The 72089-nt window shown below is 39.3% G+C and overlaps 3 protein-coding genes and 1 long non-coding RNA gene across 4 annotated transcripts; 3 read left to right on the forward strand and 1 right to left on the reverse strand.

Moving 5' to 3' along the window:
- Nucleotides 1-13054: 13054 nt before the first annotated feature.
- Nucleotides 13055-21776, forward strand: LOC135733737 (Fc receptor-like protein 5). Its single transcript, XM_073813737.1, has 12 exons — nucleotides 13055-13376; nucleotides 14962-15243; nucleotides 15327-15464; nucleotides 15587-15757; nucleotides 15871-16149; nucleotides 17336-17587; nucleotides 17675-17878; nucleotides 18546-18635; nucleotides 18748-18768; nucleotides 18993-19082; nucleotides 21588-21632; nucleotides 21739-21776. Exons 1-12 carry the CDS (start codon nucleotides 13055-13057, stop codon nucleotides 21774-21776), a joined length of 1932 nt encoding a protein of 643 aa, XP_073669838.1.
- A 5790-nt stretch (nucleotides 21777-27566) lies between these two features.
- Nucleotides 27567-29289, forward strand: LOC135734110 (ecto-ADP-ribosyltransferase 4-like). Its single transcript, XM_065252992.1, has 3 exons — nucleotides 27567-27738; nucleotides 27964-28089; nucleotides 28176-29289. The coding sequence occupies exons 2-3, from the start codon at nucleotides 28033-28035 to the stop codon at nucleotides 28938-28940; spliced, it is 822 nt and encodes a 273-aa protein (XP_065109064.1). The 5' UTR covers nucleotides 27567-27738; nucleotides 27964-28032; the 3' UTR covers nucleotides 28941-29289.
- A 6491-nt stretch (nucleotides 29290-35780) lies between these two features.
- LOC135734111 (uncharacterized) lies at nucleotides 35781-37953 on the reverse strand. Its single transcript, XR_010527164.1, has 4 exons — nucleotides 37488-37953; nucleotides 37288-37356; nucleotides 37080-37191; nucleotides 35781-36301 (listed from the first exon to the last, which is right to left on the reverse strand). It is a non-coding gene; the product is annotated as an uncharacterized lncRNA (long non-coding RNA).
- Nucleotides 37954-50517: 12564 nt separating this feature from the next.
- LOC135733738 (Fc receptor-like protein 5) lies at nucleotides 50518-61236 on the forward strand. Its single transcript, XM_065252529.1, has 9 exons — nucleotides 50518-50860; nucleotides 53173-53439; nucleotides 53970-54242; nucleotides 57319-57597; nucleotides 57681-57818; nucleotides 58161-58331; nucleotides 58445-58723; nucleotides 60773-61024; nucleotides 61106-61236. The coding sequence occupies exons 1-9, from the start codon at nucleotides 50518-50520 to the stop codon at nucleotides 61234-61236; spliced, it is 2133 nt and encodes a 710-aa protein (XP_065108601.1).
- Nucleotides 61237-72089: the final 10853 nt, after the last annotated feature.

Raw genomic sequence — 72089 nt, forward strand, 5'->3', positions numbered from 1 at the left:
AAAATTGGTTAGTGGAAATGCTGATTGGCTGGTAACTTTAGAAAGTTACCAGCCACATTGGCTGGTGGTCAAAAAAGTTGGTTGCACTTTATTTTACAGTATGTGTACTTACCTTGTACATATATTATAAATAAGTTGTACTTACCGACAAATGTGTGGTACTTACTTTTAGGTATCTACATGGTAATTAACTGGAATCATTACTGTACTTACCAGTGGGACATACTTGGTAGTTATTTTGTAACTCTAGGTAAGTACTGGGTAATAACATATACATACTTATAGTGTAGGCATACTGTAACTAACGTGAAACATTACTGTACTTACGAATAAATGTACAATCTAAGTATTTAGTATTTACAGGCAAGTTAGGGTAAATGACAGGTATTTATAGTGTACATATATGATAACTAATATCAAACACTACTGTACTTACAAATTGTATATACACAATAAGTGTGTACTTGCCATTAACTACTGGGTACATTCACTAGTACACACTTATTGTGTATATACAATTTGTACACTGTAAACAGAGACTCTCTCACTATCAATGGAGTTCTTGAATCTGATCAGGATAAGTACTGGTGTATAGTCAATAAAGATGGACAACCTTCATTATCAAGCTCATCTGTTAATCTTACTGTTAAGGGTGAGTTCAACTTCATTGTCTGTAAAATTGTGAAATAAAGACAGAAACATATCATGTGTATTATTTATCAGAAACATTATATCAATGGGTGTGTTGTGCCAATGTTTTAGATGGATCAGACATATATTGTTTTATTAAAAAATTATTTAGATTTTTGATTTGTGGGTTTGGGTTCAGAGATCTGTGATGAGATTGTTAAAGCTTTATTTTCTTCTTCCCTCAGCTTTACTCAGAGTTACAGTGAGAGTAACACCAGACAGATCTGTGTTCACTGGAGAGACAGTCACTCTGAAGTGTGAGATAGAGGATCAGCATAGACCATTAAACTGGAGATATCTGTGGTATAAAAACACAACTGAAGTGTTTTCCTCTGGGCGTTTTACTGTAAACAGAGACTCTCTCACTATCACTGGAGTTACTGAATCTGATCAGGATGAGTTCAGCTGTAGTGCAGAGATACACAGACGACCACAGACTTCACTATCAAGCTCAGCTGTTTATCTCACTGTGAAGGGTGAGTTTAATATTAGTGTTGCTGTAAAATATGTGTATTAACTTTTGGGAACTTTATGTTAATGGTTGTGGTGCATTAATTATATAAGGACCATAATTTGTTTGTTAATTTAATTTAATAAAGATCTGTGATTTCATGTACAGTCTGTGATTATTTTTTTTTTAAATCTTATTTTCTTCTTTCTTCAGCTTTACCCAGAGTTACAGTGAGAGTAACACCAGACAGATCTGTGTTCACTGGAGAGACAGTCACTCTGAAGTGTGAGATAAAGGATCAGTACAGTTCATTAAACTGGAGATATCGGTGGTCTAATAGACATACTTCAGTGTTTAACTCTGAGCGTTACACTGTAGACGGAGACGCTCTCACTATCAATGGAGTTACTGAATCTGATCAGAATGAGTACTGGTGTATAGGAGAGATACACGGACGACCACAGACTTCACAATCAAGCTCTGCTGTTAATCTCACTGTGAAGGGTGAGTTTAATATTAGTGTTACTGTAAAATACAAAAGTAAACCGTGTATAAGGTCTTCTGGTGTGTCTACTAACTATTGGAAACTTTATGTCAATGGTTGTGATGTATTAATGTTTTATAAGTGTCACCACCAGGGGCTGGCTGTTTTAGACTAAAGCCACGCCCCTTTGCAACTCCCACCTCGAGGAGGTCCCCAAAGCCAACCCAATGACCAGACAAACACGGGAACAGGTAAGTAAAATTTAAAACAAGCTTTATTTAGTTAAATATTTAAAAGAATGGGGAATTTGGGAAAAGGGGAAATTAAAACTAATAGGCCTCTTCTTCTCCCTCCAGGGAGACTGCAGCCACGGCAGACAGGCCAAGGGCAGCAAGGGTGCCAACCACCATAAGCTGGGGGAAAAGGGAAACGTCAGGCTCCGGCCTGGGCCCTGCTAGCCGTGGCGCCCTCCTTCTTCCGTCCTGGAGGCAGAACAATTTTGGTGTGACTGGTAAGGAAGATCTCCACTGTCGGTGTACCTTTCCTCGGGCCGGCAGGGGGTCCTCGCCCCACGTGCCTTTACGTTCCCTGTCGTACGTCCGTCCACGTTCTCCTTATGCCCCACAGATAGTCACTGCTACACAAAAGCACTGTTAGCTTGCACTTGAGGTGTCTCTCACCGGCTCTGCTGCTTGCAGCTCTCTGGGTGGGTATCACGTTACACAGTCTGTTTCCTAATTGCTTCTCCTTGCTCTCCACAGGCGGTCTCTAGGACACAAATGACACTGTTACTTGGACTTCGGGTATTGCTCACCGGTTCTGCTGCTTACAGCTCCCTGGGTAAGTATCACGTTCACAGTTTGCTCTTCAGTGGTTCACTCTCGTTCTGCTCTCTCTCCACAGGTGGCCGCTATGACACAAAGACACTGTCACTGGGACTTCGAGTAATTCTCACCGGCTCTGCTGTTTACAGCTTTCTGGGCAGGTATCACATTCACAGTTTGCTCTTCAATGATTCACTCTCGTTCTGCTCTCTCTCCACAGGTGGCCGCTAGGACACAAAGACACTGTTACTGAGACTTCGAGTATTTCTCACCGGCTCTGCTGTTTACAGCTTTCTGGGTAGGTACCACGTGCACGGTTTGCTCTTCAATGATTCACTCTCGTTCTGCTCTCTCTCCACAGGTGGCCGCTAGAACACAAAAACACTGTTGCTGAGACTTCGAGTAATTCTCCCCGGCTCTGCTGTTTACAGCTTTCTGGGTAGGTATCACATTCACAGTTTGCTCTTCAATGATTCACTCTCGTTCTGCTCTCTCTCCACAGGTGGCCGCTAGGACACAAAGACACTGTTACTGAGACTTCGAGTATTTCTCACCGGCTCTGCTGTTTACAGCTCTCTGGGTAGGTATCACATGCACAGTTTGCTCTTCAATAATTCACTCTCGTTCTGCTCTCTCTCCACAGGTGGCCGCTAGAACACAAAGACACTGTTACTGAGACTTCGAGTATCTCTCACCGGCTCTGCTGTTTACAGCTTTCTGGGTAGGTATCACGTTCACAGGTGGCTCTTCAATAATTCACTCTCGTTCTGCTCTCTCTCCACAGGTGGCCGCTAGAACACAAAGACACTGTTACTGAGACTTCGAGTATCTCTCACCGGCTCTGCTGTTTACAGCTTTCTGGGTAGGTATCACGTTCACAGGTGGCTCTTCAATAATTCACTCTCGTTCTGCTCTCTCTCCACAGGTGGCCGCTAGAACACAAAGACACTGTTACTGAGACTTCGAGTATTTCTCACCGGCTCTGCTGTTTACAGCTTTCTGGGTAAGTATGGTTCTCCTCCGTAGGTCAGCAGAGGGGCGAAGGTCACACACCACCTCACCGGGTCGAGCGCTGCCCTATCTCCAAGGCCCATAGGCCGATCGATTCCTAGACGGGGGCGCCCTTTTCGTAGAGACCACGGGGCGGCGGACCCTTTCGCCTCTGACTCTGCGACAAAACAGACACAGGTAAGTTCACACCACGAATGTTTCCAATGGTTTACTCACGGTCACGGACAGCTCTTAGTCTGCGTCCCTTCGTACTCCAAACAGCACACTATTTATAGTAACAGTGGTTTCTGTAGTCGTTGGCCTCTCCGTCCTCTGCCCAGTGGAAGAAAATGGATGATGCGGGGCTTCGTCTACAAGACACACAGCAACCCACAGCAATACACAGCACCACTCCAAACGTGAAAAAGATTTATTACACAGTCTCACTCACCACACTAGAAGTGCACCACAACAAGGGAAGCGCCCGGTGTCCTCCACTGCGCTTGGGCTACGATAAGGCGATGGGAAATACGACCACAATAAGTCTCGTTGCGGTGGCTGTTTGAAGTTGGACTTCTCACGGCTCGCCCACCACACTCTTATAGGGGTAGGGCCGCCCTCCTTCTCCTGGAGGTTTCCAATAGTTATACAAATTAACTTTTGCCAGTTACTCCACACAAAAAGGGTATACTCACGGCGAATAGCCTTTGTTTACGTTGTACCAGAAGGTAAATTTTCTTCCTGCTTTACTCCTTCAGTATGGATTAAAACAAGTTCCTTTCGACCCATAGGATTTTCCTGTTCACTCCAGCAGGTCCACAATCAAGACTGCAACGAGAGAGAGAGAGAGAACCACAGACAGCCACTACGTCCAAAAACGAGCACAGCTCCGTTTCCCAGCACACACTAAGCACCTCTAACTGTGTTCTAACTGTGCTTTATATACTCCTCTCTGTCCTATAATCATCCAATTGCCCGGCGATCTCTTCAACTAGGCACAGCTGTGCCCAATCGGCTGATTACAGCCTCCGTGAATCTGCCGGATGTCCGGTGTTTCCGTTTTCCGGTCTGGACGGAAACATCCGGGCGGAACCAAAACTTCCTCAACTTTTGGTTCCCCCCTGAAAGATCGTCACCCCGTGACATCCTCCCCCGCCAATGCATTCCAGTCCCTGGAATGCCGTTGAGTAGTCCACTCACCGTAACGGGAAGGGGGTCGGCCTCGATTCTCCCGTTGGGAGCGCCTCACAGGGGAGTCAGGTTCGGCGGGCTCGGGCACAACCTCAGGTTGTCCTTGGGCGGCCGGGGGTTCGGCTGGCGCTGGTACCGGCTCTGCTTGTCTCTGGGCGGCCGGGGGTTCAACTGGCTCAGGTGCTAGCTCTGGCTCTCCTGGGGCGGCCGGGGGTGGTGCTGCCACGGGTAGGCCTGGTACCACAGCCCATCCTTCCATCCAGGGGGCCGTCGGTGCCGGTTCTGCCACTACCTCCTTCGCGACCTCGGGATAATTTGGGCAAGGGCGAATCATGTTTCGGTGCACCACACGTTCCGGGCCGGCCTTTCCTTCCGGCCGGATGGTATACACCGGCTGTCCCGGCCTCTGTTGCCTGCAGACTACGTACGGGATGGGCTCCCAACGGTCACTCAGCTTGCCTTTACCTTGCCGCCGATTGTCTCGTACCAAGACTCTCTCTCCTGGTAACAAGGGGGCGTCCCGGGCCGTCCGGTCGTACAGCCGCTTGTTCTTTTCCCCTGTAGCCCGTATCTTCTGGGATACCTGCTCGTAAGCAAAGTGTAGCCGTTGGTGGTGGCGCCCCGCCCATTCCGTCACGCTCCCTTCCTCTTGGCCAGCGGCCACTCCCAAGACCAGGTCCGTGGGCATCCGCACATGTCTGCCGAACATCAGATAAGTGGGGGCATACCCCGTCGTACTATGAACGCTGTTATTATAAGCTTGCAAAAGATTCGGTAGAGCACTCACCCAATCGCTCTGCTTCCGTTGGTCCAGGGTCCCTAGGAGCCCCAACAGGGTCTGATTAAACCTCTCACAACAGCCATTTCCTTGAGGGTGATACGACGTCGTATGGGTCTTCGTGCACCCATACAGCTGGCATAATTCTCGGATCACCTTTGATTCAAAATTTGCCCCTTGGTCTGAGTGCAGGAACTCTGGACATCCGAACGTTTGGAAGACGTGCCGCCATAGAGCCGTTGCGGTGGTGTTTGCCGTCTGATCAAGGGTGGGAACTGCCCATGCGTATTTTGTAAACAGGTCGGTGATTACTAAGATGTTCGGATAGCGGTCCTGTGGCCGGCCCAGTGTCAGGAAATCCATCGCCATGATGTGGAGGGGGGCTTTGGCATGTATGGGCACCATCGGCGCTCGAGCCTCTCGTCGAGATTTAAACAACATACACCTGGGGCAAGCTTGGACCAAGCTGCGTACTGACGCTTCCAGCCCCGGCCAGTAGAAAAACCTGCGCAGCAGCGATACTGTCCGTTCCTGTCCCTGGTGCCCCAGCTGATCATGGTAGGCGGACACCAAGGCTGCTGCTTGATCGGCGGGCACCACGATCTGGCGCACCTCTTCGTCCAGTTTTGGGTCACTAACCTTCCGGCAAAGCACCCCTTCCTGTAGTTCCAACTTGTCCCACTGTCCCAGCAGTCTTTTTCCCGTCTCTGTTTGGGTCAGCCTCTCAGACGATGTCGGCCGTCGGCCCTGCTCCACCCACATCTTTACCTGACACACATCCTGATCCTGGGCCTGCCTCGCTTTCCACCGACAGGGGTCCCAGCCCCAATTCTCCGGTACCGCCTCCTGCTGGCCTCCGGGGGCCTCCACGGCCCCTATCAGGTAGCCCTCCCTCTGGCTTTCTTCTTCCTTGCCTCCCCGGCAACCGGGGTGGTCCGCCTCTGGCAATCGGGACAAGGCGTCCGCGTTCGTGTGTTCTCGCCCAGGCCGATACTGCAGTTGATACTCGAAATTGGCAAGTTGTGCCACCCAGCGCTGCTCCACAGCTCCCAACTTCGCTGTCTGTAAATGTACCAAAGGATTATTGTCTGTAATCACCGTTACCTTAGCACCCCAGAGGTAGTCCTTAAACTTCTCGCTCAGGGCCCACTTCAGGGCCAGCAGTTCCAGTTTAAATGAGCTGTAGTTGGCATCGTTCTTCTCAGCTGGGTGGAGGCTTCGGCTTGCATAAGCAATCACCCGTTCTGTTCCCGCTTGTCGTTGGGCCAAGACCGCCCCCAACCCCAGGTTGCTAGCGTCTGTATACAAGATAAATGGTTGAGTAAAGTCTGCATAGGCTAAGATAGGAGCCTGTAACAATTCCTGTTTCAATCTCTGAAATGCCCCCTCACAGGACTCATCCCAGTCAATCGGGGGTGATCCCCGTCCCCGGTTCCGCCCTGTACCGACCAGCAGCTGGTTAAGTGGCTTAGCGATCTTGGAAAAATCTTTGATGAACCGTCTGTAGTATCCCACAAACCCCAGAAATGAACGTACTTGCCTCACAGTCTTGGGCGCACTCCAATCTCTCACTGCAGAGACTTTCCCAGGGTCTACAGCCACCCCAGCAGCGCTGACCACGTGACCCAGGAACTGGACCTCTCGCCTCAGCAGATGGCATTTATCGGGTTGCAACTTCAGCCCATATTTCTCCATTGCCTGGAAAACCTCTTCGAGGTGCCGGAGGTGGGAATCGAAATCTGGGGAGTACACAATTACATCATCTAGATATACCAAGACTGACTCCATTAACTGACCTCCCAAACAGCGCTGCATCAGGCGTTGGAACGTGGCTGGGGCGTTGCAGAGCCCGAAGGGCATCCGTTCCCACTCGAATAGTCCAAACGGGGTCGTGAAAGCGGTCTTCTCCCTATCGGCCTCGGCCACTGGCACCTGCCAATACCCACTGGCCAGATCCAGAGTGGAGTACCATGCGGACCGCGTGAGACCCGCAAGGGAGTCTTCGATCCGGGGTAGGGGAAAAGCGTCTTTCTTAGTCACCAGGTTGAGCTTATGATAGTCCACACAAAACCTCCAAGCTCCCGACTTCTTCTGCACCAGTACGATAGGGGCTGCCCATGGGCTACTGCTTTCCCGGACGATGCCCCGCCCCAGCATACCCTGCAATAGTGAGCGTACCTCTGTATACAAAGTGGGTGGGATCGGCCGGTACCTCTCCCTGCTGGGTCCTGCATCTCCAGTCGGGATATGATGTTCTACCACCTTAGTGCATCCGTAATCCTCCTCGTGTCTTGCAAACACATGTTGCCATTTCTGAAGGAGGGCTTGGAGTCTTTGTGTCTGCGCCTGTTCCAGCTTTTCCCCTTGCAGGGACTCACCTGCCAGGTGTCTCGGCACGTCCCTTTCCCCGTTGTTCGAAGGGGCTTCCATCTGTGTCAGGGCCACCTCGATGACAGTGGGGCACACCTGACGGAACTTAACATCTCTCTCTTCCCTCACCTGATGGGGTGCAACCCCCGTGAGTCGGGCCAGCCGCTGGTGTCGGTGTAAGTGTACTGGGTAGGGATGGTCATTTCGAACCTTTACAGGGACCCTCCCCCGGTGGACCGCCGCTAGGCCTCGTGCTACCTCCACTTGGGGGCAATCAGCGTGGGGTTCAACCAATACCCACTCTTCGGGGCCAACTCCTCGGGGGGCCACTCTCACCCACACCATGGCCTCACTCCTAGGGGGGATAGATAAAGCATAGCGACACATTACTCTTCCTACCTCTTCCCGGCCTCTACGGACCTGGGTCATCTGGACCCGACGACAGTCGGCGACCACTCGCTCCCATAGGGGCCTCTCAACAGGGGAGATCCTAGGGCCGGGCCTAGCCCGAAATAACTCCTCCCAACACTCGGAGAGCACGTTCATCCCTAGTAGGGCTCGGTGGACTCCCAAACATCTGTCTTCCACGATGATCACCCCTTTTTGGGGAACTAACACCCCGTGCACTTCTAAGTCCGTCAGCCGATAGCCAATGTAAGGAATCTCTAAGCCGTTGGCGCCCCGCAACGTCAGCCAGGGGGCCTCTCCTCCTTGGGTTCTCTGCTTCCCGAATACTTCCTGCGAGAGACTTTCGGCAAACAATGTCACTTGAGAGCCTGAATCTACCAGGCACTGTACTGTCTTGCCACATACCTTCACCTCCGCCGTTGGGCTATGCCCCACCATCTGGCCTCTTGAATTCTCACGTCTTTCCGGGTCTCCTCGAGGGGTCCCGGCCACACGACCCACTGTGGCCGGCCGTCCTAAAAACCCCCTTCCGATGCCCTGCGAGGCCCACACTGACGGCTATAATGCCCTGGTTCTCCACAACGATTGCAGATTGGCCGCCCTTGGTCATCCCACTCAAAGCGGGGCCGGTTAAAACGGTTCGGGCGCCCCGGTGGCTCTCGGCCCCTCTCAGAGTAGACTCGCTCTCGGGGTGCCGGCCTCGGTTCCTCTTGCGCCCTACCTTGACGAAGTTCTCCCAGAAGAGTCTTAGATAGTTCCGACATCTGCTCTCTGACATCTTTCAACAATTCTACTCTGAGGGCTTGCTTCCAATCTGCGTGTTCAGGTGGTGCTGCGGTGTTCCCACTTACGGCTGCACATACAGGGGTTTCACTTACTTCGACCTCATCACCTTCCAAGGCCAGCGCCTCCTTCTTTAGGTCCTCAAAGGTGAGCCCGGAGTCCCGTCGAAACTGGACCCTCAGACTTTGTCTCACGGGGCCCTCTTTCATCCCCAGGAGGAACTGGTCGCGTAACAAGGTCTCTCCGTCTCCTAGCCCATGGTCTCGTCGGGCCTGCAGGCGAGTGAACTGCTCTCGCAGCCTGAGGGCAAAAGCTCTAATAGGTTGTCGGGGGCCTTGCTTACAATTAAAAAATTGTAAACGGAGGACAGCTACGGGGGTATGGTCGCCATATTGTTCAGTAAGGAACTGGAACACAGTCTGGGCAGTGGCTCGGATTGCTTCGGGGGCGGCTTGTACCTCTCGCCGTGCTTCTCCCTCTAGGGAGTTCAACACAAACTGGAGCCGCTGAGCGGCGCTAAGGCCCTGTAAGTCGGCCAAGTACTCTAATTGGGCCTTCCATTCGGTCAGTCGTACCTCCGACTCTGCTCCTCCGTATTTCTGGATCCATGGGCTTCCCATGATAATAGATGTGGCACGGGGTGGGGCTGCAGGCCCCGCGTTGTCAGTCATTGGGTGACCTTGGTTACTCAACTCGAGGTGGGGCCCTGCCGACTACGCCAAAATCTGTCACCACCAGGGGCTGGCTGTTTTAGACTAAAGCCACGCCCCTTTGCAACTCCCACCTCGAGGAGGTCCCCAAAGCCAACCCAATGACCAGACAAACACGGGAACAGGTAAGTAAAATTTAAAACAAGCTTTATTTAGTTAAATATTTAAAAGAATGGGGAATTTGGGAAAAGGGGAAATTAAAACTAATAGGCCTCTTCTTCTCCCTCCAGGGAGACTGCAGCCACGGCAGACAGGCCAAGGGCAGCAAGGGTGCCAACCACCATAAGCTGGGGGAAAAGGGAAACGTCAGGCTCCGGCCTGGGCCCTGCTAGCCGTGGCGCCCTCCTTCTTCCGTCCTGGAGGCAGAACAATTTTGGTGTGACTGGTAAGGAAGATCTCCACTGTCGGTGTACCTTTCCTCGGGCCGGCAGGGGGTCCTCGCCCCACGTGCCTTTACGTTCCCTGTCGTACGTCCGTCCACGTTCTCCTTATGCCCCACAGATAGTCACTGCTACACAAAAGCACTGTTAGCTTGCACTTGAGGTGTCTCTCACCGGCTCTGCTGCTTGCAGCTCTCTGGGTGGGTATCACGTTACACAGTCTGTTTCCTAATTGCTTCTCCTTGCTCTCCACAGGCGGTCTCTAGGACACAAATGACACTGTTACTTGGACTTCGGGTATTGCTCACCGGTTCTGCTGCTTACAGCTCCCTGGGTAAGTATCACGTTCACAGTTTGCTCTTCAGTGGTTCACTCTCGTTCTGCTCTCTCTCCACAGGTGGCCGCTATGACACAAAGACACTGTCACTGGGACTTCGAGTAATTCTCACCGGCTCTGCTGTTTACAGCTTTCTGGGCAGGTATCACATTCACAGTTTGCTCTTCAATGATTCACTCTCGTTCTGCTCTCTCTCCACAGGTGGCCGCTAGGACACAAAGACACTGTTACTGAGACTTCGAGTATTTCTCACCGGCTCTGCTGTTTACAGCTTTCTGGGTAGGTACCACGTGCACGGTTTGCTCTTCAATGATTCACTCTCGTTCTGCTCTCTCTCCACAGGTGGCCGCTAGAACACAAAAACACTGTTGCTGAGACTTCGAGTAATTCTCCCCGGCTCTGCTGTTTACAGCTTTCTGGGTAGGTATCACATTCACAGTTTGCTCTTCAATGATTCACTCTCGTTCTGCTCTCTCTCCACAGGTGGCCGCTAGGACACAAAGACACTGTTACTGAGACTTCGAGTATTTCTCACCGGCTCTGCTGTTTACAGCTCTCTGGGTAGGTATCACATGCACAGTTTGCTCTTCAATAATTCACTCTCGTTCTGCTCTCTCTCCACAGGTGGCCGCTAGAACACAAAGACACTGTTACTGAGACTTCGAGTATCTCTCACCGGCTCTGCTGTTTACAGCTTTCTGGGTAGGTATCACGTTCACAGGTGGCTCTTCAATAATTCACTCTCGTTCTGCTCTCTCTCCACAGGTGGCCGCTAGAACACAAAGACACTGTTACTGAGACTTCGAGTATCTCTCACCGGCTCTGCTGTTTACAGCTTTCTGGGTAGGTATCACGTTCACAGGTGGCTCTTCAATAATTCACTCTCGTTCTGCTCTCTCTCCACAGGTGGCCGCTAGAACACAAAGACACTGTTACTGAGACTTCGAGTATTTCTCACCGGCTCTGCTGTTTACAGCTTTCTGGGTAAGTATGGTTCTCCTCCGTAGGTCAGCAGAGGGGCGAAGGTCACACACCACCTCACCGGGTCGAGCGCTGCCCTATCTCCAAGGCCCATAGGCCGATCGATTCCTAGACGGGGGCGCCCTTTTCGTAGAGACCACGGGGCGGCGGACCCTTTCGCCTCTGACTCTGCGACAAAACAGACACAGGTAAGTTCACACCACGAATGTTTCCAATGGTTTACTCACGGTCACGGACAGCTCTTAGTCTGCGTCCCTTCGTACTCCAAACAGCACACTATTTATAGTAACAGTGGTTTCTGTAGTCGTTGGCCTCTCCGTCCTCTGCCCAGTGGAAGAAAATGGATGATGCGGGGCTTCGTCTACAAGACACACAGCAACCCACAGCAGTACACAGCACCACTCCAAACGTGAAAAAGATTTATTACACAGTCTCACTCACCACACTAGAAGTGCACCACAACAAGGGAAGCGCCCGGTGTCCTCCACTGCGCTTGGGCTACGATAAGGCGATGGGAAATACGACCACAATAAGTCTCGTTGCGGTGGCTGTTTGAAGTTGGACTTCTCACGGCTCGCCCACCACACTCTTATAGGGGTAGGGCCGCCCTCCTTCTCCTGGAGGTTTCCAATAGTTATACAAATTAACTTTTGCCAGTTACTCCACACAAAAAGGGTATACTCACGGCGAATAGCCTTTGTTTACGTTGTACCAGAAGGTAAATTTTCTTCCTGCTTTACTCCTTCAGTATGGATTAAAACAAGTTCCTTTCGACCCATAGGATTTTCCTGTTCACTCCAGCAGGTCCACAATCAAGACTGCAACGAGAGAGAGAGAGAGAGAACCACAGACAGCCACTACGTCCAAAAACGAGCACAGCTCCGTTTCCCAGCACACACTAAGCACCTCTAACTGTGTTCTAACTGTGCTTTATATACTCCTCTCTGTCCTATAATCATCCAATTGCCCGGCGATCTCTTCAACTAGGCACAGCTGTGCCCAATCGGCTGATTACAGCCTCCGTGAATCTGCCGGATGTCCGGTGTTTCCGTTTTCCGGTCTGGACGGAAACATCCGGGCGGAACCAAAACTTCCTCAACTTTTGGTTCCGCCCTGAAAGATCGTCACCCCGTGACATCAGGACCAGAATATCTTGGTTATTTATTTGATAATTTAGGTTTGGAATTTCATGTAAACAGACAGTAGATGTGTTTGCATTACCCTTCAAAATTTCCCAAGTTGACATTGAGAATTGAAAATATGGCCAATGGAATCACGTCAATTTTGCAAAAACTCTAATATATCCGAAAAGAAGTTTTACGCTCGCATGAGGTGGTTTTTCAGGCAATTCAGAAGAGGTGTATTTCGCAAAACGGCAATGGAAACAATTTATTTCGTTAACATTAATGTACTCTTACGTTTCCTTAGGTTAAAAGTTATTTTTATTGTGGCCAGAGGATGTGATATTAGTAAACCCACCAACATCAGTCGAAGTGATGTTTGGAATGAAGCATTGCAAGGGGAAAAAAATATGTTTTAGTCGCATATCATCGGTTAATGGAAATGTGTCATCTCAATCGTTTTTGTCGACATCTAAAAAAATATTGCAAAAATATTTGTGAAAATCTATAATGGTAACGCAGCTTTTGATGAGATTTATAAGCTCATAAAGAACAGATGAACTCTGAGACTCTTCAGGGTCTGAATGTGTTTTATTCTCATACAGGATCAAAACCCAAACTCACATCAGATAGTGTAGGATCTGTACTGACAGATAACACAGTGACTCTGAAGTGTGACATTGATCATTGGTCTACTGGATGGAAGTTTTACTGGTACAAACACACACAAAACACTGAGAAGACGACAACAGAAACAAACTCTTACACAATCCACAGTGTTAAAGTTTCAGATGGAGGTCAGTACTGGTGTAGAGCTGGAAGAGGAAACACAGGCTATTACACAGACTACAGTGATGGACTGTGGATAAATGTTACAGGTGAGAGATAACATGAATTTTTACAATGTCATTGTTCCCTTTCAGTCCAAAAAGCTTTTTCTATCTGCTTGTGGGGACACACTGCATGCTGAAATTGTTTGGAGAAAAGGTGGCTCGCAGATTTCCACCTCTTAGTGTGAACTTGAAGGTGATTTAAGCAATTTTGAGCGTGGCATGGTTGTTGGTGCCAGACGGGCCAGTCTGAGTATTTCATAATCTGCTCAGTTACTGGGATTTTCATGCACAACCATTTCTAGGGTTTACAAAGAATTGTGTGAAAAGGGAGAAACATCCAGTATGCGGCAGTCCTGTGGGCGAAAATGCCTTGTTGATGTAGAGGTCAGAGGAGAATGGGCAGACTGATTTAAGCTGATAGAAGAGCAACTTTGACTGAAATTACCACCTGTTACAACCGAGGTATGCTGCAAAGCATTTGTGAAGCCACAACACGCACAACCTTGAGGCGAATGGGTTACAACAGCAGAAGACCCCACCAGTACCACTCATTTCCACTACAAATAGGAAAAAGAGGCTCATCAAACTTGGACAGTTGAAGACTGGAAAAATGTTGCCTGGTCTGATGAGTCTCGTTTTCTGTTGAGACATTTAGATGAAAGAGTTAGAATTTGGCGTAAACAGAATGAGAACATGGATCCATCATCCTTGTTACCACTGTGCATGCAGGTGGTGGTGGTGTATTGGTGTGGGGGATGTTTTCTAGGCACACGTTAGGCCCCTTAGTGCCAATTGGGCATTTTTTAAATTCCAAGGCCTACCTGAGCATTGTTTCTGACCATGTCCATCCCTTTATGACCACCATGTACCCATCCTCCGTTGGCTACTTCCAGCAGGATAATGCTTTATGTCACAAAGCTCGAATCATTTCAAATTGGTTTCTTGAACATGACAATGAGATTACTGTACTAACATGGCCCCCACAGTCACCAGATCTCAACCCAATAGACCATCTTTGGGATGTGGTGGAATGGGAGCTTCGTGCCCTGGATGTGTATCCTACAAATCTCCATCAACTGCAAGATGCTATCCTATCAATATGGGCCAACATTTCTAAAGAATAATTTCAGCACCTTGTTGAATCAATGCCACATAGAATTAAGGCAGTTCTGAAGGCGAAAGGGGGTCAAACACAGTATTTGTATGGTGTTCCTAATAATCCTTTAGGTGATTGTATATACACCACCCAACAACCTTCTTAAGGGGTGGCTTCCACAGCATTTCTAGTTCCGCCCAGACAGGGTTCTGTTCCCAGTCTGCCTAGATCACTACCGTGGGTTAAGGAACAGGTAGTGACTGGCCTTTATTTAGTAAGCCCAAGTTCCGTCTCCTCCCGCGTTCCCAATTTGTTGGTCACGACATGACGTCTCCATTCCATTCCTTCAGGGAACGAGGGTTACTGTACATTTGTAACCAAGACAATCTCAGTATTTCAAAGTCTAACAGACTGCTTTTATTATATTTTATGTTTGTTCAATTTTACGACTGTGCATCTCAACAGCCTGAGATCATACTTTCATAATATCACACGTTGTTTTTAATATTGTGTAATACATCTGTGTTTGCACAGATAGTCCTAAACCTGTAGTGAGCGTTGATCCTGACAAACAGCTGTTCAGCGGAGAAACTGTTACTCTGAGATGTGACATACAGGATACAGGAGACACTGAGTGGACATACAGCTGGACTGCAGAGAAGACAAATAACAGAAATATAATCACACAATGCAACACACAAGAGTGTAAAATCAACAACATTCAACACACTGCCAGTGGTAAATACACCTGTAGAGGAAAGATACGTAAACAAAACACTGAGATGAGTGATGCTGTTACACTGACTGTATCATCAGGTGAGTTTATATGTTTGTTCATCATTATTAGTGTGAAGAGATGAAGTGTAACATGTTATTCATGAGAGATTGATCACTTTCAGATAAACCACAGACAGTTTTAAGTGTTTCTCCACAGCAGTGGTTGAATGAAGGAGATTCAGTGATTCTGATGTGTGAGGTTATAAATTCATCTACAGGCTGGACATTCAGCTGGTTCACTGTACAGAGTCTTTACTCAGGTAATATCTCATTCATCTCATAACAAATACATCATCTGGTATTATTCAAAACATTTTAAGGGTTAAATGAAATTTTCAGTATTTCATTTTAAAAGCATGTGTATCACATTTTGACTCTACAGTGAATAAATATGATTATAAGCTGGTGTCAAACAGCAGTGGAGGATCTAAAGGCAACTACACAGTGAATTCAGTGACTGTGAAGCACACAGGAGTTTATATGTGCAGAGCAGAGAGAGGAGATCCAGTCTATCACACAGAGTACAGTAACACACAAACACTGTGGATCACTGGTGAGTTCATCACACACAACTAAACAACAACAATCTCTTACACTCTATGTCTTATATCATTCACTTATTCATTTATCTCTTATAAAGATGATTTTCTGTCATTTTCTTCTCAGGTGTTTCTCCTTCAGTCTCTCTGATCATCAGACCCAACAGATCTCAACACTTCTCATCTGAATCTCTCTCTCTGAGCTGTGAGGATCACAGTAACTCTACTGGATGGACAGTGAGAAGATACACAGACAAACTAAACCCTTGTTTATCATCAGACTGGAGATCTACAGGAACAACATCTACATGTACAATCAGATCTCTCAGCACATCTGATACTGGAGTGTACTGGTGTCAGTCTGAATCTGGAGAGAAACTTCATCCTGTTAATATCTCAGTACACAGTGAGTCTACAAATCATTATTTATTCATTTTAGAGGCAGAAAATATTTACCATCAGTGCAATGAAACAGATTCCATTAATTTCAATAATCAGTGGATATTAAAGGACAAGTTCGGTATTTTAGACTTAAAGCCCTGTTTTCAGATTGTTTATGGTGAAATAGAATGGTTTTGACTGAAATTTCGACATTTGCGGGTGCCCTGAGAATTTTCGCGTGTTTGTGTTTCAGCTCAAACCTCTACAATGGCTTTATAGGTGCACTGGAACAATCCTTCCTAAAATGCAGTAAACTTTCGTTTACAAAGACGTGAAACTCACCGAGTGGTCAGGGGTGTTCACTGGTATGCTCACACAAAAATCGCTCCAAAAGACGCATTCCAACAGGTTTTATCGTAGTTTTTACCAGCTCCATGGACTTGTATTAGATGTCCTGTGAGGTACGGTATTACTCCGCGCCGGGAACTTTGTTTCTATTCTTGCAATTGGCAAAGGCGGATTAGCGCCACCACCTGGGCTGGAGTGTCTATTATTCAAGCTCTAAGCGGAAGAATGTACGGGTGTGAGGCGTTTGGAAAAATAGGTCCACAAGTTCACAACGAATGCTAAAACAGCTGTTGGAAAGCATCTTTTGCAGCGATTTTTGTGTGAGCATATCAGTGAACACCCCTGACCACTCGGTGAGTTTCACGTCTTTGTAAACGAAAGTTTAATGCATTTTAGGAAGGATTGTTCCAGTGCACCATTAAACCCATTATAGAGGTCTGAGCTGAAACACAAACACGCGAAAATTCTCAGGGCACCCGCAAATGTCGAAATTTCAGTCAAAACCATTCTATTTGACCATAAACAATCTGAAAACAGGGCTTTAAGTCTAAAATACTGAACTTGTCCTTTAAATAAATATAGATTGTGGTATTTTCTGAAATATAAATGCAGATATTTAGACCAGCACTACAGTATATGGTTACAATGGTTTTCTTACTGGTTGCTAAGGTGTTGTTAGGGTCTCTATTACAGTATATTTTAGTACCTAGATAATGGTTAGAGATGCTCTTTCATTTTAAGTCTATGGAATTTTTATTAATTTTTATCATCTGCCAGATGTAATAAGCTGATAGAAAATGGGAAAAATCAATCTGATATATTTTTATAATTTATATTCATCAGTTATTTCTTCTGTTGTGTAGATGTTGATGTGATTCTGGAGAGTCCTGTTCATCCTGTGACTAAAGGAGATCCTCTGACTCTACGCTGTTTATATGGATATAAAAAACCCTCTAACCTGAGAGCTGAATTTTATAAAGATGAATCAGTGGTGCAGAATCAGACTACAGGAGACATGATGATCATCCCTACAGTCTCAAAGTCACATGAGGGTTTCTACTACTGTAAACACCCAGAGAGAGGAGAGTCTCCAAAGAGCTGGATCTCAGTCAGAGGTGATCTCTCTCCTCTATAAGCAGTGTTGAAATGTTTTTTTGCATATGCATATATAGTTATATATGGATGTATCTCTGCTTTTCCAGCCACAGGATCTTCATCTCTTGGTCTTATTGTTGGTCTGTGTCTTGGACTGAGCTTAATGTTTTTGATCTTTTTCTTGGTCCTGCTGTGGTGCTACAAAAACAAAAAACTTTCTCAGTCTCCCTCAGCTGTCAGTCAAAAGCAGAACATCAGTCAGACATCAGATCAGGAACAGCCTGAAGATGTTTACAGTCCACTGCCAACTGGTCAGTCAATATATTCATTTATTATGATCAGTGCCAGAAATCTGCTTTTATAATTGATTATATTACAGTGACATCCCAACATACAATCCTTTGAAACTTTATTCATTACAAGAGATGCTCATCTTTATGATCGTTATTAACATTAACGTTTTTCCTGTGTTTTTAAGCTATGTTTGTGTTTAGAGTGTGCAATATAACATGTGTTCATGTTTCATGTGTAAAAGAACTCAGTATTTTTCACACAATTGACTCACTGTCCTAAAAACGTGCTGATGTCTTCCTTGTTATATGAAGTCCCTCCTTTTGAAATACGCAACGAGTTCTGATTGTGTAGCTTGTTTAGTGTGTTGTAATTGGACAGCACCTTAGCTTAGTCTGAGCCGCTTGAGCTTAGCAAGTGACTGACGTATTCCTATGGGAATACTTCCGGGAAGTAGAGGGCTGTAGTCCAAACCGGCCGTTCGCTGTAGGCTTTGAAAAGCTAGTTCTGTTAAAGAAAATGTATTGCTTGGCATTGAACTTTGAGCTTTATCATTTTGCAGGCATTATTTATGCTCTTACAGCAACATTACACACTATCTAAAGTTTGAGAAATGGGATCACAAAAAAACGATGTCTTAGACTGAGAAGAGAAAACTCTTAATCATTTCTTTATTCTTTATTATAGACAGTGTAAGTGAAGCAGCTGATCACACCTATCTTAATATTAAACTGAAATCTAAGAAAGAAATGAAGAAAAAGATGGAAGACAAGAAAGGTAAAACAAAACAATGTTTCTATGAAGGCTTCACAAGACATAAAGCTTTGACAAATGTTTTTTTAAACTTTATTCATTACAAGAGATGCTCATCTTTATTCTATTACAACAGACGATAAAGACACAGGTGCAGGTATGTATTGATATCATTTAATGTTGTTTATCTCATGACAATAAATTTTTTTAAGGTTGAACTTTTCCTTTAGCATTGTCTCAGGCTGGCCACAGTGATGTCATGTATTCACAGGTCAACTTCAAGAAAAATAAACTTAAGAGCAAATGTAGAAACTACCAGAGGAGTAAAACTAAAGACTGAGAGGAGAAAACTCTTAATCATTTCTTTATTCTTTTTTATAGACAATGTAAGTGAAGCAGCTGAACACATCTATGCTAATATTGAACTGAAACCTAAGAAAGAAATGAAGAAAAAGAAGAAAGACAAGAAAGGTAAAATAAACAGCGATGACATGCTGAATAACAGATGTGGCTTTCTGTTGCTTTTATTGAACAGATCTATACACATAAAGTTAAAGGGTTAGTTCATCTAAAAATGAAAATTATGTCATTAATGACTCACCCGTAAGACCTCAGTTCATCTTCAGAACACAGTTTAAGATGTTTTAAATTTAGTCTGAGAGCTTTCTGACCCTCCTTTGAAAATGTATGTATGGTATACTGTCCATGTCCAGAAAGATAATAAAAACATCTTCAAAGTAATCCATGTGTGACATCAGTGGGTCAGTAAGAATTTGCTGAAGCATCAAAAATACATTTTGGTCCAGAAATTATAACTTTATTCAGCATTGTCTTTTCTTCCGGGTCTGTTGTGAATCCACATTCACCACACTGCAATGACGCTGCTGACGTGATATCTGGTGCGCTCGAGCTTCGTTTACAGTTTGAGGGATTAGGACATTCGCAACATGCACCATTTTTAAAGTTATAGCAATACCAAAATACAAACAATGTTGAATACAGCGTGCGTCTCACTCAGACTGTAAACGAAGCTCGGGCGCACCAGATAACACGTCAGCAGCGTCGTACATCATATTTAATATTGTTGTTTAATAATATCTACAAACAGCTAAACTGTCATCTTTTCTCAGGAGTTAACTGTGAATGTTGGGATGTTTATAATGAAGTTTCCCAATAATTGAAATTTTTAGGGAATTCCAGTGTAGGAGCAGGGGCGAAAATCTCATCTAAATGTTGGGGGGGACAATAAACATAAAATTTTTCAAGAACAATTTTTGAAGGGGACACCAATAATACAGGCAAAATTGTACTTGCAAGGAAATGGGTACAGATAGAAAACGTTTCTCTTTCTCTATGAACGGACGCAAATTTAATTTTAATACATATGAATGCAGAGGTGAAAAGAGTAATACAATTTTCTACTTAAGTAATAGTAAAGTTACTTTAATAATATGTTACTTAAGTAAAAGTAAAGTTACTTTAATAATATTTTACTTAAGTAAAAGTAAAGTTACTGGTCTAAAAATCTACTCAAGTAAAAAGTCATTTTAATTTTAAGAGTTACTTTTTTACAGCGGGGAGAGGTTTCTAGTATAGTTCACAAAGGAAGGATATATACATCTCAAACTATGTTTTTAATTGTAAACATCTCTACAATTAAAGTGCAATAACAAATGTTAATAAAATAAAAAGCTTTTTATAACTAAGAAACATTTATGGAATTATTTAATGATTTTTACAGGTGAGTTATGCACTTTTGAAGCAAAAATAATATGAGGTCAGCAGCTAGTAAATACAATCATTATATGAAGGTTGTAATTGATGTATTGCTGGTAACATACATTGTTATTAAACTATATACATAAATGAACATATAATGAGATGAGTGCCATGGCTATACACTATACATCCTTTACACGTTTATTAGCTCCCAGACCTGTGTACCTGATGTCTTTCAATCTATCTCTCTCGCGCTCTCTCTCTCTCTGCAATGTCTAATGATCTGCGCATTCTCGAGGACGTTCTCAAGTTGTTTGACTTGACGCGAAGCTGCTAGACCTCGGAAGATAATGCGCATGTATTAAAAATGCATCGTGCAAATTAGCGGTTAAACACGGTCGGCAATTCTCAAACTCCGTACTCAAGAGCATGAACCCTACCTGAATGAAACAATCGCTTTGCGTCAATGGCCAGGGGTTTCTTTCGTAAGAATTGAATTGAGGGTCTGCATTAGCCTGCGCCTGTCTCGTCCCTCTCCATGGTTCTTTTTGCGCGTTCCCCCGCCCATCAATCAATCATCCGACCGTGGCGCGTCTTTATCACCTTACTTTTTTATTTATTTTTACTCAGTAACGGATATGATTTAACATGTAGCGAAGTAACCAACAATACTTTAAACATACTTAAGTAAAAGTAAAGTACAGATTTTAAAAACTACTCAAAGTAAAAGTACACAAAAAACTCAGTTACAGCAAGGTGAGTAAATGTAATTTGTTACTTTCAGCTCTGCCTCACCTCTGCATGAATGCATAAAAATGTTTTCTTGATCGTTTATCTGCTTCTGTTCTCAGAAAACGAAATATGTTCATGTTTATATGTCAAAATAGTCCAGTTTTAAAACATATGAGGATAAACTGATAAGTGATGGGAAACGTTGTATTGTATATAGCTTATTAACGCGTCGGCTCCGTACACTTCTCTACCACCGGAATGTGTGGTGGTGAGGTAAAAGGGGCGTGGGCAGTGGACCAAACCACTGTGAGGCAAGGGAGGGGGAATCCAAATATTTAAAACGTTTTTTTGTTGTTGCTCCGTTTGCATTTGTATTGTTTCACTTCTTACACAACTAGTTTAAGTATTATAAATCATTAAATTATTTTCAATACACATATTCTAATGATAATTTAGGGGGGACAACCCTCAGATAGGGGGGGTCCTGTCCCCCCCGACCCCCCCGGGATTTCCGCCCATGTGTAGGAGGGAAAACTGTGTACTCTAAACTGAAGAAAGGAGGAGGTCAAGGTGAGATAAACTATATTCAACAAACTGACAATATAATTTACAGTATAATCATCACTTATCTGTATTCAGTATCAATTTTAGTCTTTCGCATTATTATTTTTTTCAGGTGTTGCTTTTGGATCTGTTGATGTGGCCTACTCTTAGATAAAAAAAAAGAAAAGACGGCAATACAGTAGCTAAAGCTTCATGTGCATCAGAGTAAATGCTTCCTAAACTTTGATTTTCTAATAGCATAAAAGAGTTTACTTATCAGGATATGAGAAGCTCAGATGCTCCCTCAAAAATGAGACAATGATATTAACCGAATGCTCTCGGGACGTATACATTCATCAATACTTACGTTCCACTTAATCCCAGCTTCAGGCCATTTAGAAATACCAGTTTGTTGGCAAAATCCATCAAAAGTCTAATTAAAAATGCTAATTTACAAGAAAACTGTAAGAAACTATAGTAAAAAAAAAAACTTTTTAATATACTAAAACTACAGTTTCTGTTTTGTTTACAAATCAGTACAGAATTTGGGATTTTACAACTTTTTTGTGTTTATTCTTCAGTTTTTTACTTTATTTTTAGTTAATTGATTAGGTTCATTAGATTTTGTATATAAGGACTTAAATAAGGCAGCAGTATAGTTTGAAGAGCGTGTGCTTTCGATCTTCGATATTTTTGGTTCATGATGTGATACATTAAGCCACATGTTAAGGTGTGAACTTGTTGCTAAGTAAAGTCTGTTTGTGTCTTGCATACATCCTCACAGACACACTGAAAACTACGATTGAATCTCAGATGTTATAATTGTAACTATGACAAACCCTTAATTTAATATTCACATGTATTCAGTTATCTTAAGAGCAGACCTGAAATAAAATAATACCTATTTTTTCGTCATTGTAACTCTCTGTTCATGATATGCATATGTGTTGTCAAATGGTTGTGCATGACCTTTTCTTACCTATCTTGAAATTTGTTCTACCCTTGTACTGTAATTTATATGGCCTTTATGAAAGACTAATCATTTTGCATTGCCAATTAAAAGGATTTGACGTCTATGAGGGTTCAAACTTTTCAACAAAACAATCTTACATTGAAATAAAACATCATATTTTTGTGTCCCTGGATCAAGTCTGATCTGACAAGCAGATTTATGTAACTTTAAAACCAGTTGTGTGCGTAAAACATGGCCAGCATCCCAGCAAGCAATAACCAAGACAGTGAGATGACAGCTGACTATGAGTAACTTACTTCTACCTTGTCGTTTTTGCCAAAATAACTTGCTACAGGAAGATGTACGATATTCCATCATGTAAGCAAAGTCAACAGATGTTCAAAGTGTTTGCTTTTATTTCTTTTACATGTTCTAAGCATATATGCATCATCTGTTCTTGGACTAGATGTCTATTTTCACTGACAGCCAAAAAATTCAGCCAGAATTGCTTTCTGGGACTTCACAGCTTTATTAAAATAGCGTTTTCTTAAGTGCTTTACATAGAGGTCTTGTATAAATGATTAATAAATCAATCAATCAGTGAATATAAATATATCACATGTTATGAAAACATGAATCAGACTGTATAAGATGCATTGCATTGCATTTGGATTTTTCAAAGTGAGTTTTTCAAAGGTTTTTTATGTTCACAGAAAACATGTCCTCCAGCTTTCAATCTTTATTTCCATGTCCCCATTTCTTGTAGGCCTACCTTACATTGTTAAAGTATTACACCATCTACAGGTCATAACAGGAATAACAACTAATCACATGCATCTGAGTATTTAGACTCAATCTAACACAGTCTCACCCCATTTCGTCAATATTTGACGACACTTGACCATTCGTCAATATGTGACGCGGAGGGTATACCTTTCGCGTCATTTTTTGACGAACTGGGGACTTCAATACTATTACGTCCGTTGCATTCTCTTCTCCTATTTTCTTACCAATTTCGCGTCGGTTTAGGGTTAGATTACGCAAAATTAAACCGTGTACGCGAAATTAAACAGTGTACGCGAAATTAAACAGTTGTCACCTGGCGTTGGGGTTAGAAACAGTTGTCACCTGGCGTTGGGGTTAGAGTTAGGTTTGGGTAGGGATGTCATTATGTAAATCTAACCCTAAACCGACGCGAAATTGGTAAGAAAATAGGAGAAGATAATGCAACGGACGTAATAGTATTGAAGTCCCCAGTTCGTCAAAAAATGACGCGAAAGGTATACCCTCCGCGTCACATATTGACGAATGGTCAAGTGTCGTCAAATATTGACAAAATGGGGTGAGACCTGGTTGCTCAATCAGGATGTTGACCTCTGCTGCTCTTATTCTCATAGTCACCAGTAAAGTTGTCCCATATGCTTACATTTTGAGCGTAAATATTACAAAAAGACAATATTACGTTACAACTGATGATGTGATGTTATTATTTCTCATTGCAGGATCACAGTCTGGTTGCTGAAGGAAAGATATATCCATTAGGTATGTCAATGGATTTAGTTGATGAACGGTATGGTTGTATGGTTGTACAGAGAACATGGCAAACCTGGTTTGACACACCAGGTTTTCCAGCTTCTCTATACAATTATCATACCGGTCATCAACTGAATTTTTTGCCGTAACAGGCACTTGTGAACCTACAGCAATAAGAAAAAATAACATCATTAGTAGTCATAATTGTATAGTAATATACAGACTCATAATTCAGTCCTAACTGTCCTAGGACAACTTTACTGGTGAGAATAAGAGCTGCAGTGGTCAATATTCTGATTTAGTGGAAAACGAATGGAAATTCAGTAGTACAATGAAGAAGCTAAAAAGATGACAAGTATAATATTTGCATAAATGACATAATGGCTAGCCGTAATGCTAGCTGTAATGCAAATGAGTTGGTTACTCACGTTACTCTATTTTGTGATAAATGAACACTTACAGACAAGACACCTTCTGTGTTATTATTCATTGTGCCGCCCACCACGGTCCTGCAACATTAGATCAGAAATGTCTTGTCTGCAAGTGTTCATTTATCACAAAATAGAGCAACACGAGTAACCAACTCATTTAAATTTCAGTAATTGTAACTGCGTTACTTGATTTAAAAAAATACTTAGTTACATGCTCATTACTGATAAAAGTAGTGGATTTACAGTAACTGAATTACTTTGTAACGCGTCACTCCCGTCACTGTTTTTAACACAACTTTTGTTGTCCCTTTCATTTATTTTTAAATGAAATAACACCTTAAATGGCATGACACACACAATGTGTAAATAATTAACACATCATTTTTTGCAGTGTAGAAATTAAGGCACCGAAACAGTGTACTCTAATTTTAAGAAGAGGCGAGATTAAGCTGAGATAACCTGTCATGACACCTGTTTGATCAGTAGCGTGTGTTATGTTACCTTTGTTTTGGTGACGGTCCCTTATGTGTGCACTTGCCCCTCCCTCTTGTTTTTCTCATTGTCTGCCAGCCGTGTCTTGTCATCTTTTCCTATTTAAAGCCTTTCTGTTTGTCCTGCTTCACGTGCTCATTGTCTCCGGTAGATCACTGCCTCGCTGCCAGTCCAGAGAGAGTTTGTTCTGTCTGTTTGCCGTGTTTCACGCTCTGCTTGTGTTCTCGCTCCCAGGATCGGTCGCTGGTTTCCGGACTATTTGTCTCTGCTTCAGGTTTCATTATTCCTGTTGGTTCTGTTCTCTGTTTGGATTTAGTTCCTGATTGGACTCCTGTCTTCACTCTTCGGCCGGTTGTTGGTTGCTTCGTTTTTAGGCAGTACACCAACGATCGCGCCGGACTGCTTGGTGGCGCATGATTCGCTTCAGCGAACGTGTGTGGATTACGTCAGCGAACGTGTGTGGATTACGTCAGCGAACGTGTGTGGATTACGTCAGCGATCGTGTGTGGATTACTTCCGATATCTCTTGTGGATTAATTATCTCTCCAGTGGACTTGTGGGGTGCTTTGACATTAAGCAGGAAGCCTACGGACACTGGCTGTGAACATTTTCTCTCCATTGCACTCTCTCTCTCCTAATAAATATACTCACTTGCATTAGACTCCGGCTCCTTGTATTTTCTCCTGACATAACCAAAGTAAAAATAACATAATTAAAATGTATCACTTGAAAACTGCAACTGCAAGGATCAATACATATTCAAGAACAAAATGAAATAATAAATACTTTAAATTAATTTTAGTTTTTTATGGAATTTCTGGATCTATACTGATGTGACTAATGCTCAGAGTAAAATAAAACAACTAGTGATTATTATAATGCTTAGATTTAATCTAAAACATTGACAATGTTTTTCATTACAATTCTTAAATGTAGACATTCAGCACCAGCAAAAGTTTAGATTGCAGCATCAGTGCTTCCTCAAAAGGACACCAAGATGCTTATTTTGTTCTTATTATGCAGTGAACTTTAGTGTGTTGAAATGTATGGCGGGAATCAGTTCTCCTTTCTAAAGAATCCATTTTCTTGGTTTTCATTTTCTGCTTGTCTCTCAACTTTTGTTCAATGTTTATTTGTTCAAGAGATAGAAATGCAGCACTTAAAACGCTAACTATCTAACTTTATATTTTATGACAATGAACATTATGTTTATTATTAGTAATGCAACAACAAATCATACAAACCATACAATGCACATACATGAACAGTGTAGATTTAAAATTAATACATATTTTAATTTTTTATTGTATTTTCAATCTGTTATAATTCTTAGCAAACTTCTCATCATAATACTCAGGATATTCATTCTCGTGTTTTATCAGAATACCACTTTCCACATTGTGTGGCTGTAGATAATTAAAACACTGTATAAAAATGCAGCATGAAGTTAAAACTTGGTTTTGCAAGCCAGTTCAACCTATTTTAAGTTTTGACTTAAAAAAGGTTGACATAACAATTTAAGTTAAACAATTTCAACTTGTTTTTATAAGTTAAAGTAACATAAAAATTTATGTTGATTTAACAAAGATGCTGCAATTGTTTTTTAACAGTGAAGACTGTTCTGATAAAGTTATGTTTAATACAACCCACAAAATATAAAATCTTCACCATTTTGGATTATTCAACAATTAGTGTACATTACACATAATCACATTTTTGGTTTGTTGCACAGGAAATAGCACTACTTTTTACTTTATTTCTAATTTGAATGTTATTTCGACAATAAAAAAATGTCTTAATTTCAAGTAATGTAGCTGTGTTTGAATGCCTATGTAATGGATGTGAAGAAAACTACAGTTGTTGAAATGGAGTATTGGAAAGTTGTTTTAGGGTCAATGTTTGCCCCGTTGAGTTGATTTTCAAGGCAATTTAATATTTTATGAGGGATTTTTAACCAAGTGTCACCTATTTAATTATATGCATTTTATTACAAATAAAGAAACCTCTTCTATAACATTAAATTACATAGCATATTTACTTTAAACTGAAGAAAATACTTTGACAATGTTTACTGTATTTTACATGTTTAATTCTCAAAATACCACACAGATTAATCTGTACTGTCATTTGTATCTTTTACCCCATGTGGCTCTTAAGATCACTTGTCAGATTTTTAATCCGTTTGAAATATTTTTTATTTTATTTCAGTCAGACCCAGTAAGTGACACCGTTATGCATTTTTTCTGATCTTATGGGTAATTCAATAAGACAGCGGCATATTGAGTTTTGTGTATTGCACATGTTGCACATTATACTAATGATGTCAAGACAACATATCGCATAAACAAATCTATTTGTTTTTTTCCAAAATTCTGACACAGACAGATGAAAACGGTGTGATTCTCAGATGTTATAGGGGAACTGTGGAAAACACCCATTTAAAAGACATGATCAGTTTTCTTCAGTTTTTCAAGTACTGATGATGTTTTTCTATGTATTGGATGTCTTTGACCCAGCCCACTTCTTTTAAATTGTATAAAACTCTCTTAGTTTGTTCCTTACTGCCACTCTTTGTTCATGCATACAGTATCAGTACAGTATACAGTACAGGTATCAGATCTCATCATTTTATGTACTGAACTTTAACTTTAATACTTTGAAATTTGTTACTCTATTTATCAAATCCTGGAAGAAAAATCACTTGAAGGTCTTAACATCTGAAAAGGTTTGTTACTATAAATTATTTCATCTCACAAATTAGATATTTACATGTAGTGCTCTGGTTAAAGAAATATGTTTGCTTGATCAGTTTTAAAAAATGTTTCATACGGCTCTTTAAACAAAATGGTTCCCAAGACGAAATATTGGAATCTCCCTTTGTATTGTGCATACATTTTTTTTAAGTAGGATTTTGACTTTGTAACACAATATTGCATTTGTTGTCTTGCAGTTATTTGCTGTAATTTATACAAACCTGATCTCCATTTGTCATTCATCTGAGGATTGAGACTAAATCAGGATGTTGACCACTGCAGCTCTTATTCTCATTGTCACCAGTAATGTTGTCCTAGGAATGGTAAGATTGAAATATGAGTTTTATATTATGTATAATACTGTACAATCATAATTACTGAGGATGTTATTGTTATTTCTCATGGCTAGATTGACAGAGTGTCTGATGAAGAAGAGATATATCCATTGGATATGGCAGAGAATTCAGTTGATGACCAGTATGATGGTTGTGCAGAGAAGATGGCAAACCTGGTGAAGAAAAAATATTTAAAAAAGGAAATCATTCCTAGAATACTTCACTTTAAAGTAGATAATACAAGGGAAATTGAAGATAACTTGAATGCCAACCATTTAAGTGCCATTTTTGCGTACACTGGTGGTCACATACACAACGAATTCAATCATGATGTTAGAACCGGTAATCAACAATACAAAAACAAGACATTCAAATGGTATTCACTTCACTTTTTCTTGACAGAAGCGATACAGATTCTTAAGAGATCACAAAATGAATGTCATTTAACTTTTCGTGGTTCCAGTGATAAGTTTAATGAGAATATTAAAAATAACACAGAGTTTCGTTTTGGCGCATTTGCGTCCTCCTCTCTTAAACGTGAAGGAACAATTATATTTGGAAACGAATCTTGTTTTGAAATCGAGACTTGTTATGGTGCAAATGTGACAAAATATTCGCTTTTTGATGAGGCAGAGGTGCTGATTCCCCCGTATGAGAAATTTAATATCACCGCTATCAGAAAGAAAGGTGAGAAGGATGCCTGGTGTAACACTGTGTTTGTGTTAAAGAGCTCTGGGATTAAAAGTAACTTGAACTGTACAGTGGCATCAGTCAAGCCCAAGAAATTCAGCATTAAATCAATAATCAGTTGGTTCAAAAACCTACGTAATAAATCATAAGTGTCAAAAATCTCGCCCTTTCTTACCCTTTTCATTCTGCATTTAAAACTAAAATATGAGATACAAGGCATTTTATAAACTGGATGAATAAATTACACTTAACCTATATTCTATTTTGCATGTTGTTCTCATGACATGGCTCTTTAAGATAATTGATTCTGGTCAGCGGTGACATTTTAAGGCCTGTTATACTCCAATAACAATGGCTTATACTAACACACAGCTTTTTTATGTACTTTGAGTCATCTTGACTTATATGACTTATATGTTTAATGTATCACTTTGTTGTCTCTTTTCTCATGACATGTTTGAATTTGATACAAATGAGCTAATAAAATATTTCAAATCAGTATTTGTGTCTAATTATCTACTTTAGCCAAAAATGTGGCAAGTAAACATTCAGTTATTTAAAGGATAATACCTGCCCTCGGAATATTTGTCGTAAAATTATAGCAAATATTTAGTAACCGTTTTCTGGCAAATTAATTACCATTATGACAATTTTAGTAAAACCCTGGATAATTTGTTACTATACTAAAAAACCCTTTAAAATCTGGTCAATATAGTTTCAAATATGGTTTATTTTTTGTAAGGGTTTATTTTGTGATTATATCTGGCTTTTAACTTACTTATTACTTGATTTTATTTACATGGGTGAGTAAATAATCATAAAGATGATTACTAAAATTAAAAAAAAATTTAAGAAGTTTCTTTTTAATTGAAAGACTGTATCAAGATCTAAACATCTGATCTAATTTTTACAATTAGTTCAGAGCATTAAAATCCGCTTTCAGTATTAAAGAAATGTTCTCCACAACTGGGTCATTCTTTATTTGTGATGACAAGTGGTGTCCCTCTACTTCACAACAGTTGAAATAAACTTTATAATAAACCAATAAATTATAAAAAAAATTCCATGTTTGTAGGATAAACACAATTTGTTAACAATAACATGTTTGTTTTTTTATACATTTACTATTTGTTTAAGAGAGTTTGAGAGATTGCATTTGTAAGTTGTAAGTTTGCCCTAAATAAAAATAAAAACAAATAATACACTTTAATTAATGTCATTATCTGTCAGGTATGCATCAGTGTGATTTATACCCTGTGCTCTTGTGAAAAATGTACACCTCAGATGTCAGATTTGAAACATTATTCTTTGGCTCACAGTACTCTTCAAACATTTCATTGAGCACTTTCAGATGATCCTTATTATCAAAGTCCATTATCAAGGTAGCGATGGGTTATAAAAATAAATCACAGAGACATGAGATAGACGTGACACCAACTGCATGGTCTTGTTCTGCAGGTTGCAACTCTAAATAGAGCACCATCAACAGGTAAGGAGCATATTCCCATTACTAAACATTACATTGCCATATCATGCAAATAAAAGACATGTCTGAAGTTTTTTTTTCTTCAAATTTTAATACCCAGTGATAACTACATTAGCCTGGCTCAGAAGGGGACCTAAAGGATGTGTGAGTCAGACCCTGCTGAAAAAACAATAAAACCATTACAGAAAATTCTAATGGTTTCCATTAAAATACCAATAGGAACCATTAGCTTTTACTATTAAACAACTATATTGTTGTGTGTTTTGGGCCAAATTCCATTAGAACCAATACATAGAACCAATAGAACCAATACATACCATTAGAGACCGACAAAAACCAATACACTGTAGTGTGTTTTGGGCCATATTCCATTAGAACCAATAAAATTCCCAATAAAACCAATATAACTAATAGAATTTCTGTGATAGTGTCTATTGGTTTTTTTAGCAGGGGAACTTCACCCGGAAAAAGTAGACAGTGTGCGCAAACCTCAAATGGTGATGTTAACAATATCATGACCATGAGTGGCCAGTACCACCTGACGCTTATTTATTCACGAGCCTGTTTCATGAGGTAAACACCTTTTGATCTTATAAATTTAGAAGAGAGTTTAGATCATTCTGTTTTTCCCCTGTCTTTTGGTAATGAGTATGATCCAGTGTAATAGATTAAATAATTTACCATTGAAGGTGATAAATATATCCTCAAACTGCTAACGTAATATTCCACCTCTGACACACACACACACACACACGCGCGCGCACACACACACACATTCTGGTTTCCATGTTTTGTGGGGACATTCCATAGATGTAATGCATTTTATACTGTACAAACTGTATATTCTATTCCCCTTACCGACCCCATTCCCTAACCCCCACCATCACAGAAAACTTTCTGCTACTTCACATTTTCAAGAAACATCATTCTGATTGATTTATAAGCTTGTTTCCTCATGGGGACATCAAAATGTCCCCACAAGGTCACAAAAACACTGGTATTCCTATCTTTGTGGGGACAATTGGTCCCCACAACGTGATAATTACCAGGTACACACGCACACACACACACACACACACACACACACACACACACACGTTGGCATATGTGGTTTACAGGGACATTTCCATAGACCCAATTCATTTTATACTGTACAAACTGTATATTATATTCCCCAGTCCCTAACCCCAATCGTCACAAAATCCTGTTGGCATGAAAAATCTATGAAAAGTAACATTTAGTATGTTTAGTAAGCTTTAAGCAGTTTACAGGGACACATGAAGTGCCATAGCATAATATACATGTTATTATACACTATTCCCCGTAAACCGAATATACCCCGTAACCCCCCCCCCAATACACAAACAGTATTTTACTTTCAGGTGGTTTATCAGCTTATGTTTTCTCTATTTTTTACAGTGCTGATTTCAAACATCCACTCTCAACAAACAGAAGGTAAATCAATTTAATTTGTTTTAATACGTGTTTGATTGATTGGTTTAGTTTGTTTGTAATTTTTATTATGTATCTGTACAAAAATAATTAAAATACCTTAAATGCTTAGTCCCCATGAAATCCAAATTGACAATTCTTATTTTTCTAATGGAACATTGCAGTGTTAATTATAAACAATTTATCAGTGTGGGTCATTATTTTCTTTCATAAACTTTAATTAAAATCTAAAACTTCTGCTCTCTTGTGGTGATCATTCTCTAATGATAATTCTCCATCTGTCAGTCTGCTGCGAGTTCAATTATTGAAAGAAACGCCTACTTTTCTATATCAAATGAATTCACACTAGAAAACACAAGCAACCCCCATTATTTTCCTTGTGTGATATGTTCCCTTTGACTCAGAAATACGTCACATTATAAAAGTAAATATGGACATAAATTCAATTGTGAATTTCTGTTTACGGGGGTTTTAATCAAATATATAATGTTATCCTAAAATAATACAAACTTCATCACAGCATAATAGGCCTATTATATAGCCTGTCATATTTTTGGTTAAGATGCAATTAAATTACTTTACACAAATTATGCAAACTGAAACAGTGAGTTGAAAAGGCATCTAGTGGAAACACTCCTATATATCGCAAAATGTTTTTTACTAGGGTGAGGTGGATTTTCAGGCAATGCAAAAAGGAACATGCTGTATCACAAAAAAAGCAATAGACGTTAAAGTCACATGATCATTCTTTACATATGTGCGGTATGTTTGGTTGGAGTACAAGACAGAAAAAGTGTGTTTGACGCAGCATTGCAAGAACCAACAAGCGAATTAAATCTAAAAACCGCAAAAGTGATTCGAGAGTTGACTGATCTGTATGCTTTTAAATAGCTCTTGTGGTATTTTGATGTCATGCCCATGTTGGTCTGCGCAGTGCTATATGAAGTCAAACACACACACCCAGAGGCACCCCCTCATTCAAACTGAGGGGGCAAATGGATTTTGCATGCAACCTCAAAATCAAAGAAGCGTCCATTAATCTGTTATTTGTCTTTTAATCTGTTTAATATGCACAATATTATCAATTCTGTGCTGCATCCTTGTCACTTTTCGGGGATTTTCGGGGTTTTGATCTACATAACTTTATTGTGGCGGCAGGCGCTGCAGACAGTGCAGTCGCAGACGTCATCAGCGTCTGAGTGCGCTCATGGGCTCTTTGCTGTTGCTGCTGCATTTTGCTATCTAAAACGTGTAAGAAACGCACAAAACATTTTCAAACCCCAGTACGGTAATGTGCAGTTAACCTCCTCTGTGTAGAAAATTTATGGTTTCAAATGTGACCGTCTCGACGTAAAGCAATGTGTCGTAAAGCTTCTTGAAGCGCGATATATGAATTCAATAACGAACGCGAACTGACTTAACGGTTGCAGATGAGAACTTGGATCAAGATCGCTGGATAAAGGGCTGAATTTGGATCTATTCCTCGCAATCTTATGAATTTTAAAGGAACAGTGTGTAAGAAATGTATATCAATTAATCATAAAATGGCCGTGATATGTCACTAGACATTAAGAAATCATTTTCATTTCAAATACTTATATCACTTACAACAGTGGTCTATCAAGGATATTGTCATTTAAAAGGTGGAGTTGCAGCCCTCAACTGATGTCTATGTTGTCATGTTTTGTATTGGCCACCAATTGTGAGATTGAAGTACCAGTTGTAACCACAAGTTTTGTGATTGCAATATCAGTTTTGGCCACAATCGTACATACTGTTTCTTTAAAGATGTGGATTACAGCAAATGAATAAAAGTAACATCTTTTGTGAATTTATATATAAAAATAGTTAAATAAATACAGAAATGTTATTCATTTTAAAGTTTTAAAATTCTCTGAATATCATAATCTTTTTCATTCAATTTCATTGAATTATCTCAGCTTTTTGCTCAAAATTTTGTGTTTTTGATGAAACCTACACATATTTGAGAGGTGATAAAAACAGAACACATGAAGGTAGGATGAAACAGATTTTTTGTTTGATAGCAGAGGGTCTGTTCTTTTATTTCATATATTGTATGTTTATATATCTAAACTTTTGTGAAAATCATGAAAAATGCTGGCGGTGAAAGAGTTAAAAACATTGGTGTCTGACGCCCCTGCACCTATCGGCATGGATGTTTGAATGACTTACAGCGAGAGAACAAAATTACGTTTAAGTTGCATCACATTGGTTAATGGAAACACTGTCATAGTGTGTTACGTCCCAGGGCATATTTTTCTTAATTTAATGGTATTATGATGATTGTTCTCCTGAACCTTTTTAATGTACTTTATTTATGAAAGTGTGGGCGTGGTTGTGTGCCCTGTGTTTTTGTTTGCTTGCTTTCTCGCTCTGTCCCCCTCTCTCTCTACTCACTCTCATGCCTAATTATCAACACCTGTAATGCTAAATTCACACTACATGATTTTAAGCCAGATTTAAGCCCGATTTGCAAGTCGTTCGCTCGCCGACAGGTCGGGTGTGATCTGGTGCAAATCGCGGGGGATTAGCGGGCGATCGACGTTCGCCAATCTGTTGGTATGAAAGAGCCAACAACGCATCAAAGACGCTCGCAGACGCCTCGCAGACGCGTCGCCGACACCAGAAAAATATCTAGCTTGTTAGATATCTGGAGCTGTCGCGCGACTCAACCTCCTATGATGTCACGAGCTACAGCCAATCCGACGAGGGGTTGACGTCACAGGGAAAGATGAGCAGCATGTCACCAAGAAAACATTGAACTCAGGCATAAATGTCTGTATGACGTTTCACATATATTTACCACAACTGCGCTGAGAAAAAGAAACGGTGGAGAGAAATAGCAAACGCTGTAAAACAGCCAGGTGAGCAAATGTTATTATTACATTATCTAAATGTTATAGGGTAAAATGTAAATTGGTCATATTTCCATATACATGCATATTATAGAAGCTAGCGTAATCCTATTTTTGGGATATGTCTGTAAAACATTATAAAGTGTATAATTCTTTTTACTGTAATTCTGTTTATTGTTATATATTGTGTATTAGAGGATATTCAGTTACATTACAATCTGCCTTTTGTACCAGTCGAAAGAGCTTGTAAACAAAGGAATAAATTCTCATATTTAGTTTGAATAGACAAATAAAATAAATGAAAGTGTGGAGGTAAATATTAACTGAAAACATTGCATTTATTTATTGATTTTAGACTTTACTGTTGCACAAATGGACTCACAAACAACTAGGGATACATTAACTTCATTTGGGAACCATGGCTTTGGAATTGAGGGATATTGAAGACCCAGTTCTCTTATCACATCTCAAAAGAAGCATAATGGTGATGATATATAACGCCCAGGAGACTGACAGAAGTGGATCAATGTTGTCACCTGAACAACCTACCCTATGCATATATCATGCATGACATGTGCGGTCCGGTCCCGATGTGTTTTTGTTTACAAACTATTGACTTTACTATGTATTACATTTATCAATAAGGTGGTTAAACTTGTTGAAGGGTTTAGATTGAATTTCCCAGTGGTGTTTCATGAAATAAATGGTCTATCGAAAGTAATACATTTAATGCAACAAAGTATAAAAGTATAAAACACATTGTCATATTTTACAAAAAACGCCAATATGAATAGTACTTTATAGCCTTGCATTGTTGTTTGTGCAACTTGAAAACAATGTAGTACATTTGAATGTATATTATGTGGACAGACAAAATATACATTGTTAGAACACGTGCAGTGCACCACATTAACACAATTAAACATTACAAAAATCCCTATGTAGAGCCCTTTTAAGGGCTGGGTGATATATAAATATCGTAATATAATTGTGTGTGATTGGCTGTTAGATTAATCCACATTGAGTAAAAATGCCCAGAGCTTATCATCACAATCCCCATAAATTTTTAGCATGATCAGATATGTTGATGTTTAGCGCCGTAGTATAGAAACATTGTTAATGTTCTGTGAATAATGAGTGTGGATCAAGAAATAAAGTTAGTATAAGGCACTTAATTGCAACATGCAGATTGCCTTTATTTGTTACATTCCTGCACCTTTTGATTTGTATGCAATTAAAATTAATTGAATAATAACACAACAATAAACAGAATACTTAAAACAATGAAAAAGTGAACCACATTGTGTTCTTTACAAATACAGGACTTTAGAACACACAAGAAAACGAATGTCCTAAACTGACAATAACTGGCTTTAATCTGCTGTTTGCAGGGATAACTCTACATCAGTTCCTTTTAAAATGTGTTGAACTTGCCAATAAACACTACACGCTGGTGAGACAAAGTAGTCCCGCATCAGATTGCGTTGCACTTTTGCTGTTGCCATACAATTGCGATGTGAGGTGGTGTTCATCGGTTGAAAAGCACCCGTCCCACGATTCTTCCATTGCCCATCAACCATGTTTTGGTCAGCAGTCTGCTACAGCTGGAGTGGTAGTAAGTACCCCAAAGCAATGTGGAAACTGCCACTTCCTTTCGAAGTCCACGGCTATGCCACTCTCCTTCCGTTGATGGTGTCTAAAACAATAGGACACACCAAATGTCACTGATTAAATTATTATATATTCAAGACTACAGTTTCCAATTGATTTATTTGCATAGTTATATGTAGAACAAACACCTTGGGTCTCATTTATAAAACTGTGTGTAGGATCCTTACTAAAAGTCTATGTATGCACAAAAGCCAAAAATGGCATACGCCAAAAAATACAGACAAAGTAATGTTCCCTTTCTGCAAGTGTGCGTACATTAATTATCTTCTGATCCCACCATGCAAGCCTATTCTCCCATTAAGTTTTTTTTTTTTTTAAAGATCACAACATTTGTGTGGTAACTGGCGTACGCATGTTTCCAGAACTGTTTTGTGTATACGCATGCTTTATAAATGAGACCCCTTCTTACTTAATCTATAAAAATAAGTATAAAGATAAACTAGGGACTAAACAACATGTAGAATAACAAATATTACAATATAAGGTTTGGAAGTAATTTTATATTTATTGCTGTGTTAACATAATTCATGTTTATACACAAAATACTTTAATATACACATAGTGTAAGCTCAGATAAAATTATGAAATTAATGTATACAGGTATGTATAGACATAAAAATAAATATATCAAAGACAGTCAACTGCTGATGTCAACAATGTTATGGGTGTTCTTTTTTTAAAATGAAGTAGTAAAGATAGATAGATAGATAGATAGATAGATAGATAGATAGATAGATAGATAGATAGATAGATAGATAGATAGATAGATAGATAGATAGATTTATATTTTGTAATAACCCTACCTTCAAGAAATCGTCCTTTATAACCTGGTACAGAACAGCTATCCAAAACTATTTGTGGGATGGTGCTGGTCCCCCATCCTGGACTTGAACCTGAGGGACTTGAACGTGTCACCTGCATGACACCAAAAAGTTCAAAAACATACCCAGACAGAAAAAAACGTAATGACAACATTCAGTTCATATTCGTTTGAAATGAAATCACACAAACCTGTTGCATAGAATCGCAGGGTCAAAGACAAACGCTCTCCAAGTCATGCTTTGCGAAGCCTGTCCTATTCTATTTGAACGATAATTAAATCAAGAAACACAGCTTTTAAACACAGTAGACAACACGTTGATATTTTAAATGTGATCATAGCCAAACATAAGCATGCAGCTATATTTCCTATATAAACAAGCTGTTCTCACCTCCAACTCTTAAATCCCTGCTGTCCTCGTGTGGTGTTGATCCACCTCTCCACATACACATCTCTTCATTTTTTTCTTTTGCGGCTTTGCATCGCGCAAACGGTTTGTAGCACGAATTTCTGTCTGAAGTCTATATATACAAACAAAAGTTTTGCGCGTCGTCTTCATTCTTCTTCTGTGGGTTTACTGGTGCGCGTGTTGTTTCGCGTCATTTCCGGTTTGTTTTATCGCGTGATTTTTCGTGACAAAACGTGGTTTGTGGACAAGATAGAATCGCCGGGTGATAGAGTTGTTCTCAACTCGTGTAGTGCGTTACCTCCTGTTGTGGGGCAGTCACGTTATGTCGTGTGGTGTGAACTGATCAACAACGTGAACACTCCTGATTTCACAGAGAGCAAGTCATGTAGTGTGAACCGCACAGTTCGGACCAACGTTTTAAAGTCATGTAGTCTGTACGAGCCTTAACTTGACTGACCTGCTCCCTTCTTGGGGAATATTTCTGTGATTTTGCAGCATCACGCTGCGTCTGTCTCTCTCTGCTTCTCCTTTGCGCTGCATATTTGTTAGATAAAGCCAAAAAGGCAGTGAGTTTCCGCCGTTAGGCATGTTGTGGCATTTTCGCACCGCGATTGACTGACTCGTAGATTTTAAGAGGTCCGTCAATCATTCATATCATATTATTTCACATGTCAACCTGAGCTGACTGCACGGCGGGTCAGAACAGCCGCCAGGCCAAGATGGTCAGTCCGCCCTGCACACACCTTGTACTACTGATATTCGCTCTGCTCGGCCCCCCTGCAGATTTAAAAACGCGCTAAATCCATGCTGACTCAGATCAGGGGAGGAGCCGAAACTTGACGCAGCATGCCGCCTTTTCTAAAGAGTTTTTATAGGGGACTGAAGCGATCACAAATTAATGAATCAAATAATTTTTTAGGGGGGCTGGCAGGAATTTTAAGGGGGGCTAGTGACGTCCCTGGGTGAAAAGCTCCACTTGTCAATGTCAGTTCTCACACGACCATCCAATCACAGTGGAGGAGGGGCCGGACATTACCACAGCAACCAACTGACTCACAGCTGAAGTATCACAGCTACCAAAGCGCTCAGCTGAAGAAAGCTGGCACTCAGCTGAAAAACAGCTGGCATTTGGTGTCCTCCAGTCATTTCAGCACGTTTAAAAGTTTTGGTGTGCACAACCCCTAAATCCACAGTTTAATACATACCTCATTTTTACCATGGTTATCCGGTTTGATTCGGTTCTGATGATTTGGCCCACTAGTGTTTTTATTTAACATTATTCTATGCTTGGATGACAAGAACAGTGAGAGGTTAAGAAGGAAAACAATTGTTTTTAATTGCAAACTTGCTAAATTGTTTATTTTCTCGATTTTAGTTCATGCAAAAATCTGTGTGTACTGAATAAATATTCAGTATGTCAATGTTTCTGCTAAGATTTTGTGTATCTGTGTGGCTGAATTACATTATACGCTATTTTATTTATTTGTGACATCATCACCTAGATTTTGAGTTGAATTTTGTTAAAGCAAATATATCAGTTGTGTGCAAGAAATTTCAGCAAAGAATGTTTTTCTTAGGGAAGATGAAAACATTTAATGTATGCACCAAGATGATGACTTGTAGGTCGTTTATGAAGTCAGTGTTTTCCTTTTGTATTGTAGTTTAGTTTGGTAATCTTACATGGTCAAACAGAAATAGGTTGAATAGTCTCTTCAAAGTGCCAGGAAAAGTTATAAGTGTCAGTTTGTTCGGGGTGGGTTGGGAAGGGATTGTAAATGTAAAATATAATCTCTGTACAAATATTAACATCTGTTTTTGAATAATACAAATATATGTAAAAAAAGTTATACGTGTGAGTCAAATCATTGACATTTATCATAGACAGGTTTAATGGTCTCGTTCTTTATGTGTTTTTGAACCTACTGTATGATTGTGTTTACGGTGCGCAATATAACATATGCTCATGTTTCACGTTTAAAAAAGCACTTTTCACACAATTTACGTATCTCTGTTGTGTTAAGTTTGTTTTGGTTGCTGCCCAACACTCATTGCACACACGCATGCATGCATGCACGCACGCACGCACACACACACACACACATGCACGCACGCACGCACACACACACTCACACGCACACACATACACACACAAAGTATTTTACTTTCAGATAGTTTATCAGGTTTGTTTAAACTATAAGATTTTCTCCTTGTTTTTTTTCCAGTGCTGATTTCAAACATCCACTCTCAACGAACAGAAGGTAAATCAATTTCATTCATTTTAAAATGTGTTTGTTTGTTGGATTGATTTAGTTTGTTTTGTTATTTGTATTATGCTGTACAAAAATAATTGAAATACTTTAAATGTTTAAATTCCCCATGAAATTCAAACTGACAATTCTTTTTTTTTATGGAATATTGCAGTGTTAATTATAAACAGTTTATTAGTGTGGGTCATTATTTTTTCATAAACTTTAATCAAAATCTAAAACCAACTTTCTTGTGATGATCATTTTCTGAGGATAATTCTCCATCTGTCAGTCTGCAAACGAGTTCCATTATTGAAAGAAACGCCTAATTTTCTATATTCAATCAATTCACACTGGAAAACACAAGACACACCCATTATATTCCTCATGTGATATGTTCAGTTTGACTCGGAAATACATCACATTATAAAGTAAATATGAAAGTAAAGTCAATTGTGACCTTCTGTTTACATGGATTTTAATCAAATATGTAAAGTTATCCTAAAATAATACAAAAACTTTCATCACACAGCATAATAGATCTAATGTAGCCTCAAAATCAGTTTTTGGCTAAGATGCAATTAAATTACTTAACACAAATTACGCAAACTGTTATAGTGAGTTGAAAGAGCATCTAATGGAAACACTCCCATATATCGCAAAATGTTTTTTTTTACTCGGGTGAGGTGGTTTTTCAGGCAATGGAAAAAGGTAGGTTTGGCCACTGTGTTTATATTGCAGTTTGTGGAGCCTGGGCTGTCTACAGAGATCGCGTTTTTTTACAGTTCAGCGGACAGGCAGCAAGCAGATAGTGAGGAGATGTTTGCTGTATGTTACAAAAAATGTTTTATGGTCTAAAACGCATGAATTCGCTTAGAGCACCTTTAAATATGGTGCAGTATGTTTGGTTGGAGTACAAGACAAAAGAAGTGTGTTCGACTTCAGGCAGCTTTGCAAGAACCATCAAGCGAATTATATCTAAATACAGCAAAAGCAATTCAACAGTCAACTGCTCTGTACGCTTTCAAATAACTCTTGAGGTATTTTGAAGTCATCCGCATGTTGGTCTGCACACTAACATATGAAGTCAACCACACCCATCGGCATGGATTGTGGAATGACTTTCAGCGAGAGAACAAAATAACATTGTAGTTGCAGCACATTGGTTAAAGGAAACACTGTCATGTCATACAGTATTGTTCAAAATAATAGCAGTACAATGTGACTAACCAGAATAATCAAGGTTTTTAGTATATTTTTTTATTGCTACGTGGCAAACAAGTTACCAGTAGGTTCAGTAGATTCTCAGAAAACAAACAAGACCCAGCATTCATGATAGGCACGCTCTTAAGGCTGTGCAATTGGGCAATTAGTTGAAAGGGGTGTGTTAAAAAAATAGCAGTGTGGCATTCAATCACTGAGGTCATCAATTTTGTGAAGAAACAGGTGTGAATCAGGTGGCCCCTATTTAAGGATGAAGCCAACACTTGTTGAACATGCATTTGAAAGCTGAGGAAAATGGGTCGTTCAAGACATTGTTCAGAAGAACAGCGTACTTTGATTAAAAAGTTGATTGGAGAGGGGAAAACCTATAAAGAGGTGCAAAAAATGATAGGCTGTTCAGCTTAAATGATCGCCAATGCCTTAAAATGGAGAGCAAAACCAGAGACGTGGAAGAAAACGGAAGACAACCATCAAAATGGATAGAAGAATAACCAGAATGGCAAAGGCTCAGCCAATGATCACCTCCAGGATGATCAAAGACAGTCTGGAGTTACCTGTAAGTACTGTGACAGTTAGAAGACGTCTGTGTGAAGCTAATCTGTTTTCAAGAATCCCCCGCAAAGTCCCTCTGTTAAAAAAAAGGCATGTGCAGAAGAGGTTACAATTTGCCAAAGAACACATCAACTGGCCTAAAGAGAAATGGAGGAACATTTAGTGGACTGATGAGAGTAAAATTGTTCTTTTTGGGTCCAAGGGCCACAGGCAGTTTGTGAGATGACCCCCAAACTCTGAATTCAAGCCACAGTACACAGTGAAGACAGTGAAGCATGGAGGTGCAAGCATCATGATATGGGCATGTTTCTCCTACTATGGTGTTGGGCCTATTTATCGCATACCAGGGATCATGGATCAGTTTGCATATGTTAAAATACTTGAAGAGGTCATGTTGCCCTATGCTGAAGAGGTTATGCCCTTGAAATGGTTGTTTCAACAAGACAATGACCCAAAACACACTAGTAAACGGGCAAAGTCTTGGTTCCAAACCAACAAAATTAATGTTATGGAGTGGCCAGCCTAATCTCCAGACCTTAATCCAATTGAGAACTTGTGGGGTGATGTCAAAAATGCTGTTTCTGAAGCAAAACCAAGAAATGTGAATGAATTGTGGAATGTTGTTAAAGAATCATGGAGTGGAATAACAGCTGAGAGGTGCCACAAGTTGGTTGACTCCATGCCACACAGATGTCAAGCAGTTTTAAAAAAACTGTGGTCATACAACTAAATATTAGTTTAGTGATTCACAGGATTGCTAAATCCCAGAAAAAAAAATTATACTATTTATACTATTTTGAACAATACTGTACATGTTTTTATTGACGCAAATTTTTGTGCAAATCTTTAATGGAAATCAGGCTATTCTGAACTGAAATAAACAGGTCCTGATTGGACCTTTGAAGTTGGGCGTTACTAACAAAATGGAGGCTGAATGTCTGCCACAGTCTAATGTGTCCCGCCATAATAACATGTAGGTGCTGTATTTTTCTGTAAAGCATCTGTCAAACCATGTGTAAAGCCCCCCCCCCCCGCTTCACCTCCTATGTCACCAACCTTGGCGCAGAAAAAGCTCATTCCCAGAAAAAGCGCATAGCAACAAATAACACAAAGTTTCTTTTAATATCACCAGTGCTGAATCGTGAGCATTCTGTCTCATCCTCCAACCAAACCTACCCAAAAACACTTAGCAGAGCTGGATTGTGTTTCTCGGCTCTCTGTGTGGTGTTTCAGGGGGGAAGCATCACAAATGGCAGCTGACTCTTGAATGGATGAGTACAAAGCAATGTTTACAAGCACTTATCTAATATTGTTTGCTCCTCATTTGTCTTAAATTCAAACAATTTAATTTGACTGCTGGACATATGAATATTGTTCATCTTATAAATGTGTGCATTGTTTCTTAAAGGTCACATATTTTTAAGTTTTCTAGAGTTTTATTTTAGGTTATGATGTCCTTAAGAATATATATTTGCTGTTTAAGTACCAAAAACAATCTCTACATATTTTTTACAGCTCCTCTTTCAGGAGCTCTGCTAAAAACAGGTCGTTTTGGCCTGTAATAAGTAATATTCATGAGCCTCTCTTCTGATAGGCCTGTTGTTTTATGAGTGAAATACGCAGTTGAAATAACGTTACCCATGGAATTACACTAAGTGTTAGTTTCTGGACACTAAATGTTAGGTTAGTAAACCAATAGACACAGAGACTAAGAGATTTTAACCTTACCATGTTTAACTCAATAAACAAACAGACACCAAAAGGGCTTCTGTCAGTAACTTAACAACATCTGATTTCCAACAGATATTCTATCAAAACCGGTGGCTACCAAAGACTTTAACGTTACAAAACAACACTTTAGCATCTAGTTAGCAAACACCCCAGATAGCAATTACATTTGGCCCGGATCCGTTTTAAGCCCCTTGCCTCCGTTTCTATCTCAGAGACGTTTTCTGATTGTGAACCAGATCCGTGCCAGATAGAGATTTCAGCTTAAACATCAGTTCAGTATTTATATCATTTTACAGATCTGGCCCAGATCACTTTTCCCAAAGATAACCGAAAGACATTAGCTGTGTCTGACACTGATTTGGTCCAGATCTGCAATTCGAATCTGAGCCGATACTGATGATCAGGCGGTGCTGAATCAGCGCTGGATCGGCGATGGTACATATCCGCAACAACCCCTAATAACAGACCAGAAACGGCTTCGGCCCGTTGTGCGTTTGGACCCAGGAACGAGTCCGGCTCTATCGTTTTGCGGTTGCGGTCCTGTTCCGTTACAGTGTCCAGTGGCTATCTGGGACGTTAGCGTTGCATAACTGTTTACTTTACAATATAATCATTTCAGTTTTCTCTGGCTCCATAATGTAACTTAAAAGTTAGGACAGCTGATAATTTGCATGCGATTGTCTCGCTCACCTCTTCAGTTAAGCCGGTTCATTGATTAGTAGTAAATCACCATCAGCTGCTTTCAGAAGCGGCAACCGGCAGCCGGTTCTGAGAGCAGGTGATGCCGCTTTACTACTAACAAGGAGATTCGCTTGACAATCGCGTGCAAGTTATCGTGCAGCCCTGCTTAATATGTGTTTACTTACGGGTTGTGGATTTAAGGTCGGATCCAACAAAGTAAGGACTGCAACATCTTTGAGTAGATTCCTGGAGAAACCAGCATTGAACTGCCACACTGAAGCAGTCATTTGTGAAATGTTTAGATCAGACGGCTAAAGTTGAACTAATTGTTGAGGAATTTCTTAAATGAATATTAGCCATTGTTCTCATATATTAATGTTTTCAGAAGCCTTTGCAATGATTTAGTTTACTTACATCCATCAATTGAACAGCATTTTCTCACGTGGTGTGATATAACTTAGGAGTTTGTTTAGCAACAAGGGGGTGGGGCGGTGGACGGTGGACAGTGCTCGGGGTAGAGACTGAAGGCAGCAACTGTCTAACGGTGACGTAGCAACTTCACGGAATTCAGGGGCGGAGTGGCAATCGGGAGAGTCGGGACTTTTCCCGGTGGGCCGGTAGTGTTTTAAGGCCGCGAGGGCCGGTCTGATAATAGCCGTGCTTTCAGTCTTTAGTCATGCACTCCAGCCACACTAAAAACTATTTATCATATATTTAATATGCTTCAGAGCTCAAAATTTATCTGGCCGCACCGCTCTCTCTATCAAGCCCGTCTCCCCTGGAGTTCTATCAGCCAATCAAAAAAAAATAAAAGAAAGAGGCTTCACAATAGTCAATCAGAAAATAGCACTGTTGTATCTGGGTAAGATTTAACGCAACAACCAATAAAAAAGAATAGCCTCGCACACCCATCGAGGAATGGAGCTCCGAGCATCACTTTGAGCAGCACAGAGTAGCCTAAGTCTGATCTCCTGTTTTAATGTTACAACAAATGCACAACTTTGACACAAACAATGACAACTTGACTGCTGTTAGAGAATGTTTCCCAGATAATCAGCATCAGTTTTTCACGAGTGTATGTAACTTAGCCAACAGTTTACAGCCTGTTCACTGACAGCACCTGCTCAGAACATGTAAGTTGCGTTATATTTTCGTTATCACACGATGACTGACATTTTGTCAAATAAAACATCTCTCTCCAAACAGCCTTAATAATTTTATAAGCAACTGCTTTGCAACCATAGTAAGCTTAATCTTACCTAAAACTAGGGAACTGTTGTTGACTTTAAGATCTTTTAAATAATAGTTATTACACTTGGTATTTCATGTTGTTGTGCAGTCATTTTATTGTAATTTTAGATTTCAGCATTTGCTTATTTTTTTTGACCATGGAGGGCTGGTGGTCTATGAAATTTCCCGGTAGATTTTTGGGTCCCACTCCGCCCCTGACGGAAGTACAAACGAACCATTTTAGCTCACAGCTACTTCTAGCAGGCTGTGTGAATTTGACTCTTAAATGACTGTTTTGAAACTTATATGGTACTTACATAGCCCCTAGACCTCGGTTATCATGAAAAAAGCCACAAAATTTCAGTTTTTACCATATGTGACCAGCAGACAGATGCAATGCACTGAAAATTTTTAGTAATATAGCAAAACTCTTGGGTGATTTTATCAGAGAACAAAAATCAGGATTTAGCAGTTGAGTAAGTGACCGCTATCAATCATTATAGCTCCGCCCTCAGCCCGAGACACACCAGCAACAGAAGAGATTTTTTGACAGTGGAGAAAAATTATGTTTTGATGAAGGATTATGAGGGCAGATGAATTTTAAACAAATAATGACAAGCAAAGATCAGTTATTTAAAACAAACACTGCAATATTCCAGAAGAAAATAAGAATTGTCATTTTTGATTCAATAAACATCTGTGTCTTTAGCAGCTAATGTTCATTGTTGTCAGTGTAGCTTGAGTAGTACTGTGTGGTATGACAATAGCTCAGTGTCTCAATCATCTCTATATCTCTATAGGTTGATGTTGCTCTGTATGTTTTTGAATCTCTCTTATTTAAGGTCATTTGCTGATCTCCTTTCATTGCACCACATTAAATCAAACACACATAATGCATGTCATGTTACAGGGCTTCATGTTGGAGCATTGTTTTTTTATACTTTTTGGGGCAGCACTCTCCTATGCATAATCAAGGTCCCTTACATCCCATCCATCAAATACATAATTATTGTTATTATTATTATTACAAATATAAACTAGGTGCATTTATGAACAATCATTGTCTGATGCAGAAGTCAATAAGTCAACTGCCTAAACTTTCGGATGCTGCAAGCATGAAATAAAGCAGTGCACAGTTTTATCCCATAGTAAGTAGGTATGTGAAAAATAAATACTAGAAAATTCATATATATATAATCATAACCATATGATAGATAATAAAAATACCTTTAAAATGGTTTTTAAATTATTAAAATCGGATAACTATGAAGAAAGTTATGGAACTTTTAAATTTGAAAATTATGGGTCATTTTTGTACCCAATTAAAACAATAAAACTATGAAAAACTGTGACCTCTTCCGCTTGACCAAACACTTTAAAATATCATAACTTCCTCATTTCTAGGTCTATTTGCATAATTACCAACAATCACAACTTATATATAAACCAAAAACTTGAAATTATGAAATGTAGTGGAGTAAAAAATATGATAGTATGCTTTGGAATATATGTTTTCCAAAGAAAAACACAAATAAAATACAAATACATGAAAAATTTACTTAAATGTAGAAAGTAAAAATACTTAATACACCTCTGCATTGGTTAATGGAAACACTGTCATGTCATAAGGGGCATTGTTAGGCACAACGCGAAGCGGAAAACCCTGTTATAAAATGCACTGTAACACCACTGCTTCGCGGCCTTATTGCTTTTATTAAACGGTTACTTCGTATGCATAGCAGGATTACGAAGATGACTTCTTTTAAAAGGTATATATAAAAAAATTATTATTTCTGATTAACCACTAATAATGAAATCAATCCACTCATATCTTTCCATATGAAATCAAAATCCTCTCAAATAAAAGCTATATTTACATATATTGTATTAAACAGACATTTCATTGTTTCTTTTATATTTCTTAATTGACTAATAATGCTGGCAAGCAATTTAAAATGTCAGATATTATTAATACATTAATTGATGATTGTTATTTATCATTTATAAATCAATAAATGCATGTTGCATGCAGGAGCGTCATGCACCAATTTTTTTTAAGGGGGCACAGTGTCAACAGCTCACAGAAATTTGTGCTTACACAGACATCAAACGAAATATTATAGAGCTTTCAGTCTTTTCCATGGCACTTACATTTCTAACAATCTGAAAACCCCCGCTTTCATGTAAAAACCTCCAAAATAAGATTGATGACTAACTTTAATATCAAATATTCAATCGGAATAATGACACATTTGCATCATATTTACATCTGAAATGGCATGTTTTATTTATTTAAGTCTTAATGGCTTGTTTAATTGTGTCATTAATGCATTTTGCACAACAACTACATTATCATATAAAATTAATGTAATTTTAAATCCATAATTATATATAAACAACGAAAATGACATAAGCTATAGCCACGTGATTGAGTTTAATGTTCAATAATGATTTAAAAAAATATGTTTAGATAAAATTATTAGAGGAACGGATACAATTTTTGCATTAAATTTTACCTCATGTAAGCATGTGAGATTCCGCGCCCGCGTGAACTCTGGTGAACTTTGGCGTTGTGCCAAGAAAATGAATCTCTACTAATATAACGTTGAGACGGTCACATTTAAAACCAGACATGTTCTACACAGAGAAGGTTAACTGCACATTACCGTACTGGGGTTTGGAAATGTTGTGAGCGTTTCTAACACGTTTTAATTCCTCAGATAGCCAAATGCAGCAGCAAGCCAGCAACAGCAGAGAGCTCGTGAGCGCGGCCAGACACTGATGACGTCTGCGACTGCGCTCTGACTGCAGCACCAGCTGCCGCCAGAATAAAAGTAATGTAACATGATCAGAACACTATCAAAACGCCGAAAATCTCCGAAAAGTGACAAGGATGCAGCACAGAATGTATAATATTGTGCATATTAAACAGATTAAAAGTCAAATAACAAATTAATGGACGCTTATTTGATTTTGAGGTTGGATGCAAAATCCATTGGCTCAAAAAAACCAAGGGGGCAGGTGCCCCCTCAGTTTGAATGGGCATGACGCCTCTGGTTGCATGCATGTATTTATTTATATGTTTGTCAAAATCATGGCAATAATGTAATCTAGAGATTCTAATCCTTCGTTCTGTAAGATTACTTTGAAAAATACTGCACAGATTGATGAAACCGGAGAAGTTTTGGAAGCCAATATGATTGAATGGCCGATTCTGCTTTTGACAACAACGTCACTTGCGGATAGTAAAAAACCACATCCGAATGTTACAATCAATCCCAAACTTCACCTAATTCAAGTTAAATGTATATTCTATCAAAAGTATTGGGTTTGAAACAAAAACAAACTCGCCTTCATAGCGGATTTTGATGCCAAACACTAGAGAAAGTTTGCTTTAGCGTATAACTTTCTTCTTACGGCAGTGATCTTGGAAATTCAAACATGAGAATCAACGTGAGGAAGTAATTTACAGTCAGATTACAGTCAGGCAATAAAAAGCAGTTGTGAACGCATCCCAGGTCACCCCGCTCTAAGCAGGTAAACATGATAGCAGGGAATGTGTAAAAACACTCAATATTATCTTAGAGATGAGGGGCTCACCCCTTCAGTTTAGCTTCTTACACCCTGAAGCTATTTTGGGGATTTTTGCCAGGATTTGGCCTACCCCATTTCAAAAGCTTCCCATACCCACATGCAGAGGTTTACATACAAAAGTTTGGTATCATTTTACAGGAAACCCTTTGAAATTACATAAAACACTGTTAAAAGTGCTCAACATGGTTGTATGTGATATCAGTCCTCTAATAAACACAAAAATAAATAGGTGCTTTTTGATGTTTTTTTTCTAAAGTTTTTATTTGAAAGTATATAACTCTGGTCCTGGGTATCTCAGGTCCCTGCAGACAGTTTTGATTCCAGCAATTGTCAGCTTGCAGAGGAAAAATGAATTTTTTCTCTATCATAATGTATGCAAAAGTTATTTTACTCCAACTGATTGGAGGAATAATACCCTTTTTGTATACAATTTCTGCCTAAAAACATTTGAAGTGTCCCCATAACCACATACAGTGGAATAAATTCAATTTCTTTATATCATTTTACAGAAAACCCTTTGAAGTTACATAAAAAGCTGCTGTTTGTGACAAATATTGTTATTTATGTTGTTTTTCATATGATGAAACACAAAATTTTATTTTTTATGTTGTAAACACTGTCTTTGATAGTGTATAACTCTGGTTCTGGATGCTCTAGCAGACTGCAGACAGTTCTGGTTGTTAACAGCAGCAGACAGTAAACTCCCCAAAAAAAGAATGAACTCTTTAGCATGTCGCATTCAAAAGTTATTCTCATTTTACTAAAGGGTGTGAAAATACATTTTTCATATAAATATAAATTTTTTGTTTGCACATATAATAAATAGCAAGGGATTATATATGCACACAACCAAAGAAAATGCTGTGAATGGACTCATTGTTTAGAGTAGGACCTAAAATAAAAGATGGTGTATCATTTGTGGCTATATGTGCTATCTGAGGCAGCTCACGCTCAAGTTTCACATATGTTTACAAAAGACCATTTTTTACCTAATAATTCATTCAACGATTGTTGGATATGTGATGACAACAGAACGAAAATAACGATGTAGCCTTATTCCTAAGAATGAGAGCTTTCATTTGATATAAGACTTGTCCATGTTTGTTATATTTGAAAAATATGAAATACGTGAATATTAAATCATATAAAAAATATGGGGGGGGGGTGATAGTGTAAATTAAGTGTAAATAACTTTCTTACAGTCAAAGATATCTCAAAGTGATGCATATCTGCAGAAAGTAGAGACTCTAAGCTTTCAAACAGTATCTCATATGTGTTACTGGGGTCCATGACAGCCCATTAAGAATTAAAAGAATATTTTAGATTAAGTAAAAATAAGAAATTTTGGACCCGGGACAGGGTCCTAGGGTTGAAGAGGTTAGGGTCCCCTGCTGATTTTACCCATGCATGAACAATGAACAAATGCTCACCAACTCACCCAATAAAACAAAGGCACACCAGCCAGCAAATAGCTATAATTACCTTGCTTGTTTCTCTCATATTGTGGTGAACAGATACATATAATAATTAATAAAACAAAAACTTAAATTATTGTCCTGCAGTCCACCTGTTGCCTGTATCTGCTTTTAAAACAGAGAAATTCTGAGTTTCTCAGGGCTGTTGGACAGAAATGATAAAGATAAATTGATGACGTTCAACTCTATGAGGATTTCAGATGACAGCAACCCTGAATCAACACAAAACTGACAAATATTTTCATAGTGTACTCGTTATGATGTAAACATTGCTATAACATGATCATTGTTACCAGTTACAACAAAAATATATTTTTTGACACGTTTACAACTCCCAGTGATTTTATATTAACAGATAAACCAACTCTGACTGTGCAGCCACAGACGTCTGTGTTCATTGGAGACACAGTTACCCTGACCTGTGAGGTTCATCAGTCCACTGGATGGGATTTTTTTTTTACCACACCACTCGCCAAGACTGAATCCGTTGAAACTACAGGAACTAAAACAATCAGATTTGTTCGAGTCTCTGCTGGAGGAGAGTACAAGTGCAGAGCCAGAAAAAGAGAATACCCTTATGTTTTAACACAATACAGTGAACCAATAATAGTGACAGTAAAGGGTAAGTATTTATACTCACATAATACACTTTGTTATGAAAACACAATGTCAGTTATTTCACTAAACGGGTGGCTATTACAGTTACTGAGGAAAAAACATGTAGTCATTTGGTTTGAATATGCAAATGTAAGAAAAATGTATACAAAACATTATTCTTAACAGTTTCAATGTTTTAAATAGTTCCAAATTAAATTCTATTAAATTCCATTCAAGATGCAGTAGAATGTAAAACTGTATTTATCTAGGCATGGATAAATAATGAGAGTGATGCAGTAATGACATAGAGCCTTCTTATGTAAACCTTGTGCATGCAAAATACCACTGGAAAACAACCAATCTCAATATAACACAGACTGTGACATTACAGTGGCGATCTACACCCCAACATTTAATTATACATTCAATTAGTAACAATGTTTTTACAATGCTAAAAAAGTTGTGATTGCTGAGTTAGTGCTATATAGCTATATGCTAATTAATGTTATATACTAGCATTTAGGCTGAAGTTCTACTATTGATAGTACAGTTCTGTTTTGCAGGTTCATACTGAACAAACCCAAATTTACCAATCAAAAACGTCCATTTCCAATCTCTGAAAAATGTATTATTCCAAACCTCAAACATAAGGTCTGTATGTAAACACTGTAAGACCAGATGTTAAACAATCAACTTTAGGTTTGTTTATGGAGAGACATTGCAAAACAATAAAACTTCGGTTGGTGACATTTATCTACAGTTGACCCTCAGGTGGGGCTGTTGACATGCATTCGACCCCTTTGATCTCTTCATCTCAAATCCTCTCAAATCCTCTAAATCTTCCTCCAAGCCTTCAGGCTCACATCATTGGGTATTGGCTGAATATATATGATCGTATGTATAAATGTTGTTCTGAGATTGTAATTTTATAATCATGTGTGGTTTTATTTTAAAGGTCACGGTGCGATGGTTAAAAAGGTCTAATAATATCAAAATTTAGAACTTAAGACGTAAACTGTACTCATGCGATGGGTGTCACCTCCTAAAGAGATATAGATAACAGATTGTTAACAATCCCATTTGGTGCTTCTTCGGGTCACAAGAACCTAACTAACCAAATCCTGGTTTGGGAAGTTAAGGATTCTTGTCTCATCTGTGTATATAAGGTGGCTTGGCAAGAGACTCTGGGAGGATTCTGTAACCAGAAGCTCCCACACTATGTGTGCATTAAAACATAATGGAAGAAATCTTTAACAAGAATCTTCCTACAGCACTTGGTGTGTAATATATCCATTTTGGAAGTACTCTGTAGCCAGTGTCTATTGCCAGGTATGACTTTGTAACTTTTGCAACTGTTGATAATTTTTAATAACTGGAATTGAATCATATTTTGTATTGTATTTTTTAATTGATGTTTATATCTGGAACCTGCCTGGTATAATAAATTGTTACATTTGATTAATTTAAATTCATTAGAACAATTTGACAATTTTGTGTCTGTGAGATACGCAAAGGACAACATATACTCTGTGCGATATCGTGTCCCTAATGAACGAATAACTAAGATTATGAGAATTTATAAATAATCAATTATCTAAATTATTATCAACAGATAATTGATATAATGCACCAAATTCCTACACTTTAAAAAATATTGGGTTGTTTTTAACCCTGAGCTGGGTAACTGACAGAACACATTTCTGGGTTAAAGTGACCCAAATAATGGGTTGTTTTAACCCAACTGCTGGGTTGTTTCAACATGGTTGATTAACAATAACCCAGTGTAGTATATTAAATTGGAGTCAGATTATAGTTTAAACACAGAGGTCAAAGAAAGTAATTAAATCCTGATAAATAGAATTAATCTTTTAGAAGCGCCAAGACACAAAAGAACACGAGATCCCTCACCCACGCCATTGAATTCCGTTGTTGGGCTGATGGGCGGCTCCTTACAACAGACATAGCTTCTAAAATGAGCCGCTCTGAGGAACAGTCAATCAACATTATTATTCATGAACCTGGGGACAAATCCTAGAGTTGTAAATGGACATGTAAAACAGTATCTGGGTAATTTTTGCACCTAGAGTAATAAAGTCACATAATTTCTATGTAGATATCAGAGAACAATGTAACATATTGTAATAAGGGATTCTTTAACACCTTTAATATTTTGATTATAATTACACTTTAATGTATATCTTTAAATATAAAAATCACCACTGCGGATTATCTGTGGGGTTTTTCTGTAAAATATGACTGCACTAATGATCTTTTACCAGTTATAGTAACAAAATCTTGTTAAAAAACTGACAAGTCTCATTGATTTTATATTGACAGATGTAAAGCCAACTCTGACTGTGCAGCCAGATACGTCTGTGTTCACTGGAGACACAGTTACTCTGATCTGTGAGATTCATCAGTCCACTGGATGGGAGTTTCTTTTCATCACACCATCAAACACTGAATCCTTTAAAACTTCACGAACTAAAACAATCAGATCTGTTCAAGATTCTGATGGAGAAGAGTACATGTGCATAGGCAGAAAAGGAGAAAACCCTCCCTTAGACACAAAACACAGTGAACCAATAAGATTGACAGTAACTGGTAAATATTTATACTCACATACTCTGTTCTGAAAGCATTATGAAAATTATTTCATAGGACACTGAACGACAATTACGTTTATAGATGATACAACTTTTAAAGCTTTAAATTAAATTAGACAAATTATGTTTGTTTTATGTTTAAAATCGTGTTGAATTACAAAAGCTAAAACATTTACCTTAAAATAAATATTCAATTTAAATAAAAAAATCTAATTTGGCTAATTTAGCTCTTTATTGTCAGCAAGAAAACACCACTAAAGTTTGTGTACACTGTAAAAAAAAAGTTAAAACAACTTGGTTTTGCAATTCAATTAAACCTATTATTTTATGTTTTGAAGAATGTAATAGTTAAAAGTTGTCATAACATGAAAAATTGAAAAACAAGAGTAATCCCTTACTTTACTTTTTCAATGGAAAAGTAATTAAATTACAGCAATTAATTACTAGTAACTAGTTACACCCAACACAGTTTGCAATCAAGTGTTTATTTGACATTATTTTCAATGTAAATTGTTTTTCATTGTACAGAAAGACCAACACCTCAAGTGTCTGTTTGGCCTGCTGATCATGTATACAAAGGAGAAACTGTCAATCTCACATGTGTCATCAATGGAGGAGGAGTCAACAGCTGGCAGTACAGCTGGTATAAAAATGATTCAGACATCCAGCAGAATAAACTTCAGTATTACACAATCAGATCTGTTACTGAGTTTGACGCAGGTAAATACACCTGTAGAGGAACAGAGACCAGAGGATCACGATACTCACACATCAGTAATGAAGTTACACTGACAGTATCAGGTGAGTCTGGTTATTATCATTCACAATATACAGTCAAAATAGTCAACTCAGGTTATATTCACAGGATTAAAATTACTTCTACAAGAGGGACCTGACCTATACAACAAAATATACACTCATTATAAAATAAAATATTAATATTTAACTGCAACTGTATTGAATGTTGAATATACTAAAAGCAAGGCTTGACATTAACTGTTTTGCTCACCAGCCAAAGTGACGAGCTGGTTTTCAAAGTTACTAGCCACTCAGCATTTTCACTGGCCAAAATTTAGTTGTTGGTAAAATACATTTTATATGATTAAACTTGACTTTGGCATCCTAAAATTACTTTAATTAGACTAATTTTACTTGATTTAGCTAGATTACATGCAGACTGACCACCTTAAATTAAGACTACATTATTTAGCTGGTATATCAGTATGGATCATTTAGGTGCATGAAAAACATACTATGGCAGGCATAAATAGATTAAATTCTAATGAATGTATTAAAAGTGAAGCAGGGGTGTAGATGATTAACTGAAAAGATAAACACAAAAACCCTAGACAAACACTTTAAATATTTATTAACAACAGCAGTAAATTTATGCTTGATTGTGGTTTCTGTTCAACCTTATGTAAGACTTTTATTGGCAAATGTCGAGAGGGCATTATTGTTGCACAAAGTAGCCTTCATTAAAATGATGCGCGAGCGGCAAACCTCTCCACTGCTGGGTTTCCTTTGATTTTGGACAAAACTGGGATGTGTGCATTCAGGTATGCGCTATGAAATTCTCTCCGCTCTTGCCCAGAGAGTGTGTACGCAACAAATGGTCTCAGTATGCGCTGGGTGCAGAGAGTGCTCATGGGAGTTGTATTTTCCCAGTGTCACATTGCACATTGTTTACTTTTAAGAAAACTACAATAAAAATATATTCAACCTGCCAAAGTGGCTAGTGGGAGTGGCTGTCTTACCCGCCACAGCCGAAATCTACCCGCATCCGGCGTGTAGGCGGGTGTTAATGTCAAGCCCCGACAAAAAGCTACCTTTAACTTTTCCTATGCAAAAAGAAACATCAGTGTTCAGTGAAAAGATTGAAGTGTGAGATAGACGATCAGTACAGAAACTGCAGATATCTGTGGTATAAAGACACAACTGAAGAAAGGTTTAATTCTGAGCGTTACACTGTAAACAGAGACTCTGTGTTTTATTCTCCTGCAGGATCAAAACCAAAACCTAAACTCATATCAGATACTGAGATACTGACAGGTAACACAGTGACTCTGAAGTGTGACATTGATCATTGGTCTACTGGATGGAAGTTTTACTGGTACAAACACACACAAAACACTGAGAAGACGACAACAAAAACAAACTCTTACACAGTCAACAGTGTTAAAGTTTCAGATGGAGGTCAGTACTGGTGTAGAGCTGGAAGAGGAAAACCAGACTATTACACAGACTACAGTGATGGACTTTGGATAAATGTTACAGGTGAGAGATGACATTGATCTCAGTCACTGTAGACTGAATTTAATCTGACAGTCTGTTATGGGTTGTTAGAAATTTCTAATGTCAAAAATATTTTTGCCATCATTTGCTGTCCTCTGCTATTCCAAATCTTTATAACTTCATCTTCTATTTACTTGTTACACAAAATGAGAAATTGGAGAAGAACAGTTTTAGAAGAATTGGAAAAACTTTATTTTGCTTTTATGTCATCTTGGAGGGATGCTCCTGATTGGGGTTGGGTATCGTAAGAAATTTTATTGTTCCGATTTCAGTTCTGCCTAACGATTCCCGTTTCAGTTTCTGATTCTACATAATAAAATAAACAGGAATAATAATGCACAATATACTTAAACAATTCCATTTGTGTTTATTTATCACTTTCAAAATATTTTAAATGTAAAGTGAATTAATATTTTCAGTCACTATATAATTTATTCCTGTTGAAGTAGCCCTTGTAAGATCTTACCTGATGATGTGGACATGTTAGGAGCAGTAGTTCTCAAACATTTAAAACATATGATTAGAGATTTATATATGCTGGAGCAAGTGTTTTGTCATATTACTTGTACAGGATATAATTTTTGTATGTGCACGGCTGCATGCACGCATTGATGCATATAGGCATCAATATAATGTATATATCACGAGTTTGCATTAACATGTAATCGATAGGAAATGAGATAAAGCATATTTGGCGTGCTGTTTGGAGGGCTCAGAGCTCAGAATTTTAGCTCGAAGCCAGAGTACTCCCCCCTCTTTAACTGGGATAAATAAAACTGGATGAGAGTGAAGTGATGGGGTGGAGGAGAGATGCTGCAAAAAAATGGGACTGCTATTTATAGGCACCTCTTTGCACTGATTGGTTGGATCACATGACCATGCTCCTACCAAACTAAGATAAATAAACTCAATATAATGCATTTTGAAATGTAAACGAGTATCAGATGTATATCAATTAATCATAAAATGGCCCTGATATGTCACTAGACATTAAGAAATAATTTTCATTTCAAATACTTATATCACTGACAACAGAGGTCTGGCCAGGATATTGTCATATTGTCAAAGTGGAGTTGCAGCCCTCAACTGATGTTTATGTTGTGATTTTGTGTATTGGCCACCAGTTGTGAGATTGCAGTACCAGTTTAAGCCACAAGTTTTGTGATTGCAATACCAGTTTTGGCCACAATCCTACATACTGTTCCTTTAATAATTCTGTGCGGTTCCGATTCCTTTTAAACACAGAACCGGTTCTGAATAAGAAACTGTTCTCGGTTCCCAACCCTACTCCTGATTCACTTTTATTAAGTGAAAAAATGTCAGCATTTTTTTTAGATATTTTTTCGTTGTGCCTTTTTGCAGAAAAAAATGTAATGCAGGTTTGAAACAAACATGATTGTCAAAGTTTTTTACAACCCATTTTTTGTCAATTGAGAAATGTTTGCTGTTTCCCCAACTATGGTCTTTGTTTAAATCAAATTAAGTGTTTAAATATATGAAAGGTTGTGTACATGTGTTTTGTTAAGCATTTTACATGATGATATAATAAATTAATTATAAAAAAATAATTGTGTTTGTACAGAGAGCCCTAAACCCGTAGTGAGTGTTGATCCTGACAAAAAGCTGTTCAGAGGAGAAACTGTTACTCTGAGATGTGACATACAGGATACAGGAAACACTGAGTGGACATACAGCTGGACTGTAGAGCCATATAACTGGTATATAGTCAACAAATGCAAGACACAAGAGTGTAAAATCAACAACATTCAATACTATCACAGTGGTAAATACACCTGTAGAGGAAAGATACGTGAACAAAACACTGAGATGAGTGATGCTGTTACACTGACTGTATCATCAGGTGAGTTTATATGTTTGTTCATCATTATTAGTGTGAAGAGATGAAGTGTAACATGTTATTCATGAGAGATTGATCACTTTCAGATAAACCACAGACAGTTTTAAGTGTTTCTCCACAGCAGTGGTTGACTGAAGGAGATTCAGTGACTCTGATGTGTGAGGTTATAAATTCATCTACAGGCTGGACATTCAGCTGGTTTACTGTACAGAGTCTTTACTCAGGTAATATCTCATTCATCTCATAACAATCAGCTGGATTCATTCAAAACATTGTTAAAGGGACACAAGACAGCATTTTTATGTTAATAAATCATCTTTGTAAGTCGGTATATGGTTAAATGACTCATTACATGACGAATGAAGACTCTCTCGCCCGCCCCTACCGTCTGTAGGAAGAATACCCCAATTGCAAGTTCGCTGTATCCGACCCGGTGTCCTTCAGTCTTGTAAAGTCTCAGATGTAGAAAGCATTTACTCCCAGACACTAGGGGGAGCTAGTAGAGAAATAATACTCAGACTTGTCTTGTGTGCCTTTAAGGGTTAAATGAGATTTTGACTCTACAGTGAATAAATATGATTATGAGGTGGTGTCAAACAGCAGTGGAGGATCTAAAGGCATCTACACAGTGAGTTCAGTGACTGTGAAGCACACAGGAGTTTATATGTGCAGAGCAGAGAGAGGAGATCCAGTCTATCACACAAAGTACAGTAACACACAAACACTGTGGATCACTGGTGAGTTCATCACAGACAACTAAACAACAACAATCTCTTACACTCTATGTCTTATATCATTCATTTATTCATTTATCTCTTATAAAGATGATTTTCTGTCATTTTCTTCTCAGGTGTTTCTCCTTCAGTCTCTCTGATCATCAGACCCAACAGATCTCAACACTTCTCATCTGAATCTCTCTCTCTGAGCTGTGAGGATCACAGTAAATCTACTGGATGGACAGTGAGAAGATACACAGACAAACTGAAACCTTGTTCATCATCAGACTGGAGATCTACAGGAACAACATCTACATGTACAATCAGATCTCTCAACACATCTGATACTGGAGTGTACTGGTGTCAGTCTGAATCTGGAGAGAAACTTCATCCTGTTAATATATCAGTACACAGTGAGTTTTTACTTGTTTATTTTCGAGACAGAAAATCTTTACAATCAGTGCACAAATAATAAATTCATAAACAGAATTCAATAATTTCAATAATGAATAAGTGGCTATTACGTAATATTTTTTTTATTGAAATATAAATGCATAACTTAAAGTCCATGTACAGTTTGATATTAAATGTGTTCTCAGTATATGACACCACCATCAAATGTGTTAAACCACCCATATAAATATGAATGATTAAAAAAGCTAAATAAAATAAGTTTTTCAAAATCTTGTAAGGCAGGATTATTAAATTCTCTGCTCTCAAACACTGGGGGGCATGTTTGTTGTCAGTGCTGAAACCACGCCAACTAACGGGTGTGACGGATGTCAGCGTTAATGCTCCCGGTACTTCTAACTCCCCCGCATACTGAACTACATTTCCCATAATGCACTGTGACTCGCTGATTACACACCAGCTGTAGCGTATCAGCGGGTCTATTTAACCTGGGACTCTGCCACTCTAACTTTGCGAAGTCTTGTTTGCCCCTATAGCAGCATTTGTGAGCGGTTCCTTATGATTACCCGTGTTTGCTTTCTTGGTGTTTATATTGGACTGTCTATTGGATTTTTGCCGTTTGCCGCCTGCCCCGACATTGGACTGGTTATCGATTACGACTGCGTTCTGCCTGCCCCGATCCTGGACTGTGTAAAGTATATGAATGATATCTGCCTGCCCCGATCTTGGATTGTGTTTACGTTTATGCTTATCTGGATTTTCCCACTGATTACTTACTGTTGGTTGTGTGATTACAACAATAAAGAGTTGCAAATGGAACCTAACCTGTCTGATTTTTCACAGAGGGAAAGTTGCCTCGCTCAACTTTCAAATATCACTACAACCTGAAATGATGCTCGTGGTTGTGTTAGGGGCCAAAACCTAAGGTCAATTTATCCTGAAATGTGGAAAAACTGTAGCCTGACGTTGTCATACTTAATTCTAGTCAGAATTTAAGTCTGATACCGCTCCATTGGGCTGTGATTATGGGGAGTTTCAATTGGATAGACCTACAACCAATTAAAGTGTGTGAAGTATGTTGAAATGGCGTCTGTCCATTTGTCATACATTCAGACTATTTCTTAACATTCATAAGTTAGATGAACTTCATCCACGGGCTTTCGAAAAGGACCTGGCAACGACCGCTATTATATCCACGTTGTAGTGCATGCCAATTTGCCCATTTGCATTGTGTCCCATCTTCTTGGCAACCATCGGAGCCAGCTGAAAAATTTTACTTTAGCCCAATCCCGTAGGAGGGACGACAAAAACATATTTCCGATCATTATCTGTTCCTCTTTTAAAATCAATGCGCTGTCGATATCTTTCAGAGCAGACTCAATGGCAGAATCCACACATCTGAATTCTCCAGCGGCAGCCGTCTTTGTTGTAAACGGATTCAACACAAGCGCTCTTTAGTGACGTGGTTGATTACGTTACTGTTGATCATCTGACCATCATCGTATAAAGCCTGCCCTGACAATTTAATTGGTTCGACCAGCTTTGCTTCGAGCATAGTTGCGCCACAATGGAGCAACAACAGACCGAACTTCCCGACCTGAAATGTTGTGGGTGGGGCTAAGTTCGGCTGGAACCCTTGCTAGTAAAATTGCTTTAACGGTGTAACTCCATAATTCAGTACTTCTTGTAACGTGTTTCAGCAACATTTCTAACATTTATAATTTGTTTAGAAACTATTAACTGAAATGACTTTAACAACACAGGAGAAATGCAGATGGTTGCCAGAATGTTGCTATGCGACTGCTAAGGTTTCCCAAGTGGTTTTTAGACCGTTGCTACTGTTGCAAGGGTTTTCTTAATGGTTGTTAGGGTCTCTATTATATTCTTTAACCATTCTTATATAATGGTTAAAGATGCTCTTTGATTTAAAGTCTATGGAATTTGACTTTATTTTTTACCATCTGCCAGATGTAACGAGCTGATAGAAAATGATAATAATCTGATATATTTTTTATATTTTATAATCATCCTTCATTTCTTCTGTTGTGTAGATGTTGATGTGATTCTGGACAGTCCTGTTGATCCTGTGACTGAAGGAGATAATCTGACTTTACACTGTTTATATCGAGATAAAAAACCCTCTAACCTGAGAGCTGAATTTTATAAAGATGGATCAGTGGTGCAGAATCAGACTACAGGAGACATGATGATCATCCCTACAGTCTCAAAGTCACATGAGGGTTTCTACTACTGTAAACACCCAGAGAGAGGAGAGTCTCCAAAGAGCTGGATCTCAGTCAGAGGTGAGAGTCTAGAGAAATGATCTCAAGTGATTTTGTTTGTTGTTGTTGTTTAGATATACTTCATGATAACATGTGTTTCAGTTTCAGGTGTTTATCAGGAGATGTTTGGCCTCAAGATTTTCACTTTTCCAATGGCAGTTTGTCCATATCTGATAGCGACAGTCATTCTGTTTTTCAAATGCTGCAGACTGAGAGGTGAAACATCTGTCTGATTTATTGGGTCATTATATTCTTTTTTTATACAAAATTTAACAAATTAGTTCATATTGTCATTATCACTGGATGTGGCTGGATTATATCTGAATAAAATAACATTAATGTCTGTATGATGGATATGTTGTGTTGAATTTGTTGTGGCCTCTTGAATTTGTATCATATTTCATTTTATTAGCGACGCTCCTCACTATCTGTACAGATCCTTTGATTTAGATTTTTCTAATGTTTCTTCTTCATCTACTCAAACATCTTTGTTCATTTTATATATTATGGTCACCCTCAGCTTGCTCACTGAGGGATCTGTCAGGCATTTTTCTTCATAAAGTGTCGTTGAAATTTGATGCATTAGATTGAAAAGTACTATTCAAATTAAATTAAAATCACTAAATTAAAAAAACTTCTGATGTTTTCATTCAAATACACACACTGTATGCATTTAGTGACAAAGACATGACTTTTGTAATCTGTCTTTTAGATGCTAGCCTATTTTCGTCATGTGCTTTAAAAAATTAATATTTAATAATAGTCATAATTATGAGATTAGAAGACCTAGAAATCACTTGAATTAAATGTTTCTCATGATCTTAAAGGGACATTTCAACCCAAAAATAAAATCCTGTCATCATTTACTCACTCTTATGTTGTTACAAACCTGTATGAGTTTTTTTTGTTTTGATGAACACAAAGGAAGATATAAAAAACTGAATTTTCCTATTTGGTGAACTATCCCTTTAAAATATTTTAATCTAAAGGCGCATGTTTAAACGTTTACTTTTAAACATTACTTAACTTTAAGCAGTGATGCAAGAACAGCAAGCAGATGACATCCGAGTACCTCAAGAATCATTCAAGAAATCATACAGAGGAGTCTGATTACAAATCTATCTTGCACTTCTCTGTCTCTGATGTCATCCACCTGATGCTTCGTGTGGCGCTGTGTGAAGTCACAGCTCTGCAGAGTTAAATGCCTCCTACCAGCCAATCAGCAAGAAATCAGAATTTGATGTTTTTGATTCAATTACGTGATCCCACTTCAAACATGTTTATTTCTAGAAACATTGATTTCATAGAGTTGGAAGAGCAAAATCTGATGAATGTGGTAGATATAACCCATTTTTAAGCATTTTAATTTTACGATTCCTAAATCAAATCAATCAAAGACAATGAGATCTAATGTTTGGGAATAAAGCCAAATTTGTGCTAAATTATTATTGATTCAGTCAAAACTGTCCAACTGCTTTGCAACCAAAAGCTTCAGCTTACATGAAAGTATAAGGAAAGTACTTGAGGCTTCCTTAAAATAATAAATGGGATTAGAGATGTATGTCTTCATTATTATTGCCCTGCCATCAAGACATCAATTGTGCAACAAACACAACGCAAAACACCATTCATAAACTGAAATGTGTAGCCTACTATCTCTCACACACACCCATGCTCAGTACACTTCCATTACTTAACCCCTTTAGACCTGATTTTTCCAGTGTTTAATCAGTGTGCCCTATTTTGATTGGTTGATTATTGGTTAACTAATGACGAAATGTTATGTTATGTTGTTATGACGACGTATGTCACATGATGTATTAACATGGCGGATGTAGTACATCCGAATTCATTCATACTATCCATATTTATACTATATAGTACCTACTGTTTTAAAGTGCACCTATGTCATTGTTAAAAAACAATGTTATTTATAATACACATTTAATACACAATTTTGTACAAACTCATCGATTTGAAAAGCTCTGTGTCCCTGATTGGCCAGCTAATCTGTACGTTGTGATTGACCTGCATACCTCTGACGTCAGCCGAAAATATGACGCTCCTTACCATGTTTGATGTTAGCTTCATATCTTTAAATTCTTACCAGGCTGCTGAACCTCTCCGCACAGTGCTGTCATCTTCCATCGTATTTAGCAAAAAATAATAATAAAATTGGACATGGTATTTGTTTTTAGAGATCAGTTTAGCCACTAGCCAGACTTATGAATAAATACAGATTGGAAGCTCATGCGTCCGATGAAACCGTCTATAGGTGAGACCCATACAGTTGATCCGCAATTGCCATCGGCGACCTCTGTGTCACTTCTGGATCAGATCCAACAGAGTTAAGGTGCTCGAGTCCTCCACATGCTGACTAGATGTCTTGTTTTTGTCAGGAAAGTTAAAAAGGCTTAGAAAACACATTTCACATAGACTATAAATCTAAATTAAGAAAATTTGTCTTTATTGTCATGCAGTGGCGGAGCCAGGGATAGGGGTGGCCAGGCAGGGACCAGCAGTTAATCTGGGGTACGTGGCACATAAAATCTCTATCATCCAACCTTAAAATATGTATAAGTATTATAGGTGCATTAATCCCAATGATGTATAATGTAAAATTACTACAATACTTTAATTTTAATTAAAATGAATTGAGATTAACATACAATTTATAGTCATAATTCAACCTCATGTTTTTTAAAACTATTTAATCAAATAAAACTTTTGAAATTTACTTTGAAACCAGAATTTATATCTCCCATTGCTGAAAAAAACTATAGAGACCAGAAAATCACATGAATTTTGTAGGCCACTGAAATGTATTTTACTAAGATTCATTTGGCTTCTTCTTGCTACTCTTTCTGAAGAAGGATGCTATATCTGCTGCCTTTCTCTTCATTTTTACCACATTTCAATGATTGTCCGACATTAAAACACTAAAGCAAAACATTAAAACATTACCATGTTTTAAAAAATGTATCTCGATTATCTGTTATATATCAAATCAATCTTAAAGCAACACTATGTAGTTTTTTTTCTTTAAATAATGTCTCTAAAAAATTTTCAGTGATAGAACAACTTTTAACTGGACAAATTGTACTGTTGCTGCAACCTGAGCAGCCTACTAGCTTCTACAAGCACACTCTGAAAGTGGCGGTGGAGGGTAGGAAACACAGCCCTGCCCCTCCCCCTGCCTGCAAAGGAGTGTCAGATACAAGGCACTGTTGCGCTTTTCAACCACATGGGGGAGCTGTAAGTCATTTTTACATGAAAACTACATAGTGTTGCTTTAATCCTAGCATTTACGCTGTAATGTTTGTGTAGGATTTTTGAATGTACCGTGACTTTTCAGATTCAAATCGGCTGTGCGCTGGAAGAGAGTTTCTCGTAAAACAAATTAAAAACAAGATTATGTGTTTTTACCGAACTTTAGAAGAGAAAAAATACGGACTTAAACGGCTTTTTTGACACACAGTGATAAAATGTCATTTATATTCACTAAAACAGATTTTCATACAGTGTTTTAAGGCATGAGATGGGTCTGTTTTGTATTACAAACAACACAATAAAATGTACAGTACATAAATCCAGAGTAACACTTTTCAAAGCATTGAAGAGTTTATTGTATGTACTGATGCTGATATTATAAAAATGTTTACTAAAATGAATTACAAACTAGCATAAACCGTTTGTAAGATAATGTTTATAATATTTTATTATGGGTTTGTCCATCTCTGCAAATAAGAATGTTTTTAATGAAAAAGAGACAATGAGTTTTGGGCAGTATATAGGAAAGTGGGCACATTGTGAATAGCTTGATGCGTTGTCATGAAAACCATGAAAAATGTTAAAATAACTCACCATGGGGACAGAAAGGATTTTTAAAGCCTACGCGTGAAAGGGTTAACTGACCTGATTAAGTGTTGTGCTCAAACACTCGAAGTTGATTCAGCGACCGAGGCTGCGCTGTAACCTCCTCATCTAGTTATAAGTTAACACAATACAGCGCATGCTCTGCTGCGACGTCACGTCTGTCATGGCAGCTCACGCTACTGTCCTTACTGTTACTGTTACTGTACTGTCTTGGGTTTGTCTAGTTTCTCGTCATCTGTGCGAGTTATTTGTTATTTAGTTTTTGTTAAGTGTGTCTGGTGAAGTTAAGCAACGACATAATGCTGAAACTGCTGTGGATTACCCTTGTGATTTTGTGGATGATCGAGAATGGTACAGCGCTCACGCCATTACAGTCAGATGTTACCGCACTACTCACATACAGCCGGGATGAGCTTCTGCGACTCCGGTCATCTGTTCTCTGTAACGAAAAACCGGCTGACATCCCTCCGGAGATCCGACCGAGGAAAAGGGGTAAACGTGGTGGTATCCGTGCCCGGTTACGAAGGCGTCCTTTCAGACCTCCGTTACCCTCTGTCATATTGGCCAATGTACGTTCCCTTCGGAATAAGATGGATCAACTTCATGCCAAGTGTCAGGGGGAAAGACTCTTCAGGGACGCATGCATCATCGCATTAACTGAATCCTGGCTCGATGAATCCATATCTGACTCTGAGATCAGCCTGGACAACTTCTTGATGGTCCGGGCTGATAGGACCCGTCAGTCGGGGAAGGAGAGGGGTGGAGGACTATGTGTCTTTATAAACAAGCGCTGGTGTACTAACATAAAAATACACAGCATCATATGCACACCGGACGTAGAGATATTAACATTATCATTACGCCCCTTTTATCTTCCAAGAGAATTACCCACTGTGGTTTTTGGGGGTGTTTACTGTCCACCAGATGCTAACATAAAAACAGCAGCAGAGCTAATAGCGGAGAATGCTAACGCAATGCTAAGTAAATACCCCCAAGCCCCGGTGTTCTATATGGGCGATTACAACAACTGCAGTCTTGACAGCGTACTGCCTTCCTTCTATCAGTATGTTCATTGTCCCACAAGGAAGGGAAATGTCTTGGATCTGTGTTACGGGAATGTTTTGGATGCATTTACTGTCTGGGCTCATCCTCCACTGGGCTCTTCGGACCATAATGTTTTGGTCTTTCTCCCGGGTTACAGACAGGAACTGAAGCGCATCAAGCCACAAGTCCACAGCGCCCCACAGTGGTCGGCGGATGCAACTGCATGTCTACAAGGCTCTCTGGCATGCACTGACTGGACCGTTTTTAACGGCACTTTGGATGAGAGACTGTCAGTTACAACGGACTATATAAAGTTTTGTATGGATACCTGCATACCAACAAAAACCTATAAGACTTTCCCCAACTCCAGGCCTTGGATTACCCCACAGATTAAACGAAAACTTGTTGAAAAACACAAAATATTTCAACGTAAGGATTGGATTTCACTTAAAATAATAGACAGACAGATAAAAAATGACATTATTAAAGAAAAACTTAAATACAAAGAGAAAATAGAACATGAGTTTTCTACAATGAACACAAAACAAGCCTTCAAGAAAATAAAAATATTGACAGGACAGGATGTGAAACAAGATTATAGCACAATCACTGACCCCATGACCTTTGCAAACAGCCTAAATACTTTTTATTCTAGATTTGACATCACTGACTACTCAGCTGTCTGTAGTGAGCTACTTAATGCTATCCCTTTTGATCCATCAACATCTCCTCCCTTTACAGAGGTAGATGTTCGACAGGAGCTGAGTAGGTGCAAAGTTGGCAAGGCCATGGGGCCGGATGGCATCCCTGCCAGGGTGCTCAAGCTGTGTGCAATGGAACTCTCCCCGATTTTTTATTCAATAATGCATGAGTCATACAGTACAGCATGGTGGCCCACCTATGGTAGAGAAATTTTGAGTGTTTTATCTTACAGATTAGTATTATCTTTTATATGGTATGTTTTTAATGTCTACATAAATAAAGTTGTCTCTCTGTTGCTTGAACATGAATGTGTAGGTCCATAGCTGGGCCTGGAGGAGATAAGGGTGTCCTTGGTAAGGATAGCGAAATAGTTGTATGATGTGTTAGAGAACAAAGACACTGAGTTTTACCACCCATGGGAGGATTTATGTACCAGCTTGGAATGTTATAGAGATAAAGTCACAGCATCACCAGGTTGTCATGAGTTATGAGAAGGAGCTAAGGGGCCTAAAGGCAGGAGTCTGCTGAGCATTGGGATAGTACAGAGTGAAAGAAAGGCAGGGCTATTGGACCACTATATAATATACTGAAAAACTCAGAACGGGGTCATTGTCATTATCATTTTGCCAGGTGTACACCCTATGACCAGTATTGTGTTTCAAGCTGTCTGACACAATTCTTTAATAAAATATTTTGAAGATAATTTTACATCTCAACCGTCTCTGATTCTCCTGAAAAAATCCACGACATTTTGGCGCTGCGGAGCAGGGTTACAAGAGAGAACATTGGACACCGAGTGGGATCGTTCAGAGGCCGTTCACGGTCGGGGGGAGATGTTCTCCATCCTGAGTCGATTGTTTCTTCTTTGTGGGTGTTGAACTGCTAAGGCTGGCCAGCCGCTTGCTTCTTAAATTAAGGTAAGCAAAGCGTTATAGCATTTTTTCACCTGCATTGATGGGATTTTTGACTCTGTTTGGAAAACACAGACAGCCCGGCGTTTTCATTTGAATTCCTGAATTCTCTCTGTAACTCATAAATTAACTAGTATTGCGATTAATGAGAAGGGACTTGCGGATGATATTACAAGATAAATTATCTCTAATAGGGAAACCTGGTCTTCCGAGTAAAGTGTACTCTTATCTGAGGGTCAAGAGGACCCAGCTGTGAAACAGTTGATGGAAAATAATATTAACATAGCCAAGAGGGCGTTGACTGTTAATAGCCAAGAGGGCATTTAATTATACTAAATTTTGTTGATTTTATGGACTCAAACTAAAACAGTAATTTTGAAACTAAATTTTGTAAAGCCAGTGGGCTGATTTAAATAAGAGTATCTGAGATGAGTACGGATATATCTTTTTAAAGGAAAGGAAACCAGTGGGTTTGATTGTTAGTTGTTTTTTGATGTAACTGGTTAAGTTATGAAACAAAAGTGAGATAAGAGAGAGATTTTTGTTGAGGGAGAACCAGTGGGTTGCTTAAATGAGTATTTGAGAGTAATTTATCGATGAACTTTGATACTATAAATTGCTCTATGAAACAAATATGAAGAGTTTGCATAGTTTGTGTACCAAGGTGCTTAGAATGTGCAAACGAGGGTGAGCGAGAGAGTCTGGAGTGAGGGAAAAACCAGTGGGTTGCTTGAGTGAGTGTTTATGAGTGCCTCTATCGATGAACTATGATACTATAGAGAGCTCACTGATATGGACACAGTGTTCAAGGGTGCTTTATCGATGAACTTTGATACTATAAAGTATTCTTTGAGACGAACACAGTGTTTAAGGGTAATTTATCGATGAACTATGATACTATAAATTACTCTATCAAATAAACTCGGGAGAGACAAGGGAAAAAGCTTCTGTCCAACTTAAAGTTAAGAAAGTGTTTATTAATTGTTGCATGGTAAGGACTTACCATAAGTGAATAGTTAAAAAAAAAAAGTCCCAAAAAAGGATTTCTGCATCTTATTCAACTCACATGAAAATTTTGATTTTGAAAGTTAGGGGTAAGAGTTATCCTGTGTGAAAAATATTGTCCATGATTGAATGTCAGTTGTTACTGAAAACATTGAATTTTGGTGGAACCTGAAATCTTTATCTAATATTGAAAAGTCATTATTGAGTGTATTTGATTTAACAAAAGAAAGGTTAACAAAAGGAAGTTTAACAATTAAAACAGAAGACTCTGAGATCAATACAGTTACGTCTGCATATAAAATAGCCCAATTAATCAGAGAGATATTTTGTGTTAGTTTTAGTTGGCCCGAGATAAGAAGTTTTTTCAGTTGTAAGATTAATGTGTCAAAGACAATTGTAGGATATAAAGAACTGAGCATTGTAAGTGCTATGTTTAAATTTGAATCAACTCTTAAAAGTGGTTGTGTGACAAATAAAGTGATAGGTGAAGAAGAGATCATTTACATACTTGTGGGACCCTTTGTGTTTTATTCCAGTCGCCTAACTGGAACATTTTATAGAGCAGAGCAGTGCATTGACTTATTGGTAAATAAATAAAGTAAACAACCATTCAGTGTAACATGGAAGCAGCAACAAAAGAATTAGAGCGTGCTATCACTGTGGCCCCGGTGGAATGGTGTAACTTACAAGACAAAGGCTTTGATGGTAAAGCATTGGCTAAGTGGTGTAATGATCTTAAATGGTATACCAGAAGTAACAAATATAAGAAAGGAGAGCAGCCTCCCTTTCACTGGCCAGAACAGGGAACATGGAATAAAGAAAAAACAAAGAGTATGAAAATTTGGATGACTAATTACATAGCTAATCAGGAGTTGAAAGCAAAGAAGGATGGAAAGAAAGAGAAGAGGAAAGCTTTGTTAGATGGAATGGAATTGTGGGAAAAAGCTAGAGGTTGCTGGAGTAAGGAAGCTGAAAGAGTGATGGCTGATAGAGAAGAGGTCAGAGCTCGAGAGATGGCAAAGCAAAACGAAAGAACAGAAAAGACAAGATTGCTAGAACAACCATTAGACACTGCAAACCAATTACCTGTGGTAACTACAACAGTTAAGCCACCGCCCTATGCACCGCCCACTGCCTCTGCCTCCCTCAATCCATGCCCTCCCTCTACCACACACACAAACTGCCCTCCCTTCACTACTTCCTCTGAGAGTGGCCCTCCCTTAACAGCTCTCACTCCAGCCCCAACCACTCCTGTTGCTTCACCAAAAGCTAGCACACTGTATCCAGTTATCAAAGGAACTATGCAGCTTAAAGGGGAATTAGAAGTTGAGGGAAATGTGGAACTGTATGATGAGATGCATAGAGGCAAGGAAGGATCACTCAGTGAACAAAGTCAGGCAGAAGGAGGAGCTAGTCAGTATACCAGGACTCAGTTAGAACATCTGGACCGAATAATTGAACAGAGAGCAAAGGAAATAACAGAATTATCTAAAGAGGTGATGTCTTTGGGTTTAGCAGGGCTATCACAGGACAGAGAGCTTAGTAAAAGATTACAAGAGGAAGAAAGGATGATTTTGGAGCAAGAAAGGCAGGATAGAGAGAGAGCAAAAGAAAGGGTGATTAAGCAACAAAAGGTTAGGGCAGTGCATGCTATGGAACAGAGAAAGCGAGAAACTGACGACTGGCTAAATGTGAAAATGACACAAGAGTACCCAGCCTCTAAAGGTGGTATAGATATGACAAAAATGTCAGGACCTGATGGATTAAGAACTTACAGAGCGAAGATGTTGGTAGAGGAGAGAAACAGAGATATGGAGTATAGGGACACATTAGCTTTGGACTTTGACCCAATAGAGGAAAGATCCCCATTATTGAAAAGCACCCCTAGAGGTGGAATGAATGAGCCAGGTGTGAGTGTATTTCCATTGCGTATTGAAGGAAAAACAGCTGTGTATTTTCCATGGGCTCATAGAGATTTAGAGACTATAATAAACTTATTGCCAAGTTTAAGAGACGGTGCTGGTCCCTGGATTGCTGCGTTGGAGAAAGAGACGCAAGGTACAAGATTGGCGGTGGGTGACATAAAAGCCTTACTGGCAAAAATTACTAGTTTAAGAGAAATGGAGGATGTGTTGTGGTTAGCAGGTATGGGACAGAGTGTGGTTTCATCTGATTTTGACGGCCAGGCCATTGACTGTTACAGAGGCAGACTTTGGGGTGCCTTGAGAACTGAGTTTCCTGTCAAGTTTGACAGCACCAAACTGACCCCCGCTGCACTGGGTCAGGAGGACTGTGCACTGTGGATTGCTAAAAACATGCAAACTTGGAGAGGGCAGGGGCTGAGAAAAGATCCTACTGACCCAAGAGACTTTGAAACCAGACTTTTCAGAAAGGAACTGCTGGACGCACTGCCAGTGTCTGTGCAAAACAAACTGAGTGACACCCCAGGGCTAGATGCAATGCCACACAGCCAGTGGGTGGAGACCCTAAAACACCATGCTTCCAAACACCAGAAACACGAAAGAGACTTAGAGCAACAAGCTAAAGAGACTGAACGAAAGCTGGCTCAAGTTAGTCTGGAGGAAAAGAAAAGACACAAAGACATTAGTAAGGCCCCCAGGGGAACCTATGTAGTGGGATGGGCAGGGTCATACGAGTCAGCGAGCCACTCTCAGGGCGAAAAGGTTGCAACACACCCTCCTAACAAATCTGAACAGGTAGCTGATCTGCCAAAACAAGCTGCGGATCAAACCCAAAATCGGAACCTATGGCAGCATCCCCAGGGCGCAGCCCCGTCTCAGCCAATAGTTGTGAATGTGATGGCACCTAATGGACAGAGTAGAGGGTTTAGTGTTCGAAAATGGTCAAGAGGCAGAGGAAGGGGATATTTTCAGAACAGGGCATCCGCTGATCTGGGTCCATATTTCGGGCAAAACAATGTTTGCTGGGGATGTGGGGAGAATACTCAGGCTAGGCGTGACTGTTCAACAAACCCATGGAAGCAATAGGGGTGTTCGGAGGGTCCAATTAACCAACAGGTAGCATTATCCGAAAATGATTGGGAAGAACCTAAATTAACATGCATTATTAATGGAGTAAAAATTGAATGTTTAATTGACACTGGAGCTACATGTAGCTCAATTGATCCAAAATTGGTACCTGGGGATGTTGCATCACAATCATCTGTTAGAACAATAGGATTCTCTGGAAAACCTATGAAAATGTGTCTGTCAGAACCAATTAAGGTTCAGATAGAAGGAAAAGCTGTTGTAAATCAATTTCTGATGGCACGTCAGGTTCCGATCACATTAATTGCAAGGAAAATTTTGTGTAAATTAGATGTTACCACCAAAACACAGGGATTAACGTTGCAGTGTCTAACCAAAATAACTAAACAGGAGCTTACCCTTTTAGTTAGACCAGAAGTATATTGGATAGGGAAATTGAAAAAAAACTATGGCATGGTGCATTATTTTGGGGGAATATGGCGTGATAATGGGTTTAAGCAAAGTAACGGCCACCCAACTAAACATCTTACAGAGATCACA

The sequence above is a fragment of the Paramisgurnus dabryanus genome, chromosome 3 (genome assembly GCF_030506205.2).
Source record: "Paramisgurnus dabryanus chromosome 3, PD_genome_1.1, whole genome shotgun sequence".
Lineage (NCBI taxonomy): Eukaryota > Metazoa > Chordata > Actinopteri > Cypriniformes > Cobitidae > Paramisgurnus > Paramisgurnus dabryanus.

Excerpts from the sequence above, each read along its gene's own strand:
- LOC135733737 (XM_073813737.1), top strand. The coding sequence starts at position 13,055 with ATGAACTCTGAGACTCTTCAGGGTCTGAATGTGTTTTATTCTCATACA. Across the intron at positions 15,758-15,870 it reads ACAAACACTGTGGATCACTG|GTGTTTCTCCTTCAGTCTCT; the intron begins GTGAGTTCATCA and ends TTTTCTTCTCAG. Across the intron at positions 21,633-21,738 it reads GAAGAAAGGAGGAGGTCAAG|GTGTTGCTTTTGGATCTGTT; the intron begins GTGAGATAAACT and ends TATTTTTTTCAG.
- LOC135734110 (XM_065252992.1), top strand. The coding sequence starts at position 28,033 with ATGTTGACCACTGCAGCTCTTATTCTCATTGTCACCAGTAATGTTGTC. Across the intron at positions 28,090-28,175 it reads GTAATGTTGTCCTAGGAATG|ATTGACAGAGTGTCTGATGA; the intron begins GTAAGATTGAAA and ends TCTCATGGCTAG.
- LOC135733738 (XM_065252529.1), top strand. The coding sequence starts at position 50,518 with ATGATCATTGTTACCAGTTACAACAAAAATATATTTTTTGACACGTTT. Across the intron at positions 58,332-58,444 it reads ACAAACACTGTGGATCACTG|GTGTTTCTCCTTCAGTCTCT; the intron begins GTGAGTTCATCA and ends TTTTCTTCTCAG. Across the intron at positions 61,025-61,105 it reads GAGCTGGATCTCAGTCAGAG|TTTCAGGTGTTTATCAGGAG; the intron begins GTGAGAGTCTAG and ends CATGTGTTTCAG.